Source organism: Electrona antarctica, assembly GCF_951216825.1.
Source record: "Electrona antarctica genome assembly, chromosome: 5".
Classification (NCBI taxonomy): Eukaryota; Metazoa; Chordata; class Actinopteri; order Myctophiformes; family Myctophidae; genus Electrona; species Electrona antarctica.
The window spans coordinates 15,816,754-15,888,842 of record NC_136810.1 but is presented as its reverse complement, the minus strand read 5'-3'; positions in this window follow the sequence as shown (position 1 = coordinate 15,888,842).

Sequence of the window (72,089 nt, the reverse complement as noted above, 5' to 3'; positions counted from 1 at the left end):
AGCCATCTTATCATTCCCAGGAAAAAAAAGGTTGAAATTCTTCCAGGGGCCACAAGGGGGCGCTCCGCCGGCCACATTTCTTAAACTAGCCGATCTACATTGACACGTTATGAGCTTGTAGATGGGCACTATTTTAAAATGTTTTTTTTTCCAAAATAGTAAAAAATGCATAAGGGGTAATGTGGTGTGAAACATAGGCATAGACGGAATGAACACTGCTTGCAACCCACACCACAAATCCCACACCTTTCACACCTTCATACATACATAAACACACACAACATTTATGTTCACGGTCTGAAATGACATTCAAGTTCCCCTGTGGAACCCAGAAAACATGATGTGGTTACATCATAATTAACAGCAACCTAAATTATGCATGGTATACTAATCTGTTCAAACAATGCACACCACGTGTGATGAAGTAATGAGTAGAAAGCTACCTGGCACAGGACCAGTGGAACAGCTAGTGTACGTACAGTATGTGACTATTCAACTGGCCAGGTTAAAAACCTTCTAAATTATATTTGACCTTTCTACCTGCTTAAAGGACCACTTCACCACTTTTCAACCTATCTTTATATATAGATTTAAACAAACTGCCCCTCCGATAGGATGGTTCTGTACACAGTGGGGACCTCATGTTTTGTTTTTGTTTTTGTATTGTCTTGGTGTTATGTGCTCTGTGTTGTTTTTGATGTGGGTGTTGAACAGATTGTGAAGACAAATATCCTTCGGGACAATAAAGATTATTATTATTATTAGATGGTCCTCACTAATGATCATGATAAAATAGCACAGTTTCTGAACTGCCCACAGCCCTCCTAGTAGACTGAGTAGAAAATAAATGATTGTGGTATTTTATCATGAACATTGAGTGAGGTCAGTGAGGACCAATTATATGAATATTGCAAAGTGGTGAAGTGGTCGTTTAAAAAGCCATATTAAACAAGATATATTTGCTACAAACAAAAACCTTATGAATTATATATTCCTCTAGCTCAGTGGTTCTCAAACCTTTTAACGCAGAGGTCTCCCCAAAATTATACTATATTTGGCCACAGACGGCCATCTTAAAATATGTTGCGCCAGAAGGAAAAATGTATGTTAAAAAAATTATAGGAAATGTTCACAAATATATAATTTCTACCTGTTTAAAAAGCCTTAAAAAAGATGAGCCTGCATGTACTCCAAATAGTGGAACCATGCATTTGTTTCCATACACTCTCAGAGTTGCTTACTCACGGATTCTTCAGTGTACATTGGGGTCCCAGACATAACAATGGTGGTCATTTGCCTAAAAAATTGCAAACTAGGGATCCTTGAAATAAAAAAGCTGATTGGTTGCTGATCAATGACATCACAGACTCTGTTATTTCACTGTCTAGCTCTGTTCACCAACACCACATGATCAGAATGAGAGTTGAGCAGGCCACACATTGTACATTTGGCCCCTGGCCCCGCTATAGCAGCACCTGGAGGACCCGTTTCCACCACATTGGGAAACCTATTTAATGTCATTAGGATCGGAGTTCTTTTACTTGCATTCCCCTTCCAAGGACTGCATGCATTGATTCAGAGACGTCCGAGTCCTTTGGGTCATCATTGAGCAGAGAATAACAAGGGCAACGACGAGGAGACAGAACCACAAATACAGCAGTCCTTTTGGTGCATCCAGGTGGCATAGAGTGAACCACCTCTCTCCTGCCACCACCGGTTAAATAGAGATACCGAAAGCGTCAAAGCGGTGCCTGGAAGCGACGACGGAGGGCTCGTTTGAGGACGACCTAGAGAGTGCCTTGGCTGGCCAGTGGCCAGGGTCCTCCAGAGAACACAATGGGACACAAGAGGCGGGAGAGACGGCAGGGGGACTGTTCCCCCTGCCATTTCTCCCTCTCCCTCCTCCCTGCGGGAACCGGAGGAGATAGCGTGATGAGCACGCCTCGTGGCTCTCCCGGGGAAGTTTCTCGCTGTCAGCTAAAACAAAGCGGCAGGTGACTCCATGCGTACGGGAGGATGCATGTGGTCGGTTGTCGACACCCTCCCCAAGAGCAACAGTAGGGGCTGGCATTGTCAAGGACTGCAGCACGTGTGTGCGAGCGTGCGCGCGTGTGTGTGTGTGTGTGCGCGCGTGTGTGCATGCGCGGCTGTGCGCGTACGCGTGCTCGTGCACATGTGGGTGGGTGGGTGCGTGTGGCTGGGGCGTTGGCAACGACTACATTGGGGAGAAAATGTGTCAGGATGAGAAGAAGAGAAAATAAACAAAGTCCTTTTCCCTTTCCTTTCACAGCTCGCCCAAATCTCGATTCCGGATAGCGCTGTCAGTTTTCAGTGACCTCCTGTTCCAGCGCCACATCATCAAAGTCCAACCGCTGGCAGATCACACGAAACCCTTTCCGGTAAAAAATAAAGAAATCTGCCACCTCAGCAGCTCGCTAAGCTCAGAGAATCCGACGCCGTTGAGGGGGTGGGCTCCTTCCTTCGCCTTGACGTGAGGAAAGGGTAAAAATGCGGCCAGCAGCAGGAATCTGGGAAGTGGAGGAGCGAAGGGGGGGGGGGGGGGGTGCTATGAAGGTCAGATGTCTCACAGAGGTCAGACAGAGGGGCCTGCGGTGGTCTGGCTGCTGCGTATCGCACCTGCATCGCTCGCTGCGCACATGGCCTGATCGTATAGGTCAGGGGAGCAGGGGCGGGAGAAAGTGCAACATCATGGAAATGCTGTCTGCGATCAACGCTGATGGGCAATATGGCATGTGACAGCAAGTCCTTTACATCATGTAGCTACAGAGCGGAAGGAAGCACAGAGAGATTTGTCTGGAAAATATCGCTGCTGTCGGGCAGCGATTTCAACTTGTGTTTTTAACGTGAACTAATGCCCTACTTAATCATAAAAGAGTGCCACACACAATAGTGTGCCTCACCATGAGGTGTTGTGGCGTCCTTTGAACCCCTACACGGCTTGTGCAAACACGCTGCGATTGGCCAGTGCTGTGATTGGCCAGTAGCCACTGTGAGTGGCAGTCGGGGCATAACGCTCTCGCCATGAACATGATTAACTATTCTGTCCATATCGGGTTGCAACTCCAACGGCACAGAGTCGGCTCAACCCAACTTTGGCATGGCAACTCGCTCGATTTAGCTCGCTCCGGTGGTGCCTTGCGTGGCTCAACTTTGCGAATTTCCCATAGTTCATAACCGTCCTTGACCTACTGTAATCCCACCGTGATGAGATTAGGTCACAGCATGTCATGATGTGTTGTGATGATGTTGGGACTTGGGAGCATGTCAATCATCTGTTTTTTAAGCGTTTTAGCGTTTTTTTACTTTTGAAAAGAGGTTTTAAGTGGGTAAGATACACAGAACGAACCAGAGGAGAGCCATCTGAGGTGTGAGTGCCAATTAAGACACACAGTGAACGGTGAAGAGAGAGTATACAGACAGACTGAACACAGAACGGTGAAGAGAGAGTATACAGACAGACTGACACACAGTGAACGGTGAAGAGAGAGTATACAGACAGACTGACAAAATACATTGAAGAGAATAAAGGAGAATAAAGTAAGAGGAGATAGGTGTGTGTGTGTGTGTGTGTGTGTGTGTGTGTGTGTGTGTGTGTGTGTGTGTGTGTGTGTGTGTGTGTGTGTGTGTGTGTGTGTGTTGTGCGTGCGTGCACTGGCGTGCCGCTGGCATCAATAGCATCCACGGTATGCATGCCAAGCAGCCTATGCTGCAGTGGTGCAGAGGATAATACTGAATCAGTGGGTACTGTAAACACAATAAATCAACAGAGTGGGGGTGGGTAGGGGGGTGGGCTGCTGCTGGATGGTGGGGAGGGGGACCACGCTTCGCTGCCTCTCTCTACATATATTCAAAAGCGGCGCGAGCAATTTCAATCCAATCTCCCCAGTCCCCTCCCCGCCTGCCCGTGCTGTGCCTCTGCACACTGCACATCTAGGGCAAAGCTAGCAAACACACACACACACACACGCACGCACACACGCGCACGGCGTGCACACGCACACGCACACGCGCGCGCGTGCCTCCGCCCACCACTCCAAAACTCTGCGTAGTTATGACACAAGAAGACAAGTGGGAGAAGGTGGATGGCGGGCGGGCTGTCTGGGTGGGCTGGGGTTGGAAGAGGTTATGTGAGGTTCACACATACATAACTTTATGAAGTGCTTATGAAGTGCTGTGGCTGGGGCTGAAAAAGCAATGCTGTATAAGCCCTGTGTTCCTCCTGTGTGGCATAGGGCTACTTAAATGTGCTGCACATTCTCGCCGGGTCCCTTTGGAGCTTGTGTGACACAGACAGAGAGGAGAGGAGGGATGTTTAGGCTTATGGAAAAAGGATATTCGGTCCCTGGGGGCGACGCACACACTGGAGGGGCCCAATGTCACCTCTCTCAGCAGCTGCCATTGTCCTCCTGCTAATGCAGCGCTATTGGCAATTTTGTTGTGACCTCGGAGATTGCGACAAAATGCCAGGGAAGTGGCCTTGGAGTGGCGGGTACAACTCACACAAAGCCAAGTGTTGAGTGTTATAAGCTACCTGGATGTGGGGAAAGAATATCTGGAGGAGAGTGCAATTTTGGGGGCATTTTTGGGAGCATATTAGGTACCATAAAAAAATAAAATAAACGCACACCAAAAGTGGCCCAGATTTGATTCAGGGAGATGGTGTTATTGTCGCTGCAGTAGCGTCCCCTACTGGTTGGTCGTGGGCGCCTGTTCAGAGTGAACTTGTCACGGTCCACTCCTCTGCCCTTGGACTTTGTGTTTTTTCGTTTTTTTTAAAACTTTTACTATGTATTGCTGTTCTATTTTAGTCTTAGTTCTTTGTAGTTTATGTTCTGTGTCCTATGTTGTATGTTCTTTGCCTTCCTGTCTGCTGGTACTTAACTTGACTCACCTCCCTGTATTTATTGTGACCCTTGTCACCTATGGTCTGTTTGCTCATTTAGTAGCCTATACTGTGCTCAGCCTTGTCTATTATATATGCCCCTGGCCCTGTGGTTCCTTGTCAGTTTGTCATTGTACATGATGTGGGCACTGGGCAGTTCCTTGTGTATATCTAATTTGTGTCTCCTAGTATAATTTTGCATTTCTTTGTGATCTCCTACAGTATGTGGGTTTTGAGAATACTGCACTGCTTGGGCCTGGTTGTTTTGCATTCAAGTCCTACACCTCCGTAGACTATGCACACAGTGACAGAACTTTGGCAGGGGAACCGGGGATATCTTGAACCTTGGGTGGTGACTCCATATGGCCAAAAGTAGAGGAACAGGAAATAATTGTTGAAGGGAAAAAAGGATAAAGGGTGCTGGTAATTGAGTTATAAGACACACAGCACAGGTGCACAGCTCTCTTCTCTTTCTCTCTCTCTCTCTCTCTCTAGCAATAAAAGCAAGAAAATACCCCAAAAAGTATAATAAAAAAGGAAAAAGATTCTCCACATAAACCGCTGACAGTCATGGCATTGTATAACTTATAGGCTACAACTGTCAAGGATGTCATTTTTTGGGAGGAATTATGACCAATTAAACGATAACATTCCCGACAGACTTTCTGAGGGAACACCAGCGGTTGTACTTTTTTTTGTCTGCAGACCAGGAGTCTAAGACAGAGAGGACACGTTGGAAGCATTTCCAGTAATCCTTGTGGTTTCCTGCAAACGTAAGCAGATAACTATGGCTGATCCTCAACCCAATTTACTTTCTCTGCTCATCCGCATATGTACACATTATTCTAACATGAAGCTAGAGTCAAACTGGGCCGCTCCATCTGAATATTGGAGTCAAGCTAATCTGGGGGAGACGATAATAATGGCTGGAATATCATGAATAATTTTATCTGAGAACAACGAGAGGGGCTATATGGACTACTAGCATGATGATTCTCTGAATCAGGGCTATATGGTGTGTCTATAGAGCGGCGCAGTCCCGCCCTCTACCATGGACCAGGAAATGATTCTCCGTTCATTTTCCTCATAGACATTTCAGAAAGTATTTATTTAAAGACGTTTACGCCGCGGACAAAGACAACTCGAGTCGTGACAAATCATGACAACAAACACAATTTTTGGGGCCGAAAAAATAATTAGAAAGAAGAAAAAAACGTCAGGTTACAACACTTTTTTTGTTGTTTTTCTTCTTTGTAATTATTTGTTTTGTCCAAAATATTGTGTGTGTTGTCATGATTTGTCACGACTCGAGTTGGCTTCAAGGTCTTTAAATAAATACTTTTCGAAATGTCTATGGGAAAAACGCCACACTGGTTCACAGTTCTTTACCTGGTTCATTCTGACTGTGTGTGAAGTATTCTTGAACAAGACACACACACAGGCATTATTGTTGGGTAGAAAGGGAGAGAGGATACGGGGATAATGCATAGTGCAGCCTGCTACTTGTATTAACCCAATCTGCTCCAGAATGAGATCATCTCGTGAATAGCTACTGTACCCCGCTGTGCCATCCTCAAGATTTGATTAACTCATTCACTGCCGGAGTAAATAAATACACAATTTACCACCTGCCTGTGATTTTCTGTTTTTCCTTAATTAATCTCCACTACGATCGATCCCCGACCATTGATAAACACAGAGCCTTTCTCATGTGCTCTAGTGATTTTCTTCTTTTTTTTTTTGTCAAAGCGTCCATGTGTTCAATAGTTAGCGTCCATTGCCATCAACGTGGGAGTTGATGGCAACTGTTTTTATCACATCATTTACTGGTAGAATGTTTCAATATGGCCGTGGGTATACGACCTTTGCAGTAGGTAGCGCGATTTGGGTGCAAGATAGGGCCCAGAACTCCTAACTGTTCCTGATAAGCAGGTCAGCACATTTTAAAGCACTTTGGAGATTCAATATATACTGTACAACAGTACATGCACCATTGACATGGCTTTTAGCCTTACCATCAGATCCTCTCACTGTGTAAATCTTTGTGGCATCTCGCAAAGCCTCCAAGCTCTGATGAATGGCCGCAGATAGTCCATCATGTACTACAGGAAGGATTCCAAAACCTATTCAAGGTTTACCTAGATTAAATCTCTGCTGTTTGCCATTCATCTACCCCTCCCTATTGGCTGCCTTGGACTGCCTGCCTTGGCGTTGACTGGTGTTCTCATATCCGCTAGTCGCAGGCTCCAATCTGCATGACGCCCACGAGATCCACGACAATTTGTCTCTGCCTATACACCTCCAGGAATGGCAATACTTTACTTCAAGCACCCAATGACCACTTATAGTGACATATAATGACACCACAAGGCATCATAACAATCCTTTTAATGCATTATACAATGAGTATAATGTATTACAGAAAAGAGAGAAATGTCTGAGTGTCCAGAAATTATGAAGTGTTATGACACTCAACCTTATACGTTATTATTAAAGGCTTTATAATGTGTTATACACTGTTATATGCAGATTAATATGTAAATATGATTATAATACATTATTGACATATGCTTTATAGTTAATGATCTTACCTGTTAAACTACCTGCACATCCCACTGGGAGGAGACCCCCATGGCAGACCAAGGACCAGATGGGGGGGATTATATCTCCACACTGGCCTTGGCACTCCTCGGGATCCCCCAGAATGAAGTGGCTAATGTTGGGAAGACTGGAAATCTCTGATGGAACTGTTACCCCTGTGACCTGATTCTGGATGAGTGGTTGAAGATTTCTTTTTTAGAATCAAAATGTTTTTGGTCATGATTCACCAGGAGCCTGGACGGCTTTGTTCCACGCTTAAAATAATTTCTAAAAGGTAAATGTTTTCGATAATCTCTATGGGTTTTCTATCTGTAGCACCACAGAATGCCCTATTATACCATGCCCAGTACGGACACTATATGAGTTGCAGTGTGTAATCGCCAGTATTTTAAAAAAAAAACACTTGGTTTATTACTTTCTAACAGGAAACAGCTGATGGATTTTCCACAGATCGACTCCCAGGTCAAACCCTCTCTGATCCACCTTTAGAATTTCCATTCAATTGCATTTCTCCCAACGTTGAAATGCAATGAAGGTTAGCATCTCATTAGGAAGAAAACAGATTTTGTTTTTGTTTTGTTGTTTGTGTCTTGCCTCGCCTTCTTTGGAGCCACTAAACTGCCTACCTCATGTATCATTTTAATTATTTCGCCCCTTCCTTGGGGAATGGCGACTCGTGATAGGAACTTAATTAATGGGAGGAATAAAAGGGAAGATGGAGGACGAAGGAGCAGAAACACATCAGGTCTCTCCTCTCTTTTCAGAGCTTTTGCTCGACGGGGCTTTGAGCTTCCACATACACGCGGACAGATATCTTTCAGCCACAGAGACAATGGGGAGTGCTTTAGAAAGTCGAGAGTGACACTGACACCCCCCTTTCACAAAAAACAAGGGCATGATGGAGTGAAAGAAAAACAATGGGGGTCGTTGCTGTTCGGGGGTTATCACAAAGAGAGATTAGGAGACCAGTGTTTCTGTAGTCACTCGGGACAGACGTGTTGGAGCTCACCACCATTTTCAAATGCTTAATTCTGCCGGAGGTTTTATATTTATTTAAGAAGTTACTACCAGCACTCACATTCTGTGCATTCAGGCACTTAGTTCATTGTAGAGTACAAAAGACCTGACCTCACTCCTACTACCCCTGGGTCACAGCGTTATGTTTTCTATTGGGATTTCCATAGGCAAATCTAAGATCTTAGATCGCCTCATATAAGAACTGTGTTCCAAAAATAAAGAAGCTCACAATGCCTCACAGTGCAAGGCTGTGTGAGCCTACAGATTAGTTATGGCTACCTTTTTTTTAACAATAATAAAACAAAAAGTTTTGGAATTGTATCCCTGCTGTTATTTCATGTGTAATGTTTTTGTATACCTGATGCTCTGTTTTTCACGACAACCATGTCACTATAATCTATTTCATGATACTGTGGCTCTGTAACTGCAAAGTTGAGATATCACACAACACAAAACATTTAAATGAAACCCATTATTTGTATACCTGTATTTCGGAAACTCAATGGGACCTGTTCCATCAGCTCAGTTAAACCCTGAAAAATGATAAAGTGCCATTGTGTTCACATTTTTATTTCGTGTTTACGCTGAGACGCAACGGTGCTTGAAAACGATGTAGTGTGCATGCCAGGTGCCTAGGTGGCGGTGTGGCGCGCTGCCAGGTAGACCAGTCATGCATACGTAGAACCACTTCCTTTCTACTTTGTATCACAGCTGTTTTGTACACACCAATGTGCCACTGTTGTCATCTAAACGGGGCCTAAGATTGTAAAAGTCTACAGTGTTCAGAGAACTCTACACAGCATGCAAAAGTAGCATATCTATAAGCTCACAATGTCACAACGTGATGCGTTGAGAGCTTGTAGATCTGCAATTTCCGCTTTTTGCGGTGTGATATGGCTTAAGTTGTTTAACTTATATGAGGATCTGCGGACAACTATATAACATGATAATTATTTTTTCCCATAAAGAGAGAAAGATAAAGTGTCATACTCTGTGTGGGTGTGCGTGAGTGAGTGCGTGCGTGCGTGCGTGTGTGCAACAGCATTTCATTATTTAAAATAATGAAACTCTTCTGACTTCCATCAAATGAAAATAATGGGCGGCTATATTTTGTATGTGCTGAGGATTTCTCAGTCATCACTGGAATATACCGTACATCATTTAGTCTGCCTGTATGGAGGGACATAACGGTGGCAGGCAATATGTTAATATCAGAGCTTGAGAATTTAAGAAGAAAAGAAAAGTCTAATTCCTCCAACAACATCAGAGCACCCTAGACAGTTCTTCAATGCAAGTCATACAGTCACATTATAGGCTGCTGGTGCTCAGAACGCAGAGCTCATTTTGAAACTAACAAGCACCACAGATACAAAGCAACAGCATCTAAATGAGGATTCGGTGTGCCGTGTTGTCACATACTGTGTTCTTCAAAAGGAACTGAGAATTAATTTCAGAGTTTGAAACAACAACAGTTGTGATATTTCAACATGGGTGGGTGTGTTAATCTATCTGTTTGCAACTGTGGGAATGTACAAATGTGACCACGTTTTGAATAGAATTAACACGGATGATTTTAATGTCCTGGCACACTGAAAGAAATTACCTGTCATTTCAGCAAAAAGGGTCATAATATGCAAATTGGCATCTCAGTAGTTTGGTGTCTATCTCTCTCTCTCTTAGATACAACACGAGCAAAATCTAAAAAGATGGATGACATGCAAGCAGTAACAAAGTACACATAGGCCTTTTATGAACTGTACTTGGGTATATCTTTTAAGTGTCTTTTAAGATACTAATGACTCTCACTCCACTTCATTTCAAACTTAAATATTGTACTTTCGAACTTCCACTACATTTCTCATCTCATGTCACTTATATGCAGTATAATAATATATAATGCAAATGCAAATATATAATGCAAATATATATAAAGACAAATACCAAGTATTTATGTCATAAATACATTTTTGCCAAATGTCAAACGTCATGCCCCAATAAAGCCTGTTGAGTTGAATTGAGAAAGAGGGAGAGAGAACGCGGAGGAGGGAAGAAGCCACACACAGTGTTGTTTCTCTCCAGGTGATGATTGTCTCATGTTAGTGACTCTCAGCCTGCAGCCGAGCACCTCTGGAGATCTCACCCCAAGACACACACCAAATCACGGCGTCTCTATTACCCTATTAACTCACTTCAATGCCTGCTTGTGAGGCTCATGCATGCGTGTGTGTGCGTGTGTGTGTGTAATGTGTATTACTACACTTGTGTGCCAAATGTCCCCACAAGTATGGTAGGATTTCTGTTCAGATATACTGTAGGCTATAGTGGGCTACATCTGGGCTCCACCGCTGGAACAAGAACGGGTGCAGAGAGAGGTGTGAAGATCATTAGACAGTGGGGGAGAGAATGGCCAATCAAATAGCACGAAAAACACGGTCATCCTGACCGTTAGCTGTCATAGTAGTAGTGAATTTTTTTCAGACATCCTAGTGTTAAAGCACCTAGCTGGGAGAAACAGAGAGAAAGTAGGGATGGCAAAAAATAATCTCCCAGAGAGCCGAACGGAACTGTAGAGAAAACCAATTACAAGTTGACTTTGAGATCTATGAAAATGCAATATGTTGTTATAACAAAGATATTAAATCTGCCACCCACATTTCTCAATCGATTAACAGTAATCTACGTTTTAACAGCAGACGACAGCCAGACAAATGTTACGGAAGTGCATTATTTGTCAATGCGACCTGGCAACTACTGGCGATAGCAGGCGAACAGGCGATGGTCGAAAAGTGGGCAGAGGAACGTCAGCCGAAAATATTAAAATAATTAATCTTTTGGGCGACGTCGTCCGGCGATAGTGGGCGATAGCCAATCAAATTCATGTGTCGCTCGCCGTTGTTCTCCCGCTGTTAAAGCACTGTTACTCTCTTCCATTGACAAAACAATGAATTCCTTCCAAATCTATCTACCCATCATACGTTTCTCTCTTCAAACAAATGCAATGCATTTTGCCATTTTCTTTTCAGACTATAATAAGTCTCTCATATTAGACAATAGACAATATTTAGGCCTTCCTCTCTGTGAAATCTATTTACTGTCATGAGTTCAATGTCTATACTCTCACGTGGAGGACGTGAATACCGTGCCTAAAGTCTTGTTCACAATGTTGAGTGGTATCTAAAATATTGAAAATATGCTATTTTGTACTGTGGATTTCTCTTATTTCTAAAACCCAATCATCAACCCTAATCCATGAACACAAAGAAGCTATTATGATGCATGATTCAGATTTACGCTTGATGAGGCTGATTCATTCATCATCACACATCCCACTGCCTTGTGGGTAAGTCTAGGAAGACAAAGGCTATGGGAGCAACCCCAGAGAGAAAAGCAACATGATTGGTGGAGCACGACCGACCGGCGGTCCTCCAGACTGCAGAGCTCCGGAAACCTCCTGCAACGGTGGAGGAAGAGTGCCGGTCGTCCTGGGATTCCAAAAACCCTTGCACTGGAGTGCATGCTGGGACAGGTGGACCCCCAGCGGCACTTTAAATAACCTCTTTGTGCAGGAATCCACCCCTGCCTTCGTGAGACCAGCAAAGCAAGCAAATGTTCATCACTAATTAATTGGAATAAAGATGCCCGGGCGCGCATGCTATTCTCATCACCCTGGAAGCGCGGTGGGGCCGTATTTTAAACTTCACTCACTTGAACTCAATGCTCATGAGTGTATAGGCTGGTTTATAAAGTGGTCCGGTATCGTGAACTCAATGCTCATGAGTGTATAGGCTGGTTCATAAAGTGGTCCGGTATCGTGCAGTGAACAGCAGTGAACACACAAAGAAATGTGAGAGTGGAGGAATCAATTGGCATAATGACTCAATTAAAAGGTCAAAAAAGGAAAAAAAATACATAAAAGATAAAGGCTGAGCTCTTCCTATCGTATTTGTGCCGAAAAAGGGTTCAAGTGGTTAACTGGTTATCATATCAGAAGTGCTGATGTAAACCAGGTACAGTAGGTAGACTTACAGTTTGAAAGTAAACAGTCAGACCAATCTTTAAGGCACGTACAACACCGCGTCCTGCAAGCAAATACACTGAGTGCCCCTGAAAGCTGTAGTACATTTCACTCACCGAGGACGAGGTAATGCACAGGCTCAGAGGCACATACCTGTTCTTTGATGTTTATTTTTGTTGTCCATTTTATCATACTTTATGATCTGATATGTAATGTAAACGGTGAGGTCTGTATAAGCAGGGTTTCTTAACACAGCGGCACAACACTATTTATGTCAGTGTCATCTTTCCTAGGAAAGTATACAATGTGCATAACAGTATGTGATTCCTGTCATTTCAATCAAACGGCAATAAGATTACACAGGGCCCACCGCATAAAGAGAATGGCACATGGCTCAGAAACAGATAACATTGACAAAATCCCTTCGGGGATGTTCAAGTGGCTCAGGTGGCTCAGCTTGGGGGGAGAGAGAAAAAAAAAGACAGAAAGAGCGACAGAGAAAGAGCGACAGAGAAAGAGAAAGAGCAAGAGAGACGGCCAGAGATAATTCCCAGCAGCAATAGCAATACCCATGGTCAAATATTTACCCGTAATATGACCGGTGGCGCGGTGGGCCTGCATCTTTGCACAAAGCTCTCCGATGTTTGTTGCAATTGAAGACAGTTTAAGCTTCAAATCGTTCCCAACAGCATTCAGTCTTTGCTGATATTTAGTCTTCACTGCCTGCTGTCTAGTGTTGATTTTGTCTGCTAAAGCTGTGACGAGAAAGAAAGAAAGAAAGAAAGAAAGAAAGAAAGAAAGAAAGAATGGCACCGACCATGCAGCCTGGCAGCCATCTTCTCACTCAGCCTCGGATGTTACGTACTGCACATAGCATGATTCTGGTGTAGTGCAGTGGTCAGGGATTTAGGGCAGGCTCTAGGGTCCAGCATTCACAGCATGTCACAGGAGAATGGATTCAGGGCTGAGAAGAAGCTGAGCTTGGGGGTGTGGGAGTCATCACCCTGGCTCGTGTACCTGTGGAGCAGGTTGAGACATCATAAGCTTTGAGTAGAAGTAAGTACTGTAAGTAAGGTGGAAAGAAAGAAAGTGAACTGACCAAGAGCCACATAGGCTACTTTGCACTGTAACCTGTCACAACTCACTAGCAACATCAGACAAACATGCACAGCCTGTACTGTATACTGCATCCTTTCGGTAGTAGTATACAGTACCTATTATATCCTGTCACAACACAGCCTAGTGTACAGTAGGTGTACATATACGTAATGTTAGTTTTTTTTTTTAAATACATTTTAGGAAGGAAGCTGTGGGGTCTTTGGACATGCCTAGACTAAGGTATGCCTTGAAACAAGATATAAATCTAGATGTGCAATATCACTTTCAATTAAACCATCATTGGTAAACAGTTAAGAATGAAGTTTCATTTCATACAAGGATTTGGTGCTGAACATTAAAGCCGGTCAGCAACTCAGAACATCTGACCTCAAACCTCAAACCCTTAGATCTCCATATGTTCTGACATTCCATATCAAAGTCGTTCGATTTGTCACACACGTTACCGCAGTGAAATTTGTTCTCCGCATTTGACCCATCTCTTGGAGCGGTGAGCCGCAGCCGTGCCGTGTTCGGGAATCATTTGATTAGTAAAGTTGATTTGACCCCCCAATCCAACCCATTGATGCATGAGTGCCAAGCAGGGAGGCATTGGGTCCCATTTTTGTCTTTGTTATGACCCGGCCGGGGATCGAATCCCGACCTCCCAGTTTCAGGGCGGACACTCTAATCACAAGGCCACTGTCTGGTGTCATATGTTGATCCTTCCCCACCTGTCCTTCCTCTTCCTCTTCAGTGTCTATTTGTACGTCTCTAAATGTTTTTGATGAATTGAACATTGTGGACCCTATTGGAAACAAGTGTAATGCTTAATTGGGTCGTCCACTCACAGTTAACAGCCTTTGTATTGAGTTTGTGCTTGAAATGTACTGTAATTCTGCAAACTGTTAATACATTTTTCAATCAATCAATCAATCCCTTTTGACTGATACCTGTCCATTCAAACTCTAGACGGGCCCGCCGCCCACCCCAAAGTTATTAGCGCAGCCGCGCCTGGCAGCCGACGAAAGCTAGAGTTCTCAACAGGCCTGAAAATTAAGGCCCGGCCCTACCTGGGCCCTCATCAAAACCTGTACACTCAAGACAATGCCCCCGCTGCCTTATCTGACCTCATCAAACCCTGTACACCCCCCATGCCAAAGAGCCAGCACTCCCAGCAGTCTGCCGTCACCCAGGCGGATGAAACGGCGAGGTCGTTTCTCGCCCTCAGGGCGTCTTACTGATTCTATAAATGTATAGACGCATCCAGGGTGCCCTGGGTGCGGCCATCACTGAGGTGTACCATTAATTGATTAGCTACACGTGGCCTACAGGGAATTAATCCATGGAGAATTGCCCTGTAGGTACTATTGACCGATTCACACAGTAACTCTGCCCTGGAGTAACCATAATATCACCTCTGTCAGGTGGAAACCTCATTATTTCCCAAACTGTTACTGTTCTCGATTTAAATTAAGCAATATTAAAAGTAGCAGATATACAAGCTCAGCTTTGTGATACTTTTGTGTGACACTGTAGTATGGCCTGCAGTGGCTCAGGGGTAGAGAGAAGGTTGCCAGTTCAAACCTGGGCTCCCCCAGAGTTAGTGTCGAAGTGTCCTTGAGCAAGACACTGAACGCCTAATTGCTCCTGATGTGCTGGTTGGTGCCTTGCATGGTTTCCGCCGCCATCGGTGTATGAATGTGTGTGTGAATGAGTGAATGTAATGCACAATCTATGTAAAGTGCCTTGGATAAAGGCCCTACATAAAGAAATGCACCATATATTTAAAAAAATCACACCCGTGTGAACTGAGTGGTGTAAGGTTTTATATAGCATGATCAGCTGTGGTCTGACGTAATGTCTGACGTAATGAAATAAGGTAAGGTATTATGTAGCCTGATCAGCTCTGATCTGACGTAATGAAATCACACCCGGATGTGATTTCACAACTGGCTTTTTCTGTGCAGAGAAAATGACCATGGTTGCTACGGTCATCCAGTTCACCCGGGTGTGATTTAATTACGTCAGAAATTATTTTGAACATAGCAACCATGCTCATTTTTTTCTGCACACAAAAGCCAGTTGTAGGAGTGGTTTACACCACTCAAAAAATAATTTATGGCCAGAAAGAAAACAGTTTAAATATGGAGATAGGAGGAGGCAAGGAAGCCCTGATGAAGACCGTATAGGTCGAAACATGTCGGTTCAATAAAGTTGTCCTCCTTTTAACATTGAGTGTGCCCGGATCGCCCCTTTGTTCTATATGGAGATAGGAGGTTTCTGCCCGACAGCAACGATATAATAATGCTTTATACTAGTCATCCTCCACAACCTCCACTCCCTGCATCTTGTGCTTGTATACAGATAAGGTTGTGATTGATGTGCGCATACAGTTGCAGTAGTTAACACCTTGAGGGCTCGGGCCTATTTAATCCATTAATAAAATGTGCCCATTGTTTATAGCGCCCGGACCACTTTTACCGGCGGACCGGAAGTTGTTGTGAATGTCTGTGTAGCAGCTAACAATAGCCACACCACTCTAGAGTCGATCGACAACAACGGGAGGTAAGAATAAATCTATCGCGACTAGCGACTGGTCCGCGGAGCGCCGTCTAACACAGGATATTTTTTCATAATTAGACGGGATGATTTAGATCGCGAGTTATGAACGTTTTAAGATTTTCGTTGTCGTCAGCTAAACAGGCAGGGAACATTTTCGATGACGTGTCACTGTTGTGCAACACCGAGGATTGCACAACAAGCGCTCCTAGGCTGTAGAGCGATGCGATCAGTTTTCATAGCACTAATTGGATGGAGATTAATCAATCTCCGTCTCGGGCAACTGACCGTGCACTTGAACTTGACGGTGATCTCCGTCTTGCGCCTCCAAGGTGTTAAGAGTCTCTTTAAAGTTCCTCAGCTTTACAGTGAATCACCATGCCTTGTAAGGGGCGACTTATCTTATACTTAAGACTTAGTCTTTGGGGGTCCAACTCTTAGAAGCGGCGAATTATGTGGGTAAGAAGTTATAATGCTTGCCACCGCCTGCAGGCAAAAAGAACTCACACTTCATGGGGAAATGTTCGCTTTCCAAAGAAGGGGGGATTGGAAACATGATCTTTTCTCTCTCCCCCATTTCCGAGTTTAAATGTGTTTTATGTCGATGCTTTATTAAGGCCACGCTCTGCAGTCCTTTAAGTGAACCACATTATCCCATTCTCAGACACTCTCCTCTTTTATGCCATCCATCTGTACCTAAGTACGGAAGAAAATGCAGGAAATTCTTCTATTTTAAAACCTCCGCCACATTACAGCACTTCAAAGCTGGCACAGTATGATCCCTTTCCATGCCTTTGCTAATGCCTGATTTGTACTTAGCAGTGTGCCTGTGTCGCGTGCCGCAAAACAGTCGATTTGCAAGCTCACAAGGCGGCTATTTTCTGTGCGCGGCATCCGCACTCGCAGCTATGCATAATATCTCAGAGCTTACAAATGGATTACAATGATTTCTCTAGTGCGGTGGGAGGCCAGAGGAAGTGAGAGAAGAGGGCAACGCTTTGAGGGAAAAGGTGACCAAATAAAAGGGTTGGTCTTTGATCAGTGCAGGGGCAGATTTCACGATGGTTATCTCAGGAGTTGTCGAAGTCCATTTGCGCTCTCCCTTCTCCCCTTTCGTCTGCTTCCAGCACAGCTACTTAACTTCAATCGACCTCTGGAGTCTTTGATTTTGGCAAATGGCATCATTTTCTTTGAGTAGGCATGCCAAGAAAGTGCTGCCGCCCGGACCCAGCCGCTTCGGGGAGCGAGTGTATCTTCTCCCCACAAAATGATCAATGAAAGCCCCGTCCACCGCAGATAGAAAGCCCATAGTCATAATTAGTGCGGCATTTGGTCGATTGGGGAAAGTGGAATGCCGCCGGGACTCTCCCCTGAGTGGGTGGGGTGCGCATTCATTTAACAAAACCAGGAGCGGTTGAGTATAACGTTTCAGTACAAACAATGATCTGAACTGACATTAAAGGCAGTTGTCGGTTGATGAATTAGTGAGTTGTGACAGGTTGGTCGTTAACTTTATGATGACAGACGGTGGTATTGGCCCCGGTGTCGGGGTGTCTGTGTCAGCGCCGTGACTGCTGTTGCCAAGTCTGCTTGTGAGTTTGGGCTTGAGCTTGTTTTCCTACAGAGTTGCTTGTATTGGACGTTGTGGGTTGTGTTTTTCTATTTTATTATTATTATTTGCGAGGGGGCAGTCTGGGGGGGCTGGGGGGCTTGTTTCAAAAGTGTAGTTGCTGATCTGGGCTTACTGCAGTTTAACTTGTCCTTTTATATGCATGGGGTCGGGGTTTTGTCACCTTCAGGAAGGAGATATGGTGTTCCAGCATACAATAAGGTCAGACTGAAGAAGTCTTTTGTCCATCAGTCGACTTTGAGGCTTAATCAGGTTTTTGGCCAGGACTAGACTGAGCTGTGGACATTGCTCTGTGCCCTTATGTCTCTATGTAACTGTATTTTTATTTCTGTTTTCGTGTCAAATGTGTGTGTATATGTGTTGCAACAATTATGGTCGCTGGGCCGCAAGACAAATTTCAGTGCAAACTGACAAAGTACTATATCATATCATATGTCACAGTCTACAGAATGAAATATTTATTTGTGTGCCAAAATGTGTTAATGTATGTAAATAAATTTAAAAAAAATATAAAACACTAAACTATAGCCTATATACACCATTTGAAAATAGATGATTTATAGATCTGCAATGAAAATAAAATAAATAATCTCAAATATTTTGTAGACATTTTCACAACAAATAAAACTGGCACAAACTATGTGCAGATGCTCTGCGGCCAAATAGCCCTTCATTAGGGGTTCCTTCAAAGCATAGGTAGAGCACACACACAGTCTTTAAGGCACATGAAAATGCCTTGAAAATGAGGACCTCTGCTCTAAAAACAACATTAGAGAGTAGTTCGACTGACCTGCATGCCTTAGTTGGTTATTTTGGGCTTGTTTTCATAGATCCGGCTGCTTGATTCGCTAACAAAAGCTGGCACCACTGCCAGAGAGTTGGGGCCAGCATCTCGGTGGCTTCAAGTCAAATCACATCAGACCACAAAGTGCTTCTACAGCGGCGGCCAATAATGAGTCAGAGCTCTGTTCAAACAACCAGAGGTTATGGGATCCAATCTGATGCTTATTGGCATGTTGTGTCTCTCTGTGTCTCTCTCTCTCTCTGTCTCTCTGTGTCTCTCTCTCTCTCTGTAGGAGACTTTTTGAGTCTGAACTCTCCTTCTTTGAGTCTCCGCCAGTGGTGTAATGGTGATTTCTTTCCCCGGTACCACACAGCATTTTAATGACGTCACGTGCACGCACATGTACTCGCACGCACACGCCTACATTTGCGCATGCGCACAGAACAGCAACAACAAACACAAAAGTAACTAAAATAATCATACAAATTTATTTTTTTGCGAAACAAACAAGTTTGCTTTGGACTAGGGCCGGGACTTTAACGCGTTAATTGAGATTAATTAACTACAGAAAAATTAACGCGTTAAAAAAATTAACGCATTTAATCGCACCTTTTTTTTCACGGCGGAACGTTTCTCACTGGGCGCATTTCTAGGCTCATTAGGCTGCTGCACTCCTTGCACGGCTTTCAGGGGGAGGAGCAGCAGCAGCAGTCCACTCTACAGCTCCGTCAGACAACAACTTACAACACCCAAACATTTGCTCCGTGGATGGGACATTTAGATTTAAAAGCTATCGGATGGACGCGTGGATAGCAGCATGGTTGTGTGCCATGTCAGAGGGAAAGGATCCATAAGCCATATGACCAATGTTAGCTTCCATTCTAGCTATGGATCAGAGCTAGCTTCCATGCTAGCTGCTTCAGCTTAGCAAGTCTCGCAGAGTAGAAGCTTGCACGCCTTGCAGAGGCTCGCGGAGATTTCACCACAGCACGAAGCTGTCAAGCTGTCCTCGATGCGAAACATACTGAAGCAGCAAGTGTGAAAGTCCGTGGTCAGACAATGGTCTGCCCCAACCCCATGTGAAATGCACTCCCCAGCTAGTTCATTCCACCGTTTTTTATTTTGTTCCTTTGTCTAAGTGTTTACCCCCTAATAAAGTTGTTTTTATTTTTTTTCTCATGCCCCACCATGTAAAGCACATTTGAGTATTCATAGACACTTTATATAGGCACTTGCTGCACTTGTTTATCTGTTGTATTGCTTAAAGGGGAATACCCCTCCTTTTCAACATTTTTCTATGGAGTTGTGTGGAAAACTGGAAATAATAAAAAGTCACCCCATTTTGTGTTGCCTAGAACTGGAGGTCTGACAAAAACCAGTAACACTATGAAGTACAGCTTTGTGATGTCACTGAGATGTACTTGTTACTGTTACTGATTTTTTTCAGACCTCCAGTTCTAGGCAACACAGAATGGGGTGACTTTTTTATTATTTCCACACAACAGCTCTAAGGTATATTAATGACAGTAAAATGTTGAAAATGAGTGTTATCCTGTAGTCACTATTCATTGATTCACTGGGATACCAAAAAACATTTGAAAAAAAGGTTTATCACTGTTCTTGGGTTGAATATTGATATGCGATTAAAATGCGATTAATCGAGATTAATTAATCACAAAGCTTCTAATTAATTAGATTAAAAATTTTAATCGAGTCCCAGCTCTACTTTGGACGAATCTCTGCTTTGATGGTGGAGGAGTCAATCTTGTTGTGTGCAGAACACCAGAAGCAGTAGCCTACTGGAGCCATGCTGCTGTGTTGCTTACCGTGTATGAGAGAGTGCGTTCTGGTAAACAGTTAAACCTGTTGTTATACAATGTAGTAGCCATTTGATTTGGGCACGGTACTTGACACAGCCTGAAACTAGGGTGGACGTGCCCACCGCCAGTAAACCTAGACCACTGGGTACTTACGTGCGTCTTGGAAAGTCAGGTGACCACGAGGTTAGGTGCGTCTTCTCTTGAATCTAGGGGGGCGCGTTCTAGCTTAATTGCACGCGCGTGCACGTTTCCGATCCGTACCGGTCTGTGCACGTCACAATTTATTGGTACCACGGCATGGTAATGCGTTCTACGAGCATGACACCACTGGTTTCCGCCAGTCATGAACTTATTGGCTTAGGGAGTGCGACAAAAGCAAAAAGAAGAGACAATATATTTAATAAAGAAAAAAAAGTTAAGATTTTAATATTCAATAGTGGCTGTCACAAGATCCCGATGGGGACTAAATAAATACTAGACTAAATAAAACTGGTACATCGGCTGGATGGCAGGGGCAGAATATAAAATGGAAGTCTGCATGCACAGAACCGGTATTTCAACATAGGCTAAAACCAAGACCAAAACCAAGACCAATCGGAAACACAGGCAAAAAAGGGTACCCATTAACCCATTAAGACTGAGGCTTAATGTCTTCTAAACCAGTAGTTCTCAAACAGTTTTGTTTGAAAACCACAATTTCCCCCTGGTGAACCTAAAGTAGTTATCGGCCCATTACCACTCCCATCGCCCAGGACGAAGTTCTTTGTCCTTTCTATTAGTAACGCCCGACGCCCAGGACGAAGTATTGTCCAAAAGACGAAGTTTATTGATATGAGAACGGATCGCATGGCTCTATAGCCCAGGAGCGCCTGCTGGGCAATCCTCTGTGACGCGCACAAGTGAGACGTCATCGAAAAACTCCCTCCCCTGTTTAGCTGATGAAAACGAAAATCTTAAAACGTTCATAACTCGCGATCTAAATCATCCCGTCTACTTATGAAAAAAGATCCTGTGTTAGACGGCGCTCCGCGGTCCAGTCGCTAGTCTCGATAGATTTATTCTTGTCTCCCGTTGTTGTCGATCGACTCTAGAGTGGTGTGGCTATTGTTAGCTGCTACACACACATCAACAACGTCCGCCGGTCCGTCCGGAAAAGGGGTCCGTGTTTATAAATCGACTGGGCGCTATAATGTAATGGATTAAATAACCCCGGGCAATTAAAGTACTTTCACCGTCCTCAAAAGCGTTAATATTGAAACCGCGAGGTAGCGCAGATTTTTTTATTGAACATCCGCACTCTGCCTCAATCCGAGCCTCAATTAGAGGAAAAACGCTGCTAAAGATTGCGGCCATTACAGCAGTCTATGAAGCGGCCATCTTGCTACGGGCAAATGCATTGAGCCGAGCGTTGCCTATAGAGCTACTACACGTTAAATATAAAAGAGGCTATTCTGGATAAATATAAACCCCAAAAGATGAAGATCTCCGTTCATGGCAGTGAACGGTTGAATTTGAAAAGACGAAGATCTCCGTTCATCGCAATCAATGTGTTAACAGTTTTGAATGTAGAGACCCAATTCATTTAGGCCCTTATTAATGTAAGGACCTAATGTAGATCACCTCCTCTGAGAGGGCAATTTGACCCGTTCAATTGCCCACATACATGTGTGGACTTTGTCTCACGGCCCATCGTTTGGAAAGCACTTGTGTGGCGAGGGCCTTGCGATCTGCCTCGATGGTATCCAATTAAATATGGTGTTTGAGCAAGGCCACGGAGAAGACAAAACATTTGCATCACTTCAAATGAAAATGAGCTCAGCCAGAAGTGAATCAAGTGATTCAATCATGGAACTGATGCGAAACAAAAAAAAAGCTTTACTCAAACAACATCAAGACGTTAACGCATCAAACCAGGGTTTCCATTTGACATGTTGACCCTTTATTTTAATCTGTCTCTTGCTATACATCAAGCCTTTCTTGTTCGAGGTACTGTATATTCATAGCGTTTGTTTTCTGTGAAGCGCTGTCTGATGATCATGGCTTCTTAAAAGTGCTTCATAAATAAAGCGTGACCCGACTTTGCTATGAAATATGGATTCAAAGGGAATGAGATGCTTGTGAGCCATGCCAAACAACGACTCCCCACAGACACCCTGTTTGATACTAAGCTGTCCATTAGACTCCGGGAGCAGATTACATCAACAGAGACGACACTCAGGTGATGCACCCACCGCAGTGCATTCTGGGTTTTTCAAGCGCCTATAGATAGTGTATCACCAACCAATCTAAACATAATTTTATACATATATTTTTACATTGGAATATGTATAGGGGCCACAAGAAAGCTCAGCTGGGCCGGATTTGGCCCACCAGTGGGATTTGGCCCGTGTTCAGGGGAAGGGACCTGGGGGTGGGGAGGGGAGGTTGATGTTTGTCACTGCATGCTACGGGCTGGGGGGTGCCACCTGTCAGCATGGAGTGCTGGGCCGGAGGAATAGAACGGACACTCCACACTGGCAGGTGAGTCAGGATACAACAGCAGTGACACATACATGTGTGGACAGGAATCAAATTGACCTTATTCAGGCCACGGCCATCTTGCCATTAGTTGCTGCGAGAGTGAGGTCTAGCCAACACCAACTCGGGATTCCTGGATCGCTGCCCTCCACAAATTCCTATCCAACATCAGGTTCTTGAGCTGAGTGTTGTCAGCCAAGCTGTCGCGCCGCAGCACGTCTACATAGGTGGTACGCTTCTTTCCCCTCCTGGCTTTGCCCTGGGTTGGCTCCCATAGGGTCAATTTACTTGCCTCAAGTTATGGGTGCCTGATGCAGTGCCCTGCCAGCCTCATCCTTCTCTCTCTGACTTTGTCCGTGACGCGTGGTAGGTCCCCATAGAGGCCATTAAGTTAATGGCTGGATGGTAACTAGCCACAATTTGCAATTGACAGCCCATACATCCAAACAGAAAAGTCATATCTGATTGTATTAAACAACGTCAAACTCCCCAACATCGCAGCTGTATGAAAAGCTTGAATTATCCTCTATCTGCAAGTGTTTCATAAAAATACACCATAGACATGTTATGAGCTACTTTCTGTCAATAAATTCCTTGCAGGTGATTATTTTCCCAAGTGTTGGAGTTTGGAAGTACTTGCTGGATATCACTCAACGATCCTGCAGACCACCTGTTTTGAACGTTGCTTTACTGAAAGCGATCGTTTCCAAACTCCAACACATAGAAAAAATATCACCATCAGGGAATTTTGTTTGATTGCATGGTCTGATAAGGAACATATTGGGGATTATCGGTTGATAACATTGGAAGCGGGTGTCCTATAACCATGCCTGGCATGGTAGTCTATGGGCTCCATTTTCGTCACCGCTAAACCCCTTATCCCTAAACTTCTTTGCCTTTTTTTACTATTTTGCAAAACATTTTTGAATAGTTAAAATGGCCAGTCTACAAGCTCACAACGTGTCAATGTAGATTGGCTAGTTGAACTATTCAAAAATGTTTTTCAAAATAGAAAAAAAAGACAAAAAGGTTTAGGGATAAGGGCTTTAGCGGTGACGAAAATGGAGCCCTATGTCTCCTCCAAAGTGAAAAAGAAAAAGGGAGATATTCTTCCACCACTGGATGTTACGGCTGTTTGACGAAGTCCAGACAGTCCAGTCCAGTCCAGACAGAGGCTAAATACATCATCGACTCCTCTGCATTCCAGCAGCCAGTCCATATCTTCTCTCAGTGGAATACTTGTCACCAACAGTCACCTTACAACTCCATCTGTTCAACCCGAGTGGGTGAGAGTTGTTTGCATCCTGGGCCGTGCACTCTTGGAAGCTCTCCGAAAGTGGTGGAAGAAGTAGCCTACTCCGATTTAGTTTTCTTCCTTGAGTAAAAGTAGTAATATCGCAGCATATCAAATACTCTGGTACTAGTAAAAGTCCCATATTCAAAGACAAAGAAAAAGTACAAAAGTACAGTACTTACAGTACCAAAAGTATTATTATGCAGAATGACCCATTTCACAAGTTAATTGTGTATTTTTAACACCCCGAACGCCCGGGGTAATTTAATCCATTAAATCATAGTGCCCAACGATTTACTGTATAGCAGCGGAGCACATTTAGCGACGGACCCGATGTTATCCCGGATGTGGCTGAAGTAGCTTGATGTAGCCAAAACACTCTCGAGGCGATCAACAACAACGGGAGGTATGATTCATTCTAACGCGACTAGCGACGGGACCGCGGTGGTCCGTCTAACACATAATCTTTTCTTAGAATTGGACGGAATGATTTAGATCAAGAGTTATTAACGTTTGTGTTGCGCAACAGACGCTCCCAGCCTGTGGAGCTATGCGATCGGTTTTGATATCAATAATCTCCGTCCTTTTGATCAATCTCCGTCTTGAGCGCTGGGCGTTACTAATTGATAGGGCGGAGAACTCAGTCCTGTGTGCTCAGGGTGTTAAATAGCTGATCTACAGCTTGTACTGTAGATGATGATATGTACAGTACTTAGTTACTTTCCACCACTGTACTCCGGCTTCCATATGACTCCTAAAAATGTCAGACTACTGGAGTAGTGTCACATGATGCACCCCGCCACAACGATCCGTTGTTAGAAAGCTTTTAGATGACACACAGGCAAAATGTCATTCTTTGCTCTGCTGTTGGGAAACATTTGGGGAAAGGGTCTTGAGTTTTTAGATGACAAGGTGTCAGAAATGAAAGGTCTTTTTGATCGGTCAAATGGAAAAGCAATAGAGCTTGACTGACCGATAACACGCTTTTGGGTCCAGTGCCGATCCTGATTTCAGTCTAGACAACTGAAAAAAAAGAATAATAATAAAATAAAATCGTTACAACCATTTGAAAAATGTAGCTTCTATTAGATTGTATTAATGTTTCTATACATAGAGAAATATTGTTCCTGAACAACAATGTGGGGTCGCTGCGAGCCCAATTTTTTTTAGTATAAATAGTACAAATGCAGCGAAGGTCCCAGCAGTGCACTCTTTGAACTTTGTATGTATCTCTGACTGTTGCTTGCGACCGCAGGTCGCCTTTATGAAAACGTGCATTGCCCTGCCCGTCCGTCAGTCCGTCCGTCCGTCACCCACCCCATGCCTCCATATATGGTCATGCCTCGTGACATCATCAGGGATGAAGATCTCTGATGTCATCAATATTGGCGAGCAACTCTACATCTGACCACAGACCTCAAACCCTTAGATCGCCATATATGGAGCTGACCTGTTCTGACATTTCATATGTTGATCCTTCCCCATCCATCCTTCCTCTTCAATGTCTCCCTTTTGACTGATACCTGTCCATTCAAACTCTAGACGGGCCCGCCCCAAATTCACTCGTGCAGCCACGCGGCCCTACCTGGGCCCTCATCAAACCCTGTACACTCAAGACACGATCTATAAGCCTCCATATATGGACAGTACAGAACTCGTTCCATATGTTGATCTGACCCCCCCATGCCTGCCAAAGCGGCAGCGCTCACCCAGCAGTCTGGCGGATGCGTGCACCACAGGGCGTCTTAATGATATGAGTGTGTAGACTTCGTTACGGTTGATCAGCTGTGTGCATTCTCCTAATTTTACTCCCCTGCTTGGTGCTAGGTGTACAAAAGTATTGGCATCACAAATACTTTAAGTACCTAAGTAGTAGTACTCACATTTTCCAAAGATTATCAAGCATTTTCAAAAAATAGCAGATCTACAAGCAGATCTACAACGCATAACGTTGTTTTTGAATAGTCAAAGTATGACAAAGGAGGGTATAGTCATGTGGTGTGGGGGTACAAACGTTTTCTGTATTACCAAAATAAACGTTTTTTTTTTTTTAAATGGCATACGGTATCTACAAGCTCATAACCTGTCACATTGTAGAACTGCAAATTGAACTTGAAATTATTTCAAAGTAATAACCTCAATGTCCACAGTAAAGTGGATTTTTTTAAACTGTGAATTGAGTTACTCTGTGAAAGTATGAAGGAATAGGGAGGGTCCAAAGTTTTAACACTTACGTTTTAAAAGTTTCATATCTAAAAAAAAAAAAAAAAAAACATTTCAAATATAAGTAGTTATAGGTGCCAAACATTTGGTCTTAAGATACTAGAGTGTTGTCGCGACGACACAATTGTATACCTATCTATATGTAACTTATAAGCAAACAGATACATGCAAATAAAAACTAATAATCATTGCATAGGTAACAAATGAACACAAACTGTATTATCGGTCAAACCAGGGACGAATAGTTTTCATAATCCTCATGGGGGCCCGTGCCGCTGATCTGCATGTGTACAAGGGGCAGGCAACGCGGTCCACCCCCCACCACCCCGGACAGTGAGGAAAACAGACGTGTTAAGGTGCCAGACTTGGATGGTTAGAGCGGCGCGATTACATACAAAGTCAATGCAAGACGAGAACGGGCGCGACCTGATGCGGCTCAAACGGGACGAACCGAGGCGAATATATATTCAGGTCCAATTCCTCATGGGGGCCGAGATCCCTGGTCCAATTCCTCATGGGGGCCCAATTAAGTGGAACTGAACATTCTCCACTTCTCCACTGAACTCAATGGACACCAGCCACCGTCTGTCACCCTATTACTGAGAATGGTATAGCCTAGTGGTTCTAATAGCTCTCTTTGAAATACGCTTTCACATGGTCTGGACACTCAGAAAATACCACGGCAGCAGTCAACCAAGGACAGACTTCTCAGTGTTTCTTTCAATTCTTTCAATTCTTTCTTTCAATTCAACACATGCCATACAGCCCAGCACGATATTCAGCCACCTCAGCAGGTCTAGAGTCTTTCTTCATTCTTCATAGACTTGTTTGACCACCATGTGGTGTGTCAAACAAGTCTACAAAGATTTATGTTTTTCTTAACTTACTGCATATTTTCAGACATTTTGACCACTTAAACCTTCAATAGTAACATGGTGTATTGAACATGGTGGACCCTCTTGTAAACAAATGTAATGCTTAATTGGGTCGTCCACTCACAGTTAACAGTCTTTGTATTGAGTTTGTGCTTGAAATGTACTGTAATTCTGCAAACTGTTAATACATATTTCAATCAATCAATCAATCAAAAACTCTTTGCCCCGCAAAACCTGTGAGCTTGTAGATCGGGTATTTTCAGCAAATGTTACCCCCGAGATTAGGAATGCTATGGTTCAAGGGATTCATAGGACCCCCGAGGGGTCACCGGACCTCCCGTTGAAGACCCCTGCTATACAATATGATAAAAACTAACAACTAATTTGACACAATGAAGCTTGAATGCATACTCTGTAGGCTGTACAATATGATGAATAACATAAAGATACTAAGTATGACCATATAACACAATAATGAAAAGCATTGAGATTAAATACGTTAACCAGAACACTCATATGTATACAGTATATTAACCGATATAAAACACATAATACCAGTATTGGTTCGCATTCAGAGCTCGAGTTTACATGCACCAAAATAGTGGTTCTCAAAGCGGGGTCCAGGGACCCTTAACCCATTTTGGGCGGGAACCCCTTTTGGTGTTTCAAGCATTATGTTATGGTTTAGCTAATGAAAAATAGCAGATCTACAAGCTCATAGCGCGGCACCGAGTGCCGCGCTACGAGCTTGTAGGTCTGCTATTTTTGAAACATCGTGAAAATGTGGCGCAAATCTTTGAATATATATTCTTTCAGAGCGAGCGTTTTTAACTCAAATCATTGCTTCTGGGGGGGTCCCTGGAACAACATATTGTCAAATGGCCAATTACATATAATCTTTGGGGTCCTTGACATGAAATTGTTTGAGAACGACTGATATAGAATCAGGTCACTTAGCAAAGTGGTCTGTAAGTTTCCTTGAGGGAGTTCTAAATGGTCCCTTACAGGTCTCTAAAGTGTGCCATTTGTACACTCATCAGAGTAAGCCTATCTCACAGAATTTCCCCGCCCCCTTAATACGCCCCCTTTCGGGGTTAGTGGTGATAGCGTGACGTCACTCCATAGACGCTACATGTTAACAGAGGTAATTTAAGAAGTCTACAACTTTTGTTTTCTCAAGGTAAGGTTTGTTCTATCTGTTCGAGCTGATTTACCATCTTGTTTGCTTCATAATAATATTGGTCTGTCACATTTTTACATTAGAAAATGTACTTAGATTCTCCAGAGAAAGAAACGTGTAAATGCTAATGTTAAATGACACCACTATTTACCAGAAGTGGGTGTGGAAAGCGGGCTGTGAGATAGGCCTGTTATGGGCGTCCTTGAAATCAAAATGTTGTAGAACCATTGCACTAAAATTAACGTGCATAGGCAATGATGTGGTGTTGGCAACCATACCATTTAGATTCAACTGCAGCTAAACATGGTGTGAATGAACTCGGCTATGAATGGCTTTCGTTGTGCAGTGATATAATTCAGAAACTGTCATCATCTAAAGAAACGTCAAAACACGAGGATCATCTCCACACCTGTGGTGATGAATACCAATGCAGTGTGTGTGTGTGTGTGTGTGTGTGTGTGTGTGTGTGTGTGTGTGTGTGTGTGTGTGTCACACGCATATTGGCTCCCCTGAGACGAAGAGCAGAATTAATACAATTAATGAGGGAGAAACAGCGCGCTATGCTTGCTACAGTAGGTGGCGAGTGCCACATTCTAACATTAACCCATTTTCTCCGAGACGAAACTCATTAAGAACTCGGATTATACCACATCTGAGATCTCGACAGGATTTACAGAGATAATTGGATTAGTTAGAGCAACACGATACAACATTGACATCACGTTTCAAATTACAAGCTACAACTTTTACATTTCAACTTCTGAATATCACAGTCACTTGCCTGTACAAGAATATTAAAATACACACTTAACCCATGTAGTCCTGAGGCCGATACTAAAAACGCCTCTAAATCTAAGTTTTCTGAAAAACTTCAAATGTTTATATAGCAGCATCATTTTTTATTTTTTATTTTTTTACATTTTTGAATACTGTACAGAACCCCAAAATACCCCTGGCCTGAAGGGGTAAAACACCAAAAGGGGTTCCCGCCCAGAATAAGGAAAAACAGTTGGCAAGAAAGAAATCCACCTCAAAAAGTTACTGAAAAGAGAAGTATAGATGTGATCTGAACGTTTTCAGCTAATCTTTTGGCAGTTTTTGTACTGTAATAGAGGCAAGATGTGTTTGAATCTTAATACTAACCATTTATATGTATTCCTTGGATCCTAATTGTATGGAAACATGTGTTAATTTGTCCCTGTAGGTTGTTATTTCAATAGTTATGCTGTTTTCTCCATTTTCGGATTTGGGTAGGATTGTGTAACAAAGGGTTAAAAATGAACCCCATGGGACCTTTTTTAGCCTGTTACCTGGCAGAATCTTAAAATACACCCTTCAAGGATTAATAAAAAACAGGTGATGTAAAAAAGTTCACTCCAAAAAGTTAGTGAAAAGAGAAGTGTAGAATCTGATCTGAATGTTTTCAGCAATATTTTTGCAGTTTTTGTCCTACAATAGAGTCAACATGTGCTTGAATCTTAATAATAACCCCTTTAATGAATTCCTTGGATCCAAATTGTATAGAAAAGTTGGTTAATTTGTCTCAGTACGTTGAACCCCATGGGACATTTTTCTTGCCGGTTACCTGGCAGAATCTTAAAATACACCCTTCAAGGATTCAGAAAATAACTGTTGGAACATAAAAATCCACCTAAGAACTTAGTAAACAGAGAAATATAGATGTGATCCGAACATTTTCAGCTATTTTTGTGCAGTTTTTGCCCCGAAATAGAGTCAAGATGTGCTTGAATCTTCATAATAACCATTTTTTTTTAATTCCTTGGGTCCTAATTGTATGGAAACATGTGTTCATTTGTCCCTGTAGGTTGTTTATGTCAATAGATATGCTGTTTTCTCTTGTCTCTTCATTTGCATATTTAGGTAGGGTATGTGTAAGAAAGGGTTAAAAATGAACCCCTTGGGACAATATTTTTTCTTGTTACCTGGTAGAATCTTAAAATAGACCCTTCAAGGATTCCGAAAAAACAGGTGGCGTTAAAAGATCCACCCTATGCGTGTGAACCCCCCCGTTCCATCTAGACTATTTAGCCCCGTCGTTAATTCAGCCCCGAGTACCATTTCACAGAAGGCTGCATCTAATGATCTGCCCACCAAGAAGCATCTAGTTTTATAAAAGCTGGGCTTTAAAGGCTGATGTTGCTACTGTACAACTGAAAAATCACACCCGTGTGAAGTGAGTGGTGCAACTCCGTGTGGGGGTCCCCGGGGGGGGGTCCCCGGAAGTTCCAGACCCACAGGAACGCACCCAGGGTGTCGGCCCGGTTCCGGCGAGCCGCCCTGCGTCCGAAACGGTAGAGAAATGACAGAGTTACCGTGTGGGGGTCCCCGGGGAGTTCCCGGAAGTTCCAGACCCACAGGAACGCACCCAGGGTGCCGGCCCGGTTCCGGCGAGCCGCCCCGCGTCCGGTAGAGAAATGACAGAGTTACCGTGTGGGGTTCCCTTGCGCACAGGTCGTGAAACAACCATGCTGTTTTCGTGCTCAGACCCACCCAGCCACCCACCCACACACATAGCTCCGTAAGGGAGTGGTTGCACCACTCAAAAACTGTACTTGCTATAAGACACCACTTCCAAGAAATTATCGCTGAGATCCAATGTTGAGGATGTCCAGTAAAACCTCATGGTCCACAATGTTACTGGAAGAAGAAGAGGGAGAGAGGGAGAGAGAGAGAGAGAGAGAGAGAGAGAGAGAGAGAGAGAGAGAGAGAGAGAGAGAGAGAGAGAGAGAGAGAGAGAGAGAGAGATTCTGTAATTTTAAGGAAGCATGTTGCTCCGTGACTCAGAGCCATTTCGGAGAAAAGCCAAAGGGCTCCATGATGAAATATTAATCATGAGAAAGTGGGGGTAATTCAAGCCTGAGAGATATTTTCAGGTGAAGTCACCATGACACTGATTATGTGAGAGTCAAAGGGTGGAGACTGCAGAGAGAATAGGGCTACCAGAGACAGACTCTCACACGGTTCCTTTGTTGGCTATTAAATATTAAAACAGACCCTAATTAGGATCTATTTCTGGTGGCTCTCTTCAAGAAGCAGACAGTTAAGGGCCCACAATAGTTAAACATACCCACTAAGGAGTTCACTATAGACCCCATGTCTGATTATTTTTAGGGTCCGAATCTGATCCTGATTTTGGACATCAAGACCACAGATTATTATGTTTTACTCATATTTTGTCTTTTAATCCATTTGAAAACGTTTTGACATTTCTATTTGAAAACGTTCAATTTATAAGCATTTTTTAATGTTCACCTACAGTATGCCCAGATGCCCAAAATAGAAAAAAAAATCTGAACACATGCTGCATGCACAATTCACCATTTGTCAGCCTTCTGATTGGTCCCTGACTGACTAACCAGCAGGCCCTGGTTCCGCCATTTTTTGGAAAAAACTAAAAACAAACAAATGATATGCCCAGTCACCATACTGCACCGATGTTCCTTTTTACTGACACCAAGTTTAACATAAGAATTGAATGCACAGAATATCAATACGAAGCAACTGAAAAACACCTTATTTCAATGGTAGTGGATGGAGAGAAAGGATTTTTGTCCAACCCACGAAACGGCAACCAATGGGTGCGAAGAGGGGCATAGCCATGGGCGGGACTTGACAAAGGGTGAATTGCTTACATACTGTATTGAGAAAAAAAATGTAATTGGTTGGGAAACGTCCTCCAGTAATCTTCTCCGAAGTACATAGAACAAACTTACTCATTCCCATTGATGTACTGCACTGGCAAAAAGTGGCATAACATAAGTCATTCCAGGATGTGCTTCATGCCGTTTCCTATGCCTATTGCCTATTCTCAAAGCATTCCTTTGCCAACCGTCCCTTGAAATAAGGAATCATCCCTCATTTGGAAACTGAAAGATTGATAAAGGGACACACTTTGATCCTTATTTAATTGAGAAGTCAACCAATGGTCTTAAGACTTCAAACAACTCATCTAACACTAATATACTGTAATACAGGTTGTTATCTAGACTCAGCCAACTGGCTTATAGTTATTAGGAAGAGATTAGAGTTGGGGAAATACAGGATTTAGAGGTCAGGATGAGCTTGGAGTTATTGCTCAATTTATACTTAGTTGCACGCCGGTATTGTGGACCGATCTACAAGCTGACAATGCGTTGTACACCTGCGACGTGTTGTGAGCTTACATGAGCTCTGCTATTTTTCAACTCAATGTTTGGCTATTTTCCATTCCCGATGTCCTCATATATGTGTCATAGTGTCTAACATCTAAACACAGGGATCATCTCCACAACTGTGGTGATGAATACCAAATGCACGTGTGTGTGTGTGTGTGTGTGTGTGTGTGTGTGTGTGTGTGTGTGTGTGTGTGTGTGTGTGTGTGTGTGTGTGTGTGTGTGCGTGCGAACTCCCACATAGTTTCCAACAGCACAATCAGTGCAGGGCCAGGAGGGCCTGAGTGCAGCGAGGAGGATGTGGGGGTGAGCGTTCTTTAAATCGTGGTAATATGTTTAATCAATCACTCCCCGCCTCGCCCTCCCTCCCCTCCAGCACCTCCCTGTCTACTTTGGAGAGGGCCCTGGGAATCGATACCGCACATTAAGTAATATCCTTGGATTATTGACTTGTGCCTTGACTAACAACGGAGTGCGATCGCATCGGCTTTATGGCACTGCGAACACATGTCAGCGGGCGTCACGATCAATGGCGGGGGTTAGCGTTGATGGGGAGGGGTTGCTTAGTTTTATTGAAAGAGCACAAGGGGAAGGGGAATGTACTCATAGGTACATACACAGCCAGGTGAATGCAGTGACACATGTGTGCGTGCGCGTGCGTGCGTGCGTGTGCGTGGGTGTATGTGGGTGTACCTAAATGAAATGTATTCCGTACCACACATTACACGCACTGCATTTATGTCAGAGCCAGTTTTATTTACTGGGAGAAACAATGGATTTAATGTTACGGTGTAGCTACAGTACATCTCTTGGGCCAAAGCACTAGCCCTTCTTTCTCTGCTTTTCACTTGTAATTTCAGTGATCTATGGTTCTGTATATGTTTATGCATTCTGCTGTTACACTAATTGTAAGGCACTCTGTAAAACAGGCTCAACTGAAGGCCTATGTATTTTTAGATATCTTCGCTGTCGGGGTGGAAAGCTTGTACCGTACGTCCAACCATGTTGTTTGAAAACAATTTAGAGTGGTGAACATAGCAGATCTACAAGTTCACAACACATCACGCTGCGACACGTTGTGAGCTTGTAGATCTCCTATTTTCACTACTTTTGTGTGACGCTCTTGTGTGATGAAGTACAGTAAAGGGCATTGATTTACAAAAAGAGATACAGTATGAGGTTTCAACTATATGTTACAGTTAAGAGTAGAATATACATCCAATAATGTCCAATATTGTTCATGTTCAGGCTTTGGAGTTATTCTGTCATTAAGCCTCCACTAACAGTAACAGGGAGGCCTATTTTATCATTCATTTTTTGCCAAGATATTAATGAAACATAAAGATTATAAGATTAACTGCTTTTTTCTTTACAACCATACATTCAAGAATATATGAGCCAAGTCCATACAAGCCTCATCGTTTTTTACAAAGCAAAGCACTTAAACGTTCAAAAACGGCTTTAAAATGCTTAATGTGCAACCAATTTAATCCAATTAGCAGGTATCATTCCTTTATTTGTAGTTAAAAATAGGTGGATGCATTATCTTTTAAATAAAACGTAATCTCTGCTCGTGAACACAAACGCCTGATCGTAACATAAAAATAGGTACGCAGGTCATTATCGTCTTTTGTAAACAGGAAATTGGACGATTAAATGGGCCATGAAATGAGGGTTCCATTTAACCACCAGCATGCGAGTTGAGTACTGTGACTCCTGGGTAGAATGTGTCTCATGGAAAGTAAGGCTATAATACAGATAGATGGATTATGCTGTAATATAAGAACTCTGTTCCACAAGTAAAACAAATCAGCCCTGCAATTATGTCAGGGTACAGTATGTGACTCTATGTCGTTTATATCGAGTTACATTCGATAATGTCTGCGTTTGGAGTTTCGGTTGCACTGACCTGATCAGTGTATTCTCAATAAATACTTTGGCTGGAAGTGAAGACGGTGTGTGGGTTTCCCATTTGTCATGGATATATAAAATAAAAATTAAATAACATAGGCTGGTTCTATTTTATATTTTACCCAATGTAAAATATTCCATAAAGAAATATTTCTCATCAAAATATATTTAATTATTATTATTATTTTTAAATATTCCTAAAACAAGGGAAATTAAGTCGGGAACTTCTCCTTTGGTCCACCCATTCCTAAGAGTGAGAATGGTCCAGTGAATAAGAAAATAAAAAAGTTCATTGTGGCTGTATGGGAGTTTTCCTCTATCACTAAACACGGGTAAAAATCACCCGTGTTCAGTGTTCTAGGGCAGGGGTTCTCAACCTTTTTGGCTGGGGACCCCCGAAAATGCTTTGGCAATATAAATTGACTGCTACAATAACCTTAATAATAGAGACAATACACCATAAATAAATACTGAAACCATAATCATTAGGGAAGGTGTATGCATGTACTATGTGTACTATATGTAAACTCTTCATTTCCACTTTACAGCCATTCAGTTGCAAAAAAAAAAAAATAATAATTTGGGGACCCCCCAAAATAATTTGGCGACCCCTCAAGGGGTCGCGACCCACGGGTTGAGAACCCCTGTTATAGGGTTAAAAAATGCTTATTGATTATTCAATGAATGAAACTAAGTAATCTGTTCATTATTTACTGCACAGATACAGCAAATGCTGCCTGCTGCTGCTGTCTGCATTGGAGCAAATGCCAACACATTCATTTTCGGCACGTGGATATTTTGGATTCATTCCTCTATTCATCATTCACACACATTGCTTCCTAGTTTATCAGTTTGGTTTCCTTGAGAGCGGAGAGGATATGATGGCATTTTCAATTTAGACTTTATACAGCTGTAACCTGTAATTCATCCGTACAACATAACCATAACCAATCACATGATATAATGCAAGCGTCAATAAACCATATCATCATTTGCCACGATGCAGATTCCTTCTGCCTGCGCTTGATTAATATTGTTCCTTTGTAGGCCATAATAATGGTGCTGCACAGTCCGATGAAATAATTCCGGCGTGTAGTCTTTATCCGTTTCCCTTTTGTCGGGTGGAAACCTCATGACCAACAAACAGTTACTTTCCAGGATTCAAATTCAAAAACAGCAAAAGTAGCAGATCAACACACTTGACCGCTACGAGACTGCAAATCTGCTCCTTTTGATGCTTGTGTGTGACGCTGTCGTGTGACGAAGTATAGTTTCAAAATATAAACATAATGGAGATAAGAGGTTTCTGACCGACAGTGACAAGTTGCTTTTTCACAGAAAGCTAGGTGTGACAAGAGGCTACCCAGACCTCAATCCTCCGAGGGAGAGCCATAGCTGGGGCAGCAGTAATCACAAAGATGGTGTAAGTATGTAGGACTGAACACGAACACATGCATGTGCACAGGGGACCGAGCGAGAGGTGGACAAATTGGGACACAGGGCTCTTAGGGCTATACATACTGTTTGCATTGTGACGTGAAAAAAAAGGAAACTGATTTAGGAAATTACTCGAACAGAATGTTAAGTGTTCCATGACCCCTGTGGGCGATAAGTCACATTTATTTATTTTATTTAGGCCTACAGTACTTGCACCCGCCCACCCCCAAACTAGAGAGAGCTTTGCCTAATAACCAAAACTATGACTATGATTTTTCAAAATAATATGAACCCATGATGATTAAACGTATGACTACAGTGTAAATAGACAATTTTGTCAACAAATAACAACTAAACAAACATGTTAGGGAGAGACTAGTGGAGAAGTAATTTTATGCGTGGTTGCGCGTGTGCATTTGTCGCAAGTAGATCTGCTGTTTTTCGGCTAAATGTTTGGCTATTTTCAGCCATTTTTTATGCAGTCCTAAAATTCGGATGTCCTCAAGTATAATAATACAAACCGTGTGTGTGTGTGTGTGTGTGTGTGTGTGTGTGTGTGCGTGTGCATGTGTGTGTGCGTGTGTGTGATTTGGGGGCCAATGTTTTACCCTGGTTTAGTTTAGTGTAGGCCTACTCGCAATACAAAAAGATATACCGGTATGTATGTGCCATTGTATCTATGTATCTATTTTCCAATTGTGAGTTCTCCATTGGATGTGTCACCGTTTCTTTTCAAATAAGCAGATTAGCAGATGCCTGAAAAAGGTCAGTAGACCAAAAGCTTGCAAAATAAATACTTCCCTTTATTTTTTTCATTATCCCTTTGTGACTCCAGCACCTCACTTAAAGGTATATTCAGTGATTTTACTTAATTCAAATATCACTTATTTTTTCTTTTTTTCTGGATAATCCTCCCTACTATAGAGTGTGCTGACCATATAAGGAGTTCCTCCTTGTCCCCAGTGAGCCCCTGGGGTCAAAAAACCCTAGTTTCAGTTTTGGTGGCGGGTGGCAAAGCCTTCATCCAATCAGGATGAGAGGGGCCTTCCTCCAATCATGATCGACTGGGGGCGGGCCTTGGTGCACATGCTGTTGGCCTGTTGCACTTCCCCCCACTGTAGAGCGTGCATGTGCACATTTTGTTACCGGGGCGGACTGGGTGGTTTTCCAAATCACCCAAATCACTGAATGCTCCTTTAATGGAGCATTCAGTGAATAGGGTGATTTGGAAAACCCCACGTCCACCCCGGTAGCAAGATGTGCACATGCACGCACTACAGTGGGGGCGACATGTGACAGGCCAACAGCACACACACCAAGGCCCGCCCCCGCTTGATCATGATTGGCAGAAGGCCCCTCTCCATCCTGATTGGATGAAGGCTTGGCCACCTAGCCAAAAACGAAACCTAAGGTTTTTTGACCCCCAGGGGTTAACTGGGGACAGGAAGGAACAAACTCCTTATATGGTCAGCACACTCTATAGTAGGGAAGATTATCACAACAAAACAAAAAAATAAGTGATATTTGAATTAAGTGAAATCACTGAATATACCTTTACGTTTTTTCAGCAGATGAGTGGTGGTTCTTTTTACATTTTTGTCAAATTAGCAGATTTGAAATGAAAACCAACCAATAATCACCAGTAGGTTACTTATCAGTCGAATGCAATCGAGGCAGCAGGCCTGACTGGCTGTGATTATGAAGCGTGCAGATGTCCGATATGGCATTGGTCGCCTAACTTGCGTTGTCTGACTATTACTAGCCCTAAATCTAATCCTAATTCTAACCTCAATCTTAACCGGCCACATAAATCCCCTAACCTCTTATCAGTCTTTTTTTATCTATAATTTTTATCACACGATTTTGCAACCCAGTTGTTTCACCCAGTGCCAATTATCTAATGTAATCCTGGGCGCTACACTTCCTCTGCCAACCTGGGGGGGCAGCAGACTGACCTCATGCCTCCTATGCATGAGGAGTCCAAGCTGCTTCTTTTCACTTGACAGGGGAGAGTTTCCCCAGCCGGACCTAGTGCGTGGAAGGAACACGTTATTCCGACCAGTTCCTTTCCCCTCCATCAGGCGCCCCGGCTGGCCAGGGGGAGGTCGTTTTTAGAGACAAGGATTACCCTAGGAGACACGGGGAAAAAATGCAAACTCCACACACTACAGAAAAACCTCTTATCAGTCTTAACCGGACACACAAGTCAGTTTCACAATGTTTTTGCTTCGGCGGCAGTAATTTCACTTTCCTAATTGCAGCCAGTCGGCTCCAGGCGAGCCTGCTGGCTCCATTGCATTGGAGTGATAAGTAACCTACTGGTGATTATCGGTTGATAACATTCGAAGCGGGTGTTTCAAATCATGTTGTGGAAGCTGAAATATCAGCTGGTGTAGGATTGCATCCCAAAGCAATGTAGAACCATACCATTAGTCCCTGCTGTGTCATTTCCTAAGAACAAATACAAATAAAAAACAGAGGCACTAGGTAGACATTTTAGAGCAGGGGTCTTCAACATTCTTTCAGGCAAAGGATCCCTCAGCCGAAGGAGAGCTGAAGCAGGGATACTACATATTTGTATAAAATGGTGTTGCAGATTACACTTGTTCATAGATTGCATAGATGTCTTCATAGACTTGATCGTCAACACTATCATTTTGCACTGTATGTGTTCGGATGGGTGCTTATACAGGTCAGGGAAAGGAAGAGGCATTCTAACTATAAATGGTGCATTTATATATCCTGTATCAAAAGCACTTTACAATAGGCATAGATGCACAACGTGCCCATACACACACCACAGACGTACATGCATGTGCAGCCAAGCGCACGCGTGCACACGCACGCACGCACGCACGCACGAGCGTGTCAGAGGAAACTCTACAAGGCGTAATAAGCGTCTTGTTCAAGGACACTTCGACACTAACCCAGGCCGGGAATCGAACCGGGAACCTTCAAATTCCCCAAGCGGCTACCACCACTCTGCCTCCTCCTCCTCTTATACAAAGGGATTAGGAGAGAGAGAAAGTGATAAATAGAGCATTCATCAAGCGTAACTCTCTGGTTCTACCTGCCAGACAAATGATTATCTGGGTACTGGGAGACAGATGCAGTCAGATAAACACTGCAGCATGGTAGGAACACAATATATCTCTGTCAGTTTCAAAGATATGGGCGCTTTGGCATGAAGCACGTGCTTCTAAATACTTTAGACCACCTTATCCTTTGTTTTTATTTGTAACCACCTGAACCCCGGGGAACATTAACCGACAGAATGACCAGTCATAACTGCCAGGTGCAGCGCATGGGTTCGTATGGCGTTCAGACTGGGTTTTATGGGTCCCCTTGGCGAGGAGGCCTATAGAGGCAGCCACTCGTTATGGGTCCTCTTGGCGAGGAGGCCTATAGAGGCAGCCACTCATTATGGGTCCCCTTGGCGAGGAGGCCTATAGAGGCAGCCACTCGTGAAACAGTGTCTACTAAAGGTCGTCTTTACGGTCACTATAGTAGATAAGGAGCAAATGTAGTCCAGGCGCTTTTCAAGCACCTGCCAAAAAGTAGAAGATCTACAAGCTCACAAATGTGTCACACCGTGAGCAAGGTAAACACATCAAATGTATAAGAGACAGTGTACTGCCTTGCATCACATTGCCTCAGTAATCCAGGATCATACCAAGAACCTATAGCATCAGTCTAAACATTACAATATACAAAATGTATAATCTTTACATTGAAAACTGTACAATCTATTATCTATAGGGTGCCAGGTCAACAAATAAACTTGGCATCTGTCTAAATAGCATGCTATCCAAATAACATTTTAAGCTTTACATGACACTGCATGTCTTTACATGCAGTGTCATGTAAAGCTTAAAATGTTAATGCTAGGTCAAGTGCTACTGGCTAAGGGGGGGAAGTACAGTTGTATAAATCCAGTTATTTAGGGCTACAGTGGTGAAGTGGGCAAACTTGAAGCTATAACCCGCAGGTTGTCTGTTGCAGTTTGATCTTTCATTGTTAATAGATCACACATATAAAGACAGGCCTTGTCTTCCACCAAAGAATGACAAACAGGCCGGTTCCGTGACAAATGAGGCCTTTAATGATCAATGATAGCTCCACGTTTTCCCAGACAGATTAGTCGTTGCAGCGTTTGACAGACCCAGCCGAGCGTTTTGTTATGTGCGGCGGTGTGCATTTTGGTCTGATGGGTTTATGATTATGTCTTTATTATTATTTTTCTCGCCCTTTGTTTCATTTTACAATGCAGATAATATGTTTGTCTACTGATGGACAATACAGCTCAATGTTCTTTTCTTTTCTTTTTTTTTTTCGTATTTTTTTTTTACATATCCTATTAACATATCCCATTTCTGCTGCATGGTTATCCAGAGTGCCAAAGAACCATGAGTGAATATAGCATTGCTGGCCGCTGAGGGAGCACAGTAGAGAAGATTTACTGTCATGCTCTCGCAGAGCTCAGCTATACGGGAGTATTTTTATAGCACAAGTCAGTCTGGTTCAATGACACCCCCTCCCCCCCTTATGAGCATAATATGGCATGCTCTGATTATGATACACTCGTAATATGCATATTATTATGTCTTTTATGTCCCCTCCTAATATACCTTAGCCATGGTAACCCGATATACATAACTACTGATAAAGGTGTCTGTGACACAGCTTGGTTGAATGCTTGATTGTGATTGGTCAATCGTTGAATTGTGTTAATTCTTGATAATGACCGCTCAGCTCTATAACAGACGGCTGTCAAAGCCTCAGAGCACCTAGTTAGTGTTAGTTTTATGCTGTATCCTACATGACAGCCATGTAAACAAACGCACAATGTAATTTACAGCTACTGTACACGTTGCTCTCAGGAATGTTTTTGAAAACATTTGAAGCGTGAAATAGATGCAGTAAGCAGAACATTTCAGGGTCTTTGTCTTTGAAATTGTCAATATATTTAGTCTCACTTTTAGTCATCATAGCTTAGTTCTCATCAGTGAAAAAAGGTAATCAAAAAGGAACATTTTTAGTCACAGTTTTAGTCGAGAAAATTAACACCGTAAGGATCCATATAAATTTGGGGCAACTAAGATAGAACTCGTTATGGTTACTACTGTGATTCAGTCAGATAGGCGTCGTCCAGAATCACTGATCTGATATGCCCATATATAGGCATATATGGACTTCCGGTTGTCCAGAGATACAGATCCGAACACTATGGCCATGTATGTTCATGCACATATATGGGACCGACTGACTTCAAACTCGCACTTCGGCAAGGACTCAAGGGAGTGCTGTGCCCGCCAGACCGATATGTCCGTATTTAGGCATGGATATTCAGTTGCCCAGAATCATATAAGTGTGAGGGGCTAGATAGTTATATAAGAATAAGAATATTATTATTTATATATTAAATATAATATATATTTAGTTTAGTATTTTTGCACAATATGTGCCTATTATGTTCATGTGGTTTAAGAGGAATGCATGCTAATTTAAACAGGACATTTACCGCATAGCCTGGAGAGACAGATTCCGTAAACGGTATGTATGGCTGTCCTTCAAACGATTTGGGAAAACAATATAGAATCCAGGTTCTTGCCCTGCTGTCAACTCGCAGAAGTATGGCGCAGTTCGGTCCAGTTGTTCGAGAGGTTCATGTGAAAAGGTGCACGCACGCACGCGTGCACGCACGCGCGCACGCACGCACGCACGCACGCACGCACGCACACACGCACACAAGTGTAGAATTAGCATGTTCTCATAAAAACACAAATTACAACAACTAAATATATACACCATAGTCCAGAAGGGCTGCATGACATTGTCCTCTGTCAGGCCGCCATGGAGCGTCCCACATCGCTCACATGACAGCTTCCTGGTCACCTCTGGGTTGTAGCGACACTACACTGTGTGACCACACGCAGCCAGACACCGCTGGACGTGAAGAATAGCAATGTAATTATGGGATGGATGGGCAGGGGGCAAAGGTCAGCCGGGGGAAGTGTACGGCTCAGCAGATTCCACAACACCGCTCGCTTGTCTTCAGATGACCCCTGACCCCGCCGTCTGTCGTCTGCCACACCGCCTCCGCTGTGCGTCCCCGAGCCACAGCTGGAATGGAGCTGAGACTGAGTGCATGTACTCAGGTACCGTACTTAAGTACAATGTTGAGGTACTTTTTACTTTACTCGAGCATTTCCAATTGTCATTACTTTTACTTCTACTCCACTACATCTCAGAGGCAAATATTGTATTGTATTTTTTACTCTACTACAATTATTTGAAAATGTTAAGTTACTTTTGTAGATTTTGATTATTATTACAAAACACAATAATCACATTTCAAGCCATTTGAAAATAGACAATATTTTCAAAAGATTTGTATTCATTTATGCATTTGGAATGTTGTGAAATGCATGGGTACATTCAGCATAATGAGCTACCAATACTTAAGTAAAAATAGAATTCCGGACTTTTACTTGTGTGTCCCAGAGCCACCTGTCTCCCAGCTATCCCACCAGTACCACATGTGCACGCACGCACGCACGCACGCACGCACGCACGCACGCACGGGCACACGGGCACAGGGAACATGGAACATGGAGCGATGGGTGACACATCTCAACTCTCTGTGACTCAGAGCTGCCACAGTGGAGGATATAGATGGACAGTGTGTCTATATATATGTATACACACACAGCTCTGAAAAGTGCAGGTAGTGGAAGCCTGATTTATAGGGTTAGGGTGAGGGTTTGAGGTAGGTTGTCGTTCGGACCAATGCTCCGTCGGACCAAACACATGAACCCATAAAAGCACCCACCTATATGAACGAGGCATCACCAAAATACTGGTTTGATATAAAATCGTCGCGCCACATTCGGATTGTTTTTATTTCACGTCCTCCTCATTGTGTAAAGACCTTTAGATTTGAACAACTCCGGATCCTTAACGATTCCCCTTACCGATTCTAATACATATTATTTTTCAAAAATAATATAAGAAATGAAAATCACACTTGTGTGAAGTGAGGGGCGCTCATATCATCTTACAACGAGATGTAATGATGATGTAAAACAAACGGTGTCAAAACAAACATTACATTCTCTTTATTGTTAATGGGATTTAATGTTTGTGTTAGGGACAAAACAAACAGTAAATTCTCCTTTCATTGTCAATGGCAAATGTGACACGAGTTAGGACAAAACGCTGTATATAGGGACCTCAAAAAGATTATTGCCTGATTACTACAGAAAAATCAGTGAGAATGAGTTTTGTTCCCTCAGCCATTGCATTCAACAAACTCACCCATGATAGGATGGTCTTTCTGTGTACCTCATGTATGTGTTTTGTGCTATATCGTTGTGTTGTGTTTTTGTTCTTGTTTTTGAACAGACTGTGAAGACAAAAAATATCCCTTTGGGCATAAAGATTATCATTATTATCTTCTCAACAAGATCAGCTGTTTTCGGCACGCGACGATGCCAACATACAGTACGATGGAGAATAAATTAAGCAGCACACATTTATTCTTTTCCATGGCTGTGTGACTCCATAACTTGCACAGCTGGAGGAACACGGAGCATGCATACTGTATGTGGACCTACATACAATAAATGAGTTGTGTGTGCACTCAACGTGCACATAGCGCCCTGGAAATCTGCTGCATGTGGGCATTGCTTTTTCAGGCCCCAACCGTGAGGCAATGTACACAGTGTGGAGTAAAAATAAACAATGCACAACATGTGGGCGGTCATGCAAAGAGACATACACGTGTGCATTCGTGCAAACACAATTACTGTGTATAAACACATCAGTGTTGATATTGCTTTAAAGTCAAAGTATCAAAACTTCAATGTAGAAACACTGTTGGAAGTAAACATTTGTCTTGCACACTTATGGGGACTTGAAATTAAAAAGTTTGAAAACCACTGTGCAACACTAAATGGAACAGAGCCTTAATTAGTATAATTGATAAGACCTTTGACCTGTGAAGTAAGGAAGAGGCCCAAATGTATTTCCAATATATATATGGCTGCTGTACGATGTGAGCAGTGACTCAGTCAATGGCGCTTCTAGTGCGTTAGGGCAATTGTCCGTTCTTGAATAAACGTACAGTTGGAGGCCATCGATATTGTCCTTTTCTTTTTGCTGAGGTTTGCGTGATCTGCGCAAAACCCCTTTTGGTGTTTTAAACATTATGTTATAATTTAGCTATTGAAAAACAGCAGATCTACAAGCAGATCTACAGCAGATCTGCTATTTTTGTAAAATCGTGAAAATATTTATTTCGGAAAACTGGAGGATTTAGAAGGATTTTTTAAAATTTTGAGGTCAGGCCTAAATGGGTCAAATGATAAGGGACAATATCGGTGGCACCCAACTGTATGGCTGCTGTACGATGTGAGCAGTGACTCAGTCAATGGCGCTTCTAGTGCGTTAGGGCAATTGTGCGTTCTTGAATAAAGGTAGAATACACTTGTTTATCTGTACCGTGTTGTGTCATGTGTGCTCCATTGACTCACAACTCATATTTGCTTACACACTGACGACACTTACGTATCATCGCTCTCCGCTCTTCTATGTTCCCTCCCTCTTTCCATTATTTAGTCCAATGACAGGAGAAATTCATCCAAAATGATAAATAATGAAAGTAAAACAGAACCTTCGTGCCATGCCTTTGTCCCAGAGTAATTTATCATGGTTTGCCTTCATTTTCTGCTACTGTCATTTAATATCTATAGCCTGTTGTTTATTTATGTATCTATCATCGTTTTGTTATGGGCAAAAATCTTTTTTAACAGCAGGTAACTGGAACATGGACGGCCCTGTTTTCTCACTTTTCTCCATTGCTTGGTCCCACTGTCTTCACTACTTTCTCCGTTCCATCTATCTCTCTTTCCCTGTCTTTCTATCTGTTCTCTCCTCCTCTCTTTCCCATTATTCCCAAAAACCTTTTCAGCTCAAGATGCTGCAAGATCTTTGTGTGATAGGAACTATTTTTTACAGTATACGTTTTTTTACATACGCTAAAAATAAATACATCTAATTGTAGATCAGCTACTTTTGGTGAAGAGATTTTGTGTAGTGCAATAGTTCACTATAATACTTTACAATGGAGGGTTTAAGTGGTTAAATGTTGGGAAAATACACATTAACAAAAATATGAATTTGCACAGCAACACTAGATGCTAGAACTGCCAAACAAGTCTATGAAGCTATCTATGAAATCCAGGAAAACCTTTAATCTACAACAGCACAGTTTTATGCAATATAGTATATAGTGGGGGAGGGGGTCGCTGTTTTATCTCTCCCACTTAGCTAACCTAAAGGGCCGTTGGCCTGCATGGAAAAGAAATGAAGACCCCTGCCTTAGTGCATGCATTGCAGGTACATGTAGATGACCGCCCCCCCCCCCAACCCTCCACACGCTGCCAATCTGATCACAAGGCAGGTCATGAACCGTGACGACACTGTGCAGCCTGTTCCCCTCTACCCAGATGTCTCTCCTAATCAGGTGTCTCGGGGTGTTTGTGCTGCCACAGCCCTGCAGCATCTACAGGGCCCGGGGCCCTGAGCACGGGCACTGAGGCGTGAAGCTCTCTACTCATTACTTTCTATTAGGGCTCCATAATAAAAAACTCAATGGCAATTTTCTACAGAGGCACCACCATCCACCACAGTACGTGCGTTCGGTATCGAGCGCTTCGCCCCGGTGTTAAGCTCTCCGTTGAAACGCTTGGATTTTTGTGAAAGAGAAAAGCTATACAGCCTGCAGGAGGACTGCATGGGATCTCACGATGTGGACCCGTGGATCGAAAGGTGGCGGTGCTTCCGAGATGTCGCATATTATCTCCTCTGACGGGATCAGCCCAGCGCTTAAAAGGGATAGTTCATCCACAAAAAAATATTTATTTTCTATAAATTACACACACCTTGAAATCATGGAGATTTTTTTAGTTTTTGTCGGATGCCTAAGCCAATAACTTGATGACCGGCGGAGTCAAACTCCCTGGAGACTCTTTGAGACTCCGCAAAATTGTATAATTTGAGTCAATTAAAAAAACAAAACGGTGGAAATCATTGATTTTGTGTGCTGGGAAAACATTACTCATATCACCCTAAAGAGTCGAGACTATTTGGTTTGTGGCTGGAAACCTCTGTAGAAAGCACAGCTGGCATGTTGTAGATGCAGGGAGGGGGAGGGGGGTGATTACAACAACGTCACGACTTAATGTAGATACCTGATGCTTATGTGGAGATGTTTTCAGCCATAGACCAATAAGTCCTTGTGCAATGCTTTAAAATGTTAAGTTTAATGTTATACAGCATTATGTGTTTTTGAGGGGCGCTAGCCCCTCCTATATTCAGGTTTAATGTTTGTCTTTAGTTCAATGTTTGTTTTGTAAACGCCATTGACAATGAAGGGAACATTTACGCCATAATGTAACTCATTACGTCATATTGTCTCTTTATTGTTAATGGCGTTTAATGTTTGTGTTGGCACTAACTAAGCACTTAACACTATTTTCCAAGCTTTTATTCTGCACCTTTAGAGAGAGAAAAAAAAAGTTGTCAAGCATCATTCATTTTAAGATGGCTGACATACTTCCGATAAACAATCATAAGTCATGTCATAGTGTCCTTGAGTCGCATGCACTGATCCCAGGCCTGCTCACTCATTGCAAGTCACTCTGCATAAGAGCAACAGCTAAATGTTAGGCCTGGTGTTGCTGCACAGTTTTGCAGAATATTAATTGGGATGTATAGTGCATCCTAAAATAAATTGATGTTCTTTTTGTCCTCAAGTGAATGGTGAAATCCTGCTTGATTTAAAATTCAAGTGATGCCATTGTGGAATTAGAGAATGTAATCAAAGTGTGTTTGATGTCTGCTCTACTGGAGACTGATTGTTGGAATGACAAATGACAGAATAGGATCTAAATTCTATTTGCATATAATATAACGTGCACATGTTATGTGCGCGTTATATTATTTTTCATGATCATATCTTAACCAGCACCCGGCCTGTCCGTGAAGTGAAGTCTGATCTTACCATCTGAACCAGTAAACCTATTGAGCTGCACCATGTGGATTACCAGCTCATCGTCTAAATCCAATTCAATTATTTGTTGAACTGTTGGACATAACAAGAAGGGGATCTTATTTGGAAGTCAAAATTGTTACTTTTCGGCATTCAGATAAAAACATTATAGAGCTGCAAAAGTAGCAGCTCTACAAGCTCAAAGTGTGGTGTGAAAGCTTGCGCAGATCGGCTACTGTTTATATGACACTGGAGTATGATCATGTAGGCCTTGGGCATTACCGTGGTTACAATAATTATGGAGATAAGAGGTTTCTGCCCGACAGCAACGATGTGCATGTTGTATACACATGTTGTCCTGACAGACAGGATTATTAATGTATTCACACGGACTATAGAATATGGTTTTGGCAGGGCAGTAATCATTAGTCTAAACCTTGCATCAAAGCCATTATGTGCCAGTCATTTTAGCTGAAGGGGGAGGTAATTGATCATATCTAATATGGTGATGTGTATTCATCTCATGCAACCTTCCACTTTCAATCTTGCGTCTCCATTGTGGGCATGTCATTATAGGCTAAACATAAACAATTGACAATTTGTTTAAAATAATCCTCACCCCTCTTCAGAGACCGTGCAGAGACTTTGGAAATTAAGCACTTTAATCAAGGTTCAAGGTTTATTTATTTTGGCTCCCGAGGGAGACATTTGTCTTGGACACAAAGAGCCGCACCGCAGCATACATAAATACAATACAAGACAAAAGGGGTACACAGTGACTTGTACAGAATCTACATTAAACGCCCACGTCAACATACCTAGTGCAAAAAGGAGCAGCACCTTAGCACCACCTCAAAACCTTCTACCCCTACCCGGTCTGCACTCTGCAAGTACTCGGTTAAGGAGTGTGATTGACAGAGGGACAAAGGAATGCCTACTATATTTGCATGCATGGACCTCGTACCTCCTGCCTGATGGCATTAACCTATACTCAGGGTACGTGTTAATGCACTATTTGGAACATCTATTTGCATATATATATATATATACCGTAATTTCCGGACTTTAAAGCGCACCTGAATATAAGCCGCACCAGCTAAATTTAGGGAAAAAACAAATGTTTACATATACAAGCCGCACTGGACTATAAGCCGCAGGTGGCAATAGAGATAGATTTAGAAGGTCCCCTAGTGGCCGTTAGCTGTAACAATCCATAGATAGGCCACAGGGTTCAAAGCATGGGAAAAAAGTAGCGGCTTATAGTCCGGAAATTACGGTATATATATATGTATATGAAAATACGTTCATCCGCCTTTGGTTACATCTTGGAAACATTGTGGATCCCGTGGGTCAACAAAACAAGGTACAGTAAAAACACTGAAAAACACTGGCAGTGGCCGGCGGAAGAATGAATCAATGAATGCCTATAGCAATCAATGTGTTAATAAATAATACATAAGGGTCTACTGTACCTACTGTTCAGCCCATTGACTACAAGTCATGAATACTTGAATACAGGCAATTTTCCAAGACATATGGACGTTTTATATGTATTTTTAAACAATTACCAGCTTTCACTAATATTGAAGCTCAAACACCCAGGTATTAATCCCACATTAAAGCTACAGCTCTTAGACAACTCTCATCTCCATATTTTGTTTTTCTTTGTAAATGTATGCTTTATTTGATCACACAAAAGCACCAAAAGTAGCAGATTTATACAAGCTCGAAACATGTTGAGCTTGTACTGTACTCAAATGCTACTTTTGCATTTGAATCCTGAAAAGTAACAGTTTTGGAATTGTGAGGTTTCCACCCGCCAGCACCCTAATATTTGGAAATCACAGTAGTTCATAAGTTTTTGATTATTTCTCAATTAATTGCCGAGTCCTAACGCAATTCATAAAGGAGCAGCTGGCCACTGACACATCATCAAGGTGACTTATGAGTTATCAGCTGATCTGTCGCGCATGCACTAAACACCCCAACATATTACATCAGATTCAACCTTATTACATCAGATTCAACCTTCATCACAGTATTACTGAATACTACCATTCAGTGTTCATTTTAATTAGCTTTAGTCTTAAAGCAACTACAACATGCATTTTAAAACTGTATTTAATATCATATTATTTATGTCCCTCAATGTCCCTTCTAACGTTTTGAGCCTAAATCACCTCTCTGATATAACCAGTCCATGTCATTTTGTTCTGGCTTCTAAAGCAGTTTTAGCTGCAGTACCACAATGCCCTGATGTGGTGGGGGCGCTGTGTAACCCTAACCCATGCAGTTACTCCCCTCCCACATCTTTGACTCAATATAATAAGGCCCTCCCCCCTCCCCTCCCACTGTCTCCAAAGACGAAACGCAAATTTGGAACTGAAGAGCGGGAGGGATTATACAAAATAGGGAGACATCACGAGCAGCACCAAATCAGTTGGCCTGTTCGGAGACCACTGTACATACAAACCCAAATCCGGGTATTTGTGGGGATAGAAGACAAGTTGAAATGAATGTTGTAGAACCTTTAGTATTTAGTACCAATCCCTAATTTACTTTTAGCTATAGTCTATATAGTTTTATTTGACTAAAGCATACGATTTTAGTCGTATTTTTAGTCATGGCATTAGCTAGGTGCCAAAAATAGCAGATCTAAAGGCTCACAACACAACGTGTCCCGTTGTGAGCTTATAGATCTGCTATTTTCAGTACTTTTTGTGCAACACTCTTGTATGATGAAGTAGGGTACAACAAAAAAAAGTAGTAAGTACAAAATAAAACATTGAAATGTGGACTTGTGGAGAGGTTTCTGCCTGAGTGCCTGTTGGCCACAACGACAACGTTTTGGTGAATAAATCAAGCTCACTTCCCTCTCACATTTCCAATGCGAGGTGATTTCTGGTGAATTCCCTCAGCGGTGGCAGTCTTAAGCACACATTAAGCCTTAGTAATTGCCTCTGCCTTACTGAAGGTCCTTGGGCCCCCAAGCTTTTAATGAAGGCTGCAGGAAGTAGGCAGAGCAATGGTGGACAATAACTAAGTAGGCTACTAAGTAAACTACCCATGTAGATCTGTATTTTTTCCTTCATAGTCGATTTATTTAATTTCATTTTACTCAAATCTTTGCTTCTGGGGAAAAATGAAAAATGATGGAAAATGATATTTAGAGATGGGGGTCCGTGACCAAATACAAGCAATACTTTTGGTGGAAAAGCATGATTTCATACTATTTATGTGTATGCCGTTGGTTGTTCATCGTGCTCATCTCTATAGCCATATCTTTGGCCAGAGAGTATGTAATTTGATTTGATTTAATATGCCTCTGTGAGACATCTGGATGGCAAGGTGGGTTGTACAATATTATGGTTATTAATTATTGTGCAATGATGAGGAGATGAGGGCAAGGTGCAACGGCTTACGAAATAGAAATAGTTTCATGATTACACGACTGGGAACCCTAAAAAAATGTGGTTTTCAATTGCGTTCAATTAACTGTGCAGCCCTATAGCAGCTATACCAACAGCTGAGTGTAAACCTAGTATCTAACAATCTATGCAATGGGGAGAAAGATACATAACTTCTGCTTTACCCTTGATGGAAGTTCTCTATTGCACAATCAAAAAGTGATAGGTCACCAACTGTAAAGAATTGTATAAAGAATTGTACGTTGTAATTGTAAAGGGATGTAATGTAAACCTGCTGGTCTATGAAAGCCCATGGAAAGTTCACAACAGATCGACATGCTAGTCATACAGGGGCGCCAGCTAGTGGACAAAAGTTGGGGGACAAAAGTGGGGGGACACTTTTGGACGGAAATTTACATTTCATAGCACAATTCTGGAGATATAAGGCAGCCGCTGGTAACATTTTCAGATGGGGGTCCATTTAGTAATAAATAATAATACATAATATGAATAAATTTAACTTTTCCCAAATTGCTAAAATAGCCAATCTACAATCTAGTAGATCACTTGTATTGGCTATTTTCACAGTGTGGCACCGTGGTACAATAAAGCAAACCTAAAGTTAAACCTTGATAATATGCACATCAGCCTAAAAGCATAAACCTGCATGCTGATATGTATGGTTCCAATAGACCTCTAAACCAAGTAAATTACTTTCCAAATTTGCTCGCAAGGAGTCTTGAAGGACGTCCCTGCCTGTTATAAATCTAGAACAGACTGGTTGTATTTGGGTCCGCCATTCATTTATTAATGCGAGGTGCCAACTGAATATTATACTGTTCTCACACCAGATGAAATATAAAGCACTTGCTCTTTCACTGAATGACCAAAAGTCTTTGACTAAGTGGAACAGAGCTATTTATTTGATGTTTTGGAGAGGAACGTCTCCAGAAATACTGAGACTGTTAGGCAACATATCAATAGGCCTATAATTACTTGTTATGTCCTTGTATCCTGACGTCTACATTGCAGTTTGCCAGCTCTCTTGGAATATTTTTGTGTTTATTGACAGGTTTACTAGGTTTACTAAGTAATTGGCTCCAGCAGACAACTCTGATATTTATGAATCATCAACACAGCATAGATGTTAAGGGTCCTTGGAAGTTGGGCCGTGAGTTACTTGTGTATCCAACAAGTTTACATCATTAGAGGCCTCTTTGAAAATAATCTGAGTGAACATGATCAAGTTTCTCAGACAATGACCTGGCAGATTTAGAAGGACTTGCCAAATGCTGTACAGACTCAATAAAACGACCGTTAAAACATTTGCGACTGACTCATTACTCTGAATAAGATTATCGTGGTCCAATTCCAGATTCACTTACCTTGATATTAAACTTTCCATAATTTTTTAAAAGAGCTGTGTGGAGATTGGATTTTGGCCCAGTCATTACTGCTGTTAAAAGACTTAGAAAGCTTCCGTGACCTTCCTCTATCCCTCATGGTTGGAATTGGTGTATTAAAAAATGAATGTTCTACCCTGGATCTTAAATCCCTTACAGGCGCATCCCCTGCGGTTAATAAAAAAGAGGTTCTTTCCAAAATGTATCTGCCATGGAAAGAGACCAGAAAAAAACACTATGGGTGTAAAGATGAATCATTTGCATTGACGATGCATTGATTTCTATTCCAACAATTCAACTACATCGACATGTAAACAGCAACTCATCCTTGTATTGATCAAAAAAATGGTTTGCAATGAAAAGAATCCATTGCAGCAATTAGAAATTGTGCCTTGTATTTAGCATGGCAAACGTTGGTTATGTTGATGTATTTTTCACACTTCCTTTCACACTACCCTAGAACATAGAACATTTTTGTAATATTCATAATGTTGATGATGTCTTGAGGTGGGTGGGTCTTTCAATACCTTCATGATGCTCTGTGGCATCATAGAAGGTAGGTTTGTTTCCCTGACCACATCATGTTTTTTTCTACAGGCAGGTGTTCGGGTGAATCTCACCTGTGTTTAGTGATAGTGTATTTGACCCGACGAAAATGAAAGGCTGGGTACCGAGGCTAGCGATAGTGTGATAAATTAAAGGCTGGGTACCGAGGCTAGCGATAGTGTGATAAATGAAAGGCTGGGTACCGAGGCTAGCGATAGTCTGATAAATTAAAGGCTGGGTACCGAGGCTAGCGATAGTCTGATAAATTAAAGGCTGGGTACCGAGGCTAGCGATAGTGTGATAAATTAAAGGCTGGGTACCGAGGCTAGCGATAGTGTGATAAAGAAAAATCCCTTTGTCTTTGTTTTTCCTTCACTGGCCAATAGAGGGTATGCGCGTGACATCATCATCACACCAGGAAGTTATGCAGGAACGCCTACTGAGTGGCAAAAAACTAATTTCTGGCCTTGACAGCCCATACATCCACACAGAAAAGTCATATCTGATTGCATTAAACAACATTAAACGATGTTAAACTCACTTTGCCTGTTGCTTTGCCACTCGATGTGCCATTCACTTTAAGCATGTGCATACTCTCTATTTGTCCCAGGAACAGGTGGACCAAAGGAGAAGTTCCCAGCTCCATTTCCATTTATTATTTATTCATATCTTTTGAATATTTTTTTTAATAATATGCAAGTTTCCCCCCGTGTTAGGACGTGTGGTCAATTTGATCTCAAGTCCGCTCGTGTGCTATAGTATAGGTCGACTTAATGCCGTCACACAAAGTGTTGAACCAGGGGTCTGAGCCTCTGAGGGCCCCCCCATTACATGAGGTCCTTGGAGGGTTACCACAGGTCCCCAGGGAAATGTCTTCAAAATCAGTTTAACCACTTTTTAACCACATTGTGAGCTTGTAGGCCTGCTATTTTATGAAAGTAGTTTTTTACACAAGTAATCGCACTTTTACTTAAGTACAGAATGTGAGGACTTTTCCCATGTCTGCATGTTTGAGACTTTAAACAGCTTTAGGCCCAGCAGTCAGATCCACAATTCCACATTTCAAAGAACAAAAGGACAGAGAATGGGGTGTATGCAAAACTTGCTCTCAAGGCAGCAAAGTACCCACAGGTAATAATGAAAGTTTCATCCCCCATTATCACCATTAGATCGCCATGTTCCATACCTTTTCAGTATTATGTGTGCAGTGTTACACTTCAGATGCCAGAGGAAAGACTGGAGGCAGAATAACCTATTCTTACACACCTGGACGACCATAGCCGAGTGGGTGGAGAGGCCGACTGAGAGCCCAAAGGTCACCTTTTGGCCACCGGCTCATCCAGCCTATTGTAGAAGTGTCCCTGAGCAAGACACTTAACCACTGCTCCGCGGGTGAAGTATTACTGCCGCACATGTATTCAAGTACTGTACTTAGGCAAAAATGTTGATGTATTTTTAATTTCCAATACTTTTACTTCTACTCAACTCCATCTCAGAGAAAAAATATCTGCAAGTTGGGGACAATGAAAATGGAGAATGCATACCTGTATGCAATACCTATTATACCCGTTACACCCGCTGTAACTGCGTGTCTGTCTGTGTAAGTCCTTGTGCAGTGGAAAACATCTATGGAGTATGTGTTGAGAATGTCTGAAGAGTGCAAACTAGTGCTGCAAGAATTGGCCAAAATGACAGTCGAATATTCCTTTTAAAACACCACATGGGTTCGACTTATTCGAACCTATCGAACATCGAATCTATATCATTTTAATACAAAATATTGTCGCCTAATGTGCAGTAAAATGTTCTCTTTCTTTCTCTATATGCACCAGCCGCGGTTGGTGCTGAGAAATGCACTCTCTTGCGAGATCAAATTAATCATTCATACTTATCTTATTTTTGTAATGGTTTAGTTTAGATACAAGCACGGGACTTATCTGGGGAACAGAGACTCCAACGATGTGCTCATTGTGCTGTGATAGAAGTTGGAACAATCCTTACCTCGACATGGAACGGGAAATAATCAAAGCAATGCATTTGTTTTTTGGTTTAAAATCTAATTAATGTAGGCTACAAGATAAATGTGTCACAGAGGGAGCTTTACCGCGAGAAACAAGAATCCATGCATAGTTTTACATCGCGTTTTTGAGATTGTTTTATTACCTTTAGATCATACGCTGAAGTATTTGGGCTTTTGATCGGCGAAAATCAGACGAAAATAGGTTCCATCGTGTGTCATTTTCGATCGCACCACCCGCCATCTTGGTACGCCACAAAACGGGTGCATAAGACCCTGCTCCATGAGGCCGTGTCTTCCGTTCACTTGCATTGGACTCAATTTCCCAGAAGCCCTAGCAGCCCAGCGCATGGGTCGATTTCCGGTTTCGACATCATAACATGACGCTCTATCCACCAGCTCCGCAGCAAAGACGAAGTTTCTTTTTAATTATTAAAATACAGCGATTTAAACACATAAAACAAATGTCGGGTATCGCGTATTAAGCAGGGCATATAGTTTGATCAATCAATTTAAAGCCCTCAAAGATTTAATTAAAGTAACATTCTGTGATTAAACATGTGCTTTCTAATACCGAGCAACTTAAAGTCAAAAGCCTACCGACTCCAAGGCTTACTCTGTGTGTGCAACTGTGTGTGTGCACCCACACCGTGTGAAGTCTGTGTTAACAGGCAGGCAGCTGATTCATTCTTCGTCGTATGCCGGTGTCGCGTGGCAAATCTACAAGCTCACAACGCGTTGCATCAACGACACATTGTGCACTTTAAAATCGGCTCGCGTTTACACACGGCACTGTCGTACGATTAAGTAAAGCTTGAGTGGAGACTATGGGAGACTTCTCCCTTCTGCCCCTGACTGACGGTTCTGTGATATCGCGAGACAAGCCGTTGTTTAACGTTAAATGGCCCAGAGTCTCGCGATAACTCACACAGCATTTATTTTTTATTCAAACCTTAATTTTTTTTTACAGTTCATTATTCTTATTTTTTTATATTCGAATATTCCTTCGAATATGGAATATTCGTTTGCAGCATGCTGGGCATACACATCACAGACACATTCACATGGTCACTCAACACCGAGTACATCCTCAAGAAGGCGCAGCAGCGACTGTACTTTCTGAGGCGCCTTAAAAAATTAACAAAAGGACTAGTGAACTTTTATCGCTGTATAATTGAAAGTGTCTTAACTGGCTGTATCACAGTGTGGTACGGTAACACGACCACTCAGGACTGCAACAGGTTGCAGAGGACCGTTAAAACAGCAGCTAAAATCATCGGCAGCACAGAACTACCCAGTCTCCACAACATCTACACCACTCGTTGTATGAAAAAAGCCCACAACATCATCAAAGACACCAGCCATCCCGCAAATACCCTGTTCAAACAACTCCCTCCCAAAAAATGCTACCAGAGCATCAAATCCCGCACCACCCGTCTCAGTTTCTTCCCCCAGGCAGTCAGGCTGCTGAACAGCTGACCTTGAACTGTATTGCACTGTATTGTCACTTCACTTGCACATGTTTGTGTTTTTTTCTTTTTCTTTGCACTATAGATGTTTGTTTATGTCCTGTGTATGTAAGACTGAGAAAGCTCTGAGCAAAATAATTTTCATTGTATTCATACTCTGTATCTATACATAACAAATAAACCTGAACCTGAACCTGAACCTGAGCACTAGTGCAAACTGACTGTGAAAAGTGACTGAATAAGTAATCAAATGGCAGGTGTGGGGAATGGGTTGCCATAAAAATCAGTTGGCTCAGGCAGAGCTTGGAAATTGCACAGGTGTGGGGACCGACTCGGACCGACTAAAGGCCGGGTGCACTCCTTGGTGGGCACCCGGTGGTGTGGAACACCCTGTGGTGGTGTGGAAGTCCGTGGGGCGAACGGTTCTCGATTTACGTGGATTACAGACGCACACACAGAGACGTGGTGCATTTATTGTAAGATTGTGATCTGAATACTTTTGTAATTTTTGAACACTGGACTTTTACAGAATATTTGTACATTGTGGTATTGATACATTCACTTTATATCAATACTAGTGTCTGACAAGTGATTGCCATTCATGCATGTGGGCAGAAAGAATCGGCCATCTCAAGGAACAAAGTCATGCTACGCTCCAGCTCGGCTATCTTTAATTTCTGGCATCAAGGACGTAAATGGGGTTGGCGATCTATTCAAAGACGGTGTCTTAAATGTCCTTCCAACAGTTACTGGAACAATTTAATCTTCCAAAAGGGCATTTCTTTGGATTCCTGCAAGCACAACACTTTATTAATTCACTCGTTTTGCCCTTGCCAAATATCTCTCACTACAGTGAGGAGGAGAATTTCATTTGTGACCGTGACAGACCGCATCACACTTTATTTCCTCCTTTTATCCGTTGCTGTATACTCCCTTGCCTCGTCAGAGGTAACTACAGAAGGACTTAAACAATGACCACATTGAGCGTGACTGGCAGGAAGCCATAGATTCTGCTAAGAGTGTCTTTCCTGCAAAAAGGGAAACCTTATGTAATACTTCACATGTTTACACACTAAACCTGTCTTACTAAACACAATGGATCACACAATATCGCCTCTAAATGCCATACACATATCTGGCCTGGGTACCAATTTTCTCACTGTTTTGGGGAGTGCTGGATATCCAGGTTCTGGGCCTGTGTCTATATCTTTAAAATAGAAAATAAAGAAGGATCCTGGTGAGTCTTTATCTATCTTTCCATCCTGAAAAGTTTATGAACACTTGTTGTATAGGTAGACAGTTCAAACATGTCTCACCTTGGCTCACCATATAGATTTACGGGTATCGACAGGTCCTGCTCCTTATCAAGGATGCTGAGGCTCTTGTAAATAGTATTGTGATTTCATCAGGTGAGTTCAAATGTTCTTTTCTCTTTACTTTTTCTCTGGTGTGCTGCTCCTCCCTGAGCACTGAGTATAGAACAATCTGATTGCTGAGGACCAACCCAGGCGTTTGATTGTTCTTCCACCCATGTCATGGACTCTACCACGGAAGAAAAGTTTGCCCAACTTTATAAACAAATAGACAGCACCCTGCACAAGGCCTAGCACCAAATTCCTTGAGTTTGAGCTTGAAGGGAGATGAAAATGAGACACAAGCCAACTTGTCAACCTCTCACAAAATTGAACACATTGTGCAATTCTCTGAGGTGATGGAGTTTATTTCAGAAGAATGAAACACTACCAATCCCCAACTGCATGGTTTTGATCTGTGTCTCAGTCATTTATGCTCTCTTTTAGTGATATTTGATCCAAGCTGGTGGTGTTGTTTTTAAGCGTTAGGAGATTCTGATATTATTACTGTAGTCTTAATTATTCCTCTTTGATTCTATCAGTATTTGTTGTGATGGGATTTTAACCCATTACATTTTTGACAGTAAAACAAACCATCTGAGTCATTTTAGATTTTAGCTGTTATAGCAACATTTCTTGAAGAAAACTCTTAGGATTTAGAACAGTGGTTCTCAAAAAGAGCAGACCTACAACTTTGCATACCTGCAATGTTGAAAGATTTTGAAAGTGTTCTAGCGTACTATTTTGAATATATATATATATATATATATATATATCCCTAACCTGGGGGTCCGTGGCCAAATAGATTTTGGGGGTCCTCTGCATGAAAAAGTTAGTCTTAATGCACACCTCTAGTGTTTGTTTGTTTGTTTTTACTTTTAAAAGGTGAATAAATAAGTGCAGTGCCGTCGCTACACGCGCAATACGCACTGCGAGTAGGGCAACATGCCGAGGGGGCAACAAAATGTGCCAACAATATCCAACGAGTAGGGCAACCAAATGGTTAAATATCCAACGAGTAGGGCAACCAAATGGTTAGCGACATCCCTGAATAATAAAATATCCAACGAGTAGGGCAACCAAATGGTTAGCGACATCCCTGAATAATAAAATATCCAACGAGTAGGGCAACCAAATGGTTAGCGACATCCCTGAATAATAAAATATCCAACGAGTAGGGCAACCAAATGGTTAGCGACATCCCTGAATAATAAAATATCCAACGAGTAGGGCAACCAAATGGTTAGCGACATCCCTGAATAATAAAATATCCAACGAGTAGGGCAACCAAATGGTTAGCGACATCCCTGAATAATAAAATATCCAACGAGTAGGGCAACCAAATGGTTAGCGACATCCCTGAATAATAAAATATCCAACGAGTAGGGCAACCAAATGGTTAGCGACATCCCTGAATAATAAAATATCCAACGAGTAGGGCAACCAAATGGTTAGCGACATCCCTGAATAATAAAATATCCAACGAGTAGGGCAACCAAATGGTTAGCGACATCCCTGAATAATTGAGATATCAAAGTGTGTTAGTTATACAGCATTGACTGTCTTCCTTTCTATGTTCAAGGGGTTCCGGAGAAGGAAACTTTTCAATTGCTCTCATTGCTTCAGCTTCATGCGAGGGGGAGGGGACAAGAAATCAGACACCAAATGTAACGAATTTGGGCACATGTTGGCTTAGAGCCACATGACAAGAGGCAGATGGCAAATTTGAAAGAGGCAATATGTTGAAGTTGAGTGTGTGTGTGTGTGTGGGGGGGGGGGGGGCTATCCGTCTGAACAAATATCACTAATCTAAGATCGCTTCTTAAAGCTGATATTTGTCAACTCACAGCACTGTCATGAAACATATGCCAATTAATGTCATCTGTGTTTTTATTTTTATTTTTTTAGAAGGATAAACATGTCACACTTCCCTCTATGCTATCATGGATTCTTCATGCAGCTGCTATGTGGAAATGATAAAACATTTGAACGAGTTCACAGCTGGTATAGTAGTAATAATAATAATAATAATAATAATAAATATAATAATAATAGCTCAAAGGGCTTTACACAGAAGAAAAGAAAAGGAAAAAAAAGCAAGGCATAAAACAACATTAAAATTATAGCAGTAATGCAATACAGTGAGGACATGAGTGTATAAGTAGGTCTTGAGCTGTGCTTTAAAGATGTCTACAGAGGCTGCCTGTCGAAGGTACAGTGGGAGTTTGTTCCACGCCGCCGGCCTGTAGAAGCAGAAAGCTGCTTCACCGTGATTTTTAGTTGCCTTTTTTAGGCACATCAAGCAAGCCATAGCTGTGGACGACCTTAGGGGGCGGTTTGGGACATATCAAGGGTGCGTTCGGAAATGCGCACCGGGAGCGCACTCGCCTATTAGTTTGCATTGCACAGTGCGCTATTTTCGAACACGCCCCTAGGCAGGCAGTCATGTAGGTAGGAAGGTGCGAGACCATTGAGAGCTTTATAAACAAGTAAAATAATTTTAAAATCAACCCTAAAAACAGGGTTGTCAGTTGTTTTCTTTGGCAGTCCAGAAAAATGTGCATTGCAGTAATCAAGCCGAGAAAAAACAAAGGCATGGATCAGCGTTTTTGCATCGTCCATTGACATATGTGTGAATTCAAATTACATTCAGAATCAATAATGACCAAGCAAACAAATAAATAAATAAAGAGAAAGAGAAATTAGGGCCGGGACTTTAACGCGTTAATTGAGATTAATTAACTACAGAAAAATTAACGCGTTAAAAAAATTAACGCATTTAATCGCACCTTTTTTTTCCACGGCGGAACGTTTCTCACTGGGCGCATTTCTAGTACTGAATAGGCTCTGCATGCCTTGCACTGCTTGCAGGGGGAGGAGCAGCCCCCCCCCCCCCCCCCCCCTCGCAGCAGCAGCAGTCCACTCTACACTACAGCTCCGTCAGACAACACCACCAACCAAACGAGAAACGAATCGAATGAAGCCACTTATATCGCTTTTGCGCCGTGGATGGGGCATTTAGATTTTTATCGGATGGACGCGTGGATAGCAGCATGGTTGTGTGCAATGTCAGAGAGAAAGGATCCATAAGCCATATGACCAATGTTAGCTCCATGCTAGCTGCTTCAGCTTAGCATGTCTCGCACTGAGTAGAGGTTTGCAGAGGCTCGCGGAGATTTCACCACAGCACGAAGCTGTCAAGCTGTCCTCGATGCGAAACATACTGAAGCAGCAAGTGTGAAAGTCCTTTGTCTAAGTGTTTCCCCCCTAATAATGCCAAACCATGCAAAGCACATTTGAGTATTCACTTTATATAGGCACTTGCTGCACTTGTTTATCTGTTGAAAAAAAAGTTGTATTGCTTAAAGGGGAATACCACTCATTTTCAAAAAAATTCTATGGAGTTGTGTGGAAAACTGGAAATAATAAAAAGTCACCTCATTTTGTGTTGCCTAGAACTGGAGGTCTGACAAAAAACAGTAACAATATGAAGTACAGCTTTGTGATGTCACTGAGATGTACTTGTTACTGTCACTGATTTTTTTTCAGACCTCCAGTTCTAGGCAACACAGAATGGGGTGACTTTTTTATTATTTATTATTATTAACAGCTCTAAGGTATATTAATGACAGTACAATTGAAAATGAGTGGTATCCTGTAGTCACTATTCATTGATTCACTGGGATACCAAAAAACATTTGAAAAAAAAGGTTTATCACTGTTCTCGGGTTGAATATTGATATGCGATTAAAATGCGATTAATCGAGATTAATTAATCACAAAGCTTCTAATTAATTAGATTAAAATTTGTAATCGAGTCCCAACTCTAAGAGAAATACAACAACAATGTATACATAATTTACACAATATATCTATCCGGTGCAGTATAGAGCAAAGTAGTGGGCGTGGATTTCTGGACCAATTTAATCAATTATTCTAAGCCTAGAATCAAACCATCCAGTGAATCATGACCATAAAACATTTGATTCTGTGGAAAAAAATAAAAAAAACAAATAATAATAATAATTATTATATTCTACATTTAATAAATACCCTTTGTTTAGCGTTTTTCATTTTCATTTATTCACATAATCAGTTCAGTGGGTCCAGAAAACCACACCCACTGCTATGCTCTTTCTGAGGTGTGTGTGTGTGTGTGTGCGTGCGTGCGTGCGTGCGTGCGTGCGTGCGTGCGTGCGTGCGTGCGTGCGTGAGAGACTCTGCAAATCAACAGTAGATGAACCAAGCAAAAAAAGAGTGTTTGTGACCTAAACCTTGAGTGCATCATCTTAAAGTGCCCAGTGTCTGACCACCACGCCCTTTGTGTCCCATGGCACCAGACAAGACATGCAGGCCAGGGGGGGGAAATGTCAAATCAATGCTAATCCAATAGCAACGAAGCAGAGATGCAGTGTCCACTGCACATCTCCATAACGTCTCTGTCGGGGAGAAACCTTGCATGTCCAAAACTGTTACTTTTCAGGAAATGGAGAAAAAAAAAGAACCATGTGTTCCACAGTGGAATCAGATGATCCCATGATGTTGTTATTGTTTAGTCACAAGTTCTTGTTGATATTTTGCATTGGTTCAATATTTATAAAAAACCCACACGCACTTAACCACTTTCAAAATGTACGTCTGTACGTGTGTACATCTGTAATGCACGTAACTCGAGAACCGTTCGCCTCACCGACTTCAAATTTCACACACGTGTTCCACACCCCCACAGGGAGTGCAGTGCCCGGTGTCGACTAGGTCAGACCCACAGTTGTACAGAACCGCCACAAAATGCCTCTGCCCGGGGTCTGGACAGGGCCCCTGCCGCCCATGCTCCATATATGGAGCTGGCCTGTTCTGACATCACAACACTCCATATTTGGGCATGCCTGACACAGAACTCCATATATAGGAATAAAGGGACATGAGATACAGAAATCTCCATAAAAGGAACACAGACAGATGGGTGGAACCGGTACTCTGACACGGGTACAACGGGTATTGCATAGCCGGGTGGGGCATGGATCTACAACTTGCATCGTTACCGACTCGGTGCTCTACAGCCGGCCACCGGTCTAGTTTGACAAAAATAGACAAATACAATCTGTAAGTCAGCTACATTTTGTGCAACACTCTTGTACGACAAAGGGACTATAAAACACTTAACAATTTGAAATATGAAGATAAGAGGTTTCTGCCTGACAGCGACGAAATAAGTTATGATCATGTTGGCCCTGCTGGCCGTATCAATAAAGCACTTCGTCTGGGCCTGTCTGGCGTGGAGTATACTTGCCAAATGGAACGGGAGGGAGGGAGAGAGAGATCATCTGATGTGGCCAGTTTAATTTCATTTTCTCAATGAAACACGTGTTAATCGCCCATCGAGCGGCCATCGAAGAGCTTGTTTAATTGAGGTAATAAATGGCTGGCATGTCAAGCTTTGATCATGTCAGGCCTGCCAAACCGCCGGCCCGTGGGTCTATACGGGCTTGATTTAATTTCTTAATTGGGGGGGATTTGATTCTCGTGGAAAGAATCTCAGAGAATCTTCTTGACTACTGCTGTGCCCAGTTGAAAGTCTGGCTGTGGCTCAATGATGGACCCGGGGCCCTTGTTGAATGGATGCCAATAAACAGCTTGGGTCCAAAATTAAATATTCAAAGAGTTGAGAGAACTATAACTGATTCATAGCACAACGTCAGAACAAACTTAACAAATAGAGGACATTTGAAATCACAATAGGTCTGCGGAACTAGGCCTAGCCTATGCATATAGATATGGAATAACGCAAGGTACAAGGGAAAAGGACATTTTATTATGAACAGTAATGTGGTGTATTCCAGTGTCTTTGTAACAGCTACAGGATGCAGACTCAGTCAATCACAGCACCCCGTCAAAACAACAGGGGGAACAGTCCTTCCTTTTGTGCTGCTTCTCTCCGACAAGGTCGGCTTAAACATGCTGTTATCACCATTAGCAAAAATAAATGTGCTATAGGTTTTCAAGAAGCAAAACACAATGACGCATGTGTAAAAATAACATTAAGCTAGACCCCCCCCCTCTTTTAGGAACCTCCTACCCTCCCATAACTCCCCACCGCCAGCCCCCCTCCCCCAACACACACCTTTAGCGGATAATAAATAAAGGAAATAAGCTGAGGGAAAACCTCATTAATATCACTGAGGGTGTGTTTCGGTGTGCTAACAGCCCCAGGAGGACGACCCCCTATTTATTTAGGAAATGAATGCAGCGGGGCCAATCGGGGGCTGCTGGTATTCGGACCGTTGCGAACGTTATAGATGCAATCTGTCCACAACAGCATATTTTTTTCTCTCTCTCTCTCTCTCTCTCTCTCTCTCTCTCTCTCTCTCTCTCTCTCTCTCTCTCTCTCTCTCTCTCTCTCTCTCTCTCTCTCTCTCTCTCTCTCTCTCTCTCTCTCTCTCTCTCTCTCTCTCTCTCTCTCTCTCTCTCTCTCTCTCTCTCTCTCTCTCTCTCTCTCTCTCGCGCGCCCAGCGGGCTAACCAGCCTGAGCCCCGACCACCAGGAAATGTGCGTGTGTGTATGCGCTTGCATGCATGCACGCTTGCATGTGTGTGTGTTGCCGTGTGACCTTGGCTTGGGCTAATTATATGGAGGACACAGGGGGAATAGCACGTTTCCCAGCCTCTAATGATTCATAAACAATTTTAACAGGCTTGAACTCCATTATGACCTTAATTAGTTTGGGATCCTTCAGTGTGCGGTGTCCGAAGCGTTCTAGCGTGCACACACGCACACGCGCACACACACACACACACACACACACACACACACACACACACACACACACACACACACACACACACACACACACACACACACACACACACACACACACGTCGCTTAATCCCATAGCTGGGTGTTGGAGGGGGCCAGGTGGGGTTCCAGTGCCAGGGTTGTTCATCTTACCCAGCAAGGGGAGGCGTTGAACGTGTCCACCCACGTGTGTGCGCGCGTGTGTGTGCGTGCATGTGCGTGTAGAGGTTTTAAATAATGGGCAGGAAAGCACATCATCCGCTGCACCTCAACCAGTGTCTGTTTGGTGCCAACGCTGCCCGGATAACAGCAGGATGACTGGGCTTCATGGCCATATATGTTGGCACCGCGTTCATTATTACAACAACAACAACATCATCATCACACAAACTAAGGTTCCGAAAAGCTTCAACTTTTCGACACCTGTCTCGACCCGTCTTCATATAATTGCTCGTCACTAACACTCATTATGAGATGGAAACACCATTTATGTTGCCTTGGTCTGTGTCTCAGGGGAGTGCTGTGGACAGCTCTGAAACATTATATATAACATATATATATATATATATATATATATATATATATATATATATATACATACATATATATATATATATATACTGTATATATATATATATATAGTACCTGTCACTAATTGTTGGGGATTGGGTTGCAGGACAATTATTATGCTGTCCAATTTTACTAAATAAACTATTACTGCCATTATTAACCTCACTATATGTAGAAAATACCAGCCAGGAGAATTACACTAGCAAGGCACTGCCAAAGTCGTCAAGAACTGTCAGCAAATTGGTGCGGCGAGAACCAACACACGGGCATCGATCACGAGGACGTCCCACATTAACATAATGTGGATGTGCTTAAAGGACCACTTCACCACTTTTCAACATCTCTTCATATAATTGGTCCTCACTAATGTTCATGATAAAACACCACCATTTTTTCCTACTCAGTCTGTGTCTCATAGGAGGGCTTTGGGCAGTTCGGACACCAGTCCACCAGTGACGTCATCATTAGAAATATAATATAGAAATATTGCACGAATCAGAGCCTATTTGTCACTGGACGATGCAAAAACGCTAATCCACGCCTTTGTTTTTTCTCGGCTTGATTACTGCAATGCACTTTTTTCTGGATTGCCTAAGAAATCAACTGACAGATTACAACTTGTCCAAAATGCAGCAGCCAGAGTCTTAACTAGAACTAAGATGAGAGAACATATTACTCCAGTCTTGGCCTCATTGCACTGGCTTCCGGTTGTTTTTAGGATTGATTTTAAAATTATTTTACTTGTTTATAAAGCTCTCAATGGTCTCGCACCTTCCTACCTACATGACTGCCTGCCGAAATATGTCCCAAACCGCCCCCTAAGGTCTTCCACTGCTGGCCTGCTCGCTTTGCCTAAAAAAATGGCAACTAAAAAATACGGGGAAGCAGCTTTTTGCTTCTACGGGCCGACGGCGTGGAACAAACTCCCACTGTACCTTCGACAGGCAGCCTCTGTAGACATTTTTAAAGCTCAGCTCAAGACCCACTTTTACACCCTTGCTTTTAATTGATTTATCTGTCTTTTTAAAAAAAAATTATTCATGTCCTCACTGTATTGTTTATGCCCTGCTTTTCTTTTCTTTTTTGTGTAAAGCACTTTGAGCTGCATTTCATGTCATGAAAGGTGCTATACAAATAAAGTTTTATTATTATTATTATTATTATTATTATTATTATTATTATTATTAGGCAGATTTTTTTAAACAAGATTTGTTTTAAAATATATTTAGATTTGTATTATCGTGAGAATGATGGCTTCAACTTTTGCATTGCAACTTTTCAGGAAAAGAAAGCCTGCCGTTTCTATTAGCTTGGATTCACCATCGATGATGGTGGACGGGTTTCCGAACTGCCCACAGCCTTCCTATGAGACACAGACTGAGTAGAAAGAAATGGTGGTAATTTATCATGAACATTAGTTAGGGCGAATTATAGGAAGAGAAGTTGAAAAGTGGTGAAGTGGTCCTTTAAGAAAGAGGCAGGAGTGCAAACAAGTCAGGTGATTGCTGTTGCATCTTGTGAACGGTTCATTCATTGCATGCATGGGCGGAATATATTAGTGCAGGAACCAAACCCCCAAAATTAGGACATACCCCTATACCCGGGGTAGAACTCTCATAGAGTTAAAGATATCTAGGGGTCCATTTGGTTACCAACTCTCCATCATTTAGCTGGGGACCACCTGGAACCCCCCCAAGGACCACAGGTGGTCCCCGGACCACTGGTTGAAAACCACTGGCCTACATGATTTATTGTGATTTGACGGTAATGTGATGAAGGGGTTTGTCCTCAATTAATGCAAAGACAAGGATAATATTGTTGAATGTCACAGCAGCAACATGTTTTTTTATAGGCCTACAAATCACTAAGTGGATGAAATGTCCAAAGGACAATGAATTGTCATTTAGGTATTGAAATAGCATTGTTTTCTGCCATCTTTTCCCCACAAAGAAGGCAGAGTGCTCTAACTTAGATAGCATTTTATGTAGACATAGCACTAGATAGTACTAATGCATAGTTTCATTATATAGATATTCCACTGTTATGTTCTTATCTTACGTATGATTCATGATAACTCGTTTTTTTGTATGTATCACCATGTTTTTCTTCTTGCTTATTGTAAGTCGTTCTGGATTCAGAGCGTCTGCTAAATGCCTAAATTGTAAATTCTAACTGCAGTTAACCCATTAAAACTATAGGAAAGCATCCGTGTCATTGTAGATTTGGTATGATATGGCAATAAAAACATGGTAAACTCAAATCTTTGCTTCTGGGGATCCCTGGAAAAAAATATTTTTACAGACACCGATTAAAAGGAAGTATACTTCCATTTATTCAAGCTGAAACACAGTTGATTGATTGATCATCCTATATTAAAATTGCTTTGTCTGTTTGTGTGAACACAAACACGATGATTTGATTGGCTGAGCAAAGTACATTATTGAGGATAAAAAGTGAGGGCAGAAAAGTGAAGATGCCAAAAGTGATTGGCCAGATGACATTTGTGATGATTTGATTGGCTGAGCACGGAATGTGAGGTACTCTATGATGATGATGTAAGATGATGTATTCACACAAGTGTGATTTTTTTTCTTTAAGAGGCACACGGTTGTTCCGATCCGCACCACACTTGACACAAACGTTGTTAAGGGAACTGCCATCAAGGACCAGGTGTGACTCCCAGGGGCCCCATGGGTGACGGGGCAGCTGCTGTGACAGTTACTTTAGAACCATGGATATACAGTTACTTCAGAACTATGGACAGCAGCTGCAGCTACAGTTACTTCAGAACCATGGACAGCAGCTACAGATACTTCAGAACCATGGACAGCAGCTACAGTTACTTCAGAACCATGGACAGCAGCTACAGATACTTCAGAACCATGGACAGCAGCTACAGTTACTTCAGAACCATAGACAGCAGCTAGAGTTACTTCAGAACCATGGACAGCAGCTACAGTTACTTCAGAACCATAGACAGCAGCTAGAGTTACTTCAGCACCATGGACAGCAGCTAGAGTTACTTCAGAACCATAGACAGCAGCTAGAGTTACTTCAGAACCATGGACAGCAGCTACAGTTACCTCAGAACCATGGACAGCAGCTACAGTTACTTCAGAACCATGGACATACAGTTACTTCAGAACCATGGACAGCAGCTAGTTAGTTTAGAACTATGGACAGCAGCTAGAGTTACTTCAGAACCATGGGCAGCAGCGACAGTTACTTCAGAACCATGGACAGCAGCTACAGTTACTTCAGAACCATGGACAGCAGCTAGAGTTACTTCAGAACCATGGACAGCAGCCACAGTTACTTCAGAACCATGGACAGCAGCCACAGTCACTTCAGAACCATGGACAGCAGCTACAGTTAATTCAGGACCATTGTTGCAGCCACAGACATATCTGTGTCATGGTCAGGGCCTCTCCCTCTCATCCTATTAATATTGCCAGGGGACGTCTATCATAATAGCAGTGACCATGTGTGTCACCCAGGGGTCACAGGTGCCGTCGCTCCAATCCACACCAACTTGGCAAAAACACTGTCCATCTGCCATGACCCAATGGTCACATCAGGGCCGATAAGTGGCGTCAGGTGCCCCTGACCCAACCATCTGACCACTTAACATGGCATCCATTTTATTTTGTCCAATTATGGATTGCACAAGCTCCAGATGAACCTCTCCCCTCACGCTCTTAAGCTGTGTTCAAGGCTATGGTTAAACAGCACAGGTATGATGGCCACCCGTCCCTTGACATAAGGAATCATCCCTTATTGAACTGATAAGGAACACACTTGTTACTTCATTTTTGGTAATCAATCAATGAATAAATGAATAAATGAATAAATGAATGAATGAATGAATGAATCAATCAATCAATCAATGGCATACATCTTACCACGAGCTCATACACATATGCTATAATATAAAAACGGTATATTATACAAATGCTGTACATATACTGTTAGTTTATCTTCCCGGGTGTTGATATAATTTAGAAACTCTTGGAAACTCTGCATTCTAAAAAAGATGCACTTTGTAATTTGTGTCTTTGAATAGTTATGTTTTTAGTTATGCTTTTCAATACATTACAAACTATTCAGTTGCACTTTAGCAATATTTCACCAGGAGCATCTATACTTTCACTCCAGTCAAGGTTGAGTACTTTGCCCACCACTGTAAATTGTCTAGAGTACTGTGGGACTGCTCCTGAGCCATTTGACTTTTGTGTGATTCCCCTTCTTTGAGGCTGTATCTATTTGGTGGTTTGACTCACAATGTAATTTCCACATCGCAAGATACCATTTTAGCGAAAGCCTGAAGACAAACAGTCAAACACTGTTACGTTGATGAGTTTATTTCTCTGCATCCCGCTAGACATTCCGCTCTTTGGATGTTTAGTTGCACTCAGATAAGCTGATATAAGATGTGCTTGTGCGTGGAAGTAATTTGTTTTGTTAAGTTGGATCAACTTTAGTCCTCTCTAGATAGCACTGACATGGATTCTTTCGCAGAAGGTTTTTTTTTAAATCTGAGATGTTTGATCACATTCGCAGCAGTGTCGTGTCCTCTGATGAAAAGGGTTGTGTGCTTTTGTTTCGAGCCGGTATAGAATTTCATTTTAGTCCTATTAATTAAATGGTAATAATGGCAAAATTAATGAAAGATGCAAAGCACCCAATTCATTATGATTAGGGGGGGCCACAACAATTCTGGTACACAAGCTATTGGGCTGGGCGATATGACTTCAAATAAACCATCATTATTTCAAACGTTTCCCTCAATTGCAATTAAATTATTATTATAAAATACATATGGTGAAAAGAGAAGATCTACAAGCTCACAACGCATGGCATTTCACTATTGAGGTACCACCTTTGTACAACAAAGCATAATAAAGGGTTGAGTGATTATTACAAACATTTTCGTGTTCAGTACATGTTCAAAACTGCTTCTTATTTATTTGATTAACCTACATGATGACACGATTATTTTTGTTGTATTTTGTCATGCCAATTAATTCCTCTTCACATGCACTGCTATTGTACCACCACCTCCACTGGGGGTGGTGGTGGGCAGGGACGTTAACACAGTGCCACCCGAACGCCATGAGCCATGAGCTGGAACTTTTACAATGACAGACTTTTGGAACTTCTGTCATTCTAGAGGCATCATGTTAAAAAAAAGGGGGAGACTGATTGAAGCGTTGAGTTGGCCCATTCAGTGGGTTACTGCATGGTTCTAAATATCAGTTCCAATATATTTATTGCTCAGCCCTAACCCAAGCATTTAAAATGTTTTCCTTCCGTTCAATGTTAAAGAAGCAACATTAGTGAAACTGATTAATTCAGTTTTTGTTATATTATTTATCATAAAAAGGCGTGGGTCATCAACTCGAATACACAAATACTCGCAAAATGTTGCAAAAATGCAAATCCAGGCTGACAGAGAGTAACCTTAAAATATCCCAGTCTTCATGGAAATTAGCCACAAAATAGTGCCCAGGGTTCAGCCAGGGTTCAGGCACCTGGATTACATATTTAATCTAGTGTGAGCATGGAGGGGGCTGACGTAGCATACCAATGTACCCAGAATTAGACCAAATCTGTGTGTGTAAGATAGAGAGAGATATTCAGCCGCTTATCGGTGCATGTGCGATACAGCGCATGCTTTTTAATAATAGATACAGCTATGTATATCTCCCACCAAGGTTAATATAGTTTAGCATTTTTCAAAATTTGCATTCATTTATTTTTTTCAATTCTTTTTTTAGTTCCTGTTTTCAACTTTACGTTTCACATTGACAATATAAAACCACTTTTCCAAAGCAGTAAAACAATATTGTGGAAAGCCTTAGTTTGACAACAGTTGCAGTTATTTCTTAAAGAAAATAGAGACAAAAAAATCACACCCGTGTGAAGTGAGGGGCACTCTTAGAACATCGAGGAGGGAATTCGGTATAGGTATGTTTTACGTGTAACCTCTATTAATCTAACTCTAATATATTAAAGTCTAACTCATGTTGCTATGATTAGGTGATGTAATGATGAAAACAAACGTTGTCGGGGGCACGGTGGCACAGTCGGTAGTGCTGTCGCCTCACAGCTAGAAGGCCCTGGGTTCGATTCCCGCTCGGGACGCTGTGGGGGCTGGCGGCCTGTTTCCTCCTCCGCGTCATCAGTGCCCATACCCGAGGCGGGGTTGGCGAAAGGGCCTTTCTGTGTGGAGTTTGCATGTTCTCCCCGTGTCCCCTAGGGTAGGTAGGTACCCTCACAAAAAACATGCAGTAATCCTGGTCTCTAAACTGCCTCCCCCTGGCCAGCCGGGGCACCTGATAGAGGGGAAAGGAACTGGTTGGAATAACGTGTTCCTTCCAGCGGCCATGTCCAACCAGGTGTACACCTGTCAGGTGTAAAGGAGCAACTTGGACACTCAGGCATGAAGGAAGCATGAGTTCAAGTACGTTGCTCTCCCCATGTCCCCCATATATGGGGACTAGGTTGGCGGAGGGTCCAGGATCACATTAGATAATTGACACAGGGGTGAAAAATGGGTTACAAAATTGTGGGATGAAAAATATATATTAAAAAAAATACGTTGTCAAAACAAACATTAAATTATCTTTATTGTTAATGGCATTTAATGTTTGTTTTAGGGACAAGATGACGTAAATGTTCCCTTCATTGTCAAAAAAAACATTGCCTCAAAAAAAGTAAAGCCTTGTTGTTGTTTCAATGATATGAACCTGGCGCTGTGGCCCACAGGTTGGGACCCACTGCTGTAGACTATCCAAAGTGTTCATCAATAATGTACCCTTTCTTCCTGACATGCATCATTCAGCACCATGGACAGCGTCAAGGCCAGCCAGCATGAAGAGAGACAAATCATTGAGGCTGTTTAATATGAGGTGCACAACAAATTAAACATAGCAAAGACTGCATGACTTAACGAGCCCCTTGATTGATTATAACGACTCCATCCATACAAGAGCTGACAGGAGGCCCATGACACAAACAGGCATCAAGAACCCCCGTTAAATTACAAACACAACAAACAGAGAGAATCAAAGAGGAATAAGTCAGACTGCATGTAATAACATCAGAATATCCTATAACGCTTAAAAAACAACAACACACCAGCTTGGATCAAATAACACACAGTGGCACGGGCCTAAAAGAGAGCATAAATGACTGAGACACAGAGAAAAACCTCTCATTTCATGCAGTTGGGGATTGGTAGTGTTTCAATCGTCTGAAATAAACTCCATCACCTCAGAGAATGGCACAAATGTGTTCAATTTTGTGAGAGGCTGACAAGTTGCCTTGTGTCTCATTTCCATCTCCCTTCAGCTCAAACTCAAGGAATAAAAGTCTAAGATATACTTTGTGTGTTTGGCGCTAGGCCTTGAGCAGGGTGATGTCTATTAGTTTATAAAGTTGG